General features: G+C 42.8%; 2 protein-coding genes across 3 annotated transcripts; both read left to right on the top strand.

Moving 5' to 3' along the window:
• The first annotated feature begins 12726 nt into the window (after window positions 1–12726).
• NMI (N-myc and STAT interactor) lies at window positions 12727–28936 on the top strand. The gene is made up of 10 exons (XM_006125638.4): window positions 12727–13034; window positions 15877–15927; window positions 19055–19132; window positions 19287–19445; window positions 22084–22191; window positions 23313–23475; window positions 24638–24744; window positions 24850–25039; window positions 26081–26187; window positions 28088–28936. The coding sequence occupies exons 2-10, from the start codon at window positions 15883–15885 to the stop codon at window positions 28286–28288; spliced, it is 1158 nt and encodes a 385-aa protein (XP_006125700.1). The 5' UTR covers window positions 12727–13034; window positions 15877–15882; the 3' UTR covers window positions 28289–28936.
• A 12514-nt stretch (window positions 28937–41450) lies between these two features.
• Window positions 41451–56376, top strand: RBM43 (RNA binding motif protein 43). Of its 2 annotated transcripts, none has more exons than XM_006125637.4 (4): window positions 41451–42125; window positions 48013–48211; window positions 49019–49113; window positions 49196–56376. In XM_006125637.4, the coding sequence occupies exons 1-4, from the start codon at window positions 42123–42125 to the stop codon at window positions 49943–49945; spliced, it is 1047 nt and encodes a 348-aa protein (XP_006125699.1). In that variant the 5' UTR covers window positions 41451–42122; the 3' UTR covers window positions 49946–56376. The 2 variants fall into 2 exon arrangements, with proteins under 2 accessions (XP_006125699.1, XP_014430342.1); XM_014574856.3 differs by lacking the exon at window positions 41451–42125 and adding an exon at window positions 43614–43944.
• Window positions 56377–72089: the final 15713 nt, after the last annotated feature.

Below are 72089 nucleotides of genomic sequence, written 5' to 3'. Positions count from 1 at the left end.
GCGCTGCGGGACCAACCGGCAGCGCCCCAGCTGCTCTGCCCCAGGATCCACAACAAAAGCCTGGTCTGCTGGGGGGGGGGGCACACTAGCTGCGCCCCCCCCCCCAGCAGACCAGGGACACAGGGAGCAAAGCGGCAGCGGGGGGTGCCTCGCCTCTGAGGCTTTGCTGTGGCCGACCGCTTTGCTCCCAGTGCCCCTGGTTTGCTGTAGACGGTCCCCAGCAGACCAGAGGCACCGCGAGCAAACCCGCAGCAGCGGCGGGGTCCCCTGCTTCTGAGGCTTTGCTCTGGCAAAGCCTCAGAAGCGCGGGACCCCCCCGCTGCTGCAGGTTTGCTCGCGGTGTCCCTGGTCTGCTGGAGACGGTCCCCAGCAGACCAGGGGCACCGGGAGCAGCTTTTCTCACCCCGGAGCTCGAGGTGGCTGATCGCTGCCTGTGAGCTCCGGGGCGAGAAAGCCCCGTTCGTAAGTGCGGATCCGACATAAGTCAGATCCGCGTAAGTCGGGGACTGCCTGTAATATGTTTTTTTAATAGCCATATTGGAAGGCCTAAACTAAAGCCTTCTTCTGCAGCCAGATTGAAGAGCAGCAGCCATTAGCTATAAAGCCTGGAGTCACATACTCACTTTCCATCTAAATTGCATTAAAATAGTGTCACACTAGGTTGTGGGAAGGAGATCCTGTCCTAATGGCCCCCACTGTCATCAGATAAGAAACAGATCTCAAGATGAGTAAACAAAACTTAGTTAACAGCCTTTTGTCTGGCAAGAAACTGTTTACCAATAGTTGTAGTTGTGGAATCTGCATTCTATAATTATTGTCTTCACTTTCCTATTGTTTGTCTGTGCGATCTCTGTCTGGTTTGTAACTGTTTCTGTCTGCTGTATAATTAATTTTGCTAGGTGTAAATCAACTAAGGTAGTGGGGTATGACTGGTTAGGTAATTCTGTTACAGTATGTTATAACTGGTTAGTAAAATTATACTAAAATAATTGGTTAAGGTACAGCTAAGCAGGACTCAAGTTTCACTACTGTACATAAACTGGGGTCCAAGAAGAAAGAAAGAAAGAAAGAAAGAAAGAAAGAAAGAAAGAAAGAAAGAAAGAAAGAAAGAAAGAAAGAAAGAAAGAAAGAAAGAAAGAAAGAAAGAAAGAAAGAAAGAAAGAAAGAAAGAAAAACCTTGAAGAACGCACCTCCAAGACAGCCTAAGACCAGATCTGCAAGGACCCTCTACATGACCATGACATGCAGCAGCTAAGATCCAGAGAGACTGACCTCTCCAACAGGGGAAGTCTGCCTGCCTTTATCAGGATTGGTGAGTATGACACTGTATGCTTAGCATGTGTCTTCTGCTTGCTTGGGAATTGTCAATAAATAGAGAATAAGAATATTACTGTGTGAGGCTCTTTCAGTGGCAAAAGATCTTGCAAACCTGCAGGAAGTTATGCCCTGAGCCTTATGAACTGGGTAAAGGTGTGTATCCCTAAAGTGTGGAAGGGATAGAGAAATTTGTGCAGGTAACAGAGTGACTCTCCTTCATCTCAGTGGATTGCAAGATTTTCATAACCAAGATGATCTCCTGGGATAGGGTAGTTTTGATAACTGTGTTTGCATACCTAGAATTTGCAGGGTGTGATGATTGAACTGTAGCAGCACTTTGACTGGATGTAGAGGGAGCACATGGCTCTCACAGTCAATGGTGTGTGCCATCAGCATGCACCTCACTTGATGTGCTCTTGCTTTACATGCGTGTCACTTTAGTAATATCAGTAGGAAACCCCCCAAAACTGTGTGGATGGAAACCAGCAGAATCTGGCAATTCCATGCATGGGCAAAGGCAAACAAAATGTCTTAGGGGATGCACACAGAACCCCAATGGGCCACAGGTTGCCCATCACTGCTGTAATATATTCTCAGTGATTTTGATATTACCACAGCTGTTGCCTGTATATGTTTGTGATGGAATGCATCCCTGGATTCACACCTTCCACTCTACTGCAATAATCTTTGTACAAAATATTCCTTGTAAAGTATTATTTGAAAACTAATAACTTGCTGATCAATAATTTCATGGTAGAATATAGGTAGCAACTCCATACATAAAATTATGAATTCCCAGGAATTATGCTGGTGGTTCATGTTCAAACCCACACAGCCCTGATGAGGCAGAACTGGTCAAGCACTGGAGAGTGGGAAGACAATAGACAAGAAAAATCTGCATTTCAGCATGCAGGGAGAAGAAACAACCTCTTTTACTATTAGACACTGGGATCTCTTTCACTATCAGACATTGTGTTGCCTTCTTTACTGTTTGAATAAACTTTGTTTTGAGGCGTAATTTTCAGGAAAATGCATCTTAAAGGGGTACTGAACTATAAAAATGAGCAAAACCACCAGTTTCTTGCTTCCTACCATTTCTCTCTTTTCACTCAAGATGACAAAAGACACAGCTACTAGACTTTGGGTGCAGATTGTGGTCTGAAATTTTGGTTGTCAATGTTTTTGGAAACCTGTGGTAAAAGACTTCACTTTGAATCAAGTATAGTTAAGTTTCTTGTATGATTTCTAACTTTAAAGCTTCATTATTTGTATTCACTTAAAATCTCTCTCTTCGTAGTTAAATAAACTCATTTTATTCTTTAATTGAAATTAATCCAGTGTTGTGAACTGTGCAAGTAACTACATTTTAGAGGCAAACTGTGGTATAAGCAGCCATTTAGAGCCATTTTCAAATTTGTAAGGGCAAGCCGCTAGCTGGCCACAAAACACTTTGTTTACTTGCACCTCCACAGGTACCGGTGATTGCAATTCCCCTTAGCAACGGATTGCCATTCCTGGCCAATGGGAGTCATGGGAAGTGATCCAGGCCACATGGACATGCTAGGTACCACTTCCCACAGCCCTCATTGGCTGGGAACAGCCCCCATTGGTTGGGAATGTGCCTACTGGGAACTGCAGGGGGCCGAGACTTTGGTCAAACATCGTAAACAAAATGTCTCACAGCCCGCCAGTGGATTACCCTGATGGGCTGCATGCTGAAGATTGTTGTCCCTGATCTATGCTGTCCAGAAGATGCCTGGACAATGTAGAAATATCTGAGACTGGGAGTGGTTACCTCTACAAGTGGTAACCAAGGATGCTTGAAGCCCGATCATTACTGTTGTTTGCTGACAGGCTGTGGGGGCAGAGCTTCTGGACCAGAGTTGTGGCTGCACGCTGACATGCAAGGTGTGGCCACAAAGCCTGTTGGGGGCAGAAAGAACTCCGTCCTTCTTACACTGCACCTCCCCCTGGCACATTTCCAGCTCACCCAGCCTCTCTCACTGGCAGTAAAGCCCAGGAACAAAGCAGAAAGGATGGGGTGACAGTGGGCGGCCTATCTAGATCACTGTTTGTATGCAGCACACGAGCTACTTGTAAGAGTGTGTCTGGGAAGATGGTGTTGGCCCCTTCTTCTCAGCTCCTCATCTGGGCCTGGGCCTTCCCTCCCATACATTTCCAGCTTTCTTGGCCCCTCTTCCCAGCAGCTGGGTCCAGGTTGGAATGGAGGTGGAGAGCTGCCACTGCCTCCCTTGTTAGGCTCATGCAGCCAACTGCTGCGCTGCAAAAAGACAACCCAGAGTGGCCACCCTCACCTGGCCAGAGAGCTGGATCTGTCGCACCTGCAGTGCTCCCTGCCTGGGCTTGGCTGCTGCAGAGAGAAGCTAAGCAAGCTGGAAACATGCCATGGGGAAGATGCAGACCGAAGAGAACAGAGATCCCTCTTCGCAGCAGGTAAGTCTGGCAAGATCAGAAAAACACAGCAACCCTGGGCTGGGCAAAGGACAAGAGATTGCTGAGGTAGGCACTGGGAATACCCTCTGCTCAGTCTGAATTAGGGGCATTGCCCATACCCCTCCCCTCCAGCCAGGCCTGGGCCTCCCCAAAGGCATGTGCTCCTGGCTCCTGCAGCTTCAGCCCTCCCAGAAGCTCTCAGGATTAGCTGCCTTGGTCCAGGGAGGTGAGCTGGCAGGTTCCTTCCAATGCTGATGCATGATGCAGTCACGAAATGAGTCTTACACAGTATTACATTTCTGAAGGGAAAAAAGTTTCCTGACTTCTTTTGAGCAGTAATTTGGAGAAAACAGAACCTAACCTGGAGCACTTGGTTGAGACAATATCCCAAGAAATATTTCCTTGACCATGCAGGCTGTTGGCAGAGGCACAAGGAAATCATACTGACTACAAGATCTGGCAGAAGCAGAAGATCATAAGCAATCCTTTTTTATAATGATAGCTTTAGAATTCTATAATTCAGGGTTCAAACTCATCCCAAGAGGCAATTCTTGCATTTCAGAGTTCTAAATTATGTCTGGTGACCACCGTATTCCTTTACTACAGGCTCGGGACAAAACAGCTTTTCTTTGTGAATTCAAATAAGCCAATTCTCTCCATCTGGCAAGAAAGACAAAAACACAAACTTACTCTCCGGGTAGGAGCACATTTAAAATATGCATATTTATGCACACATTAGATGCAGATCTTAAACTCACTGCAATTTGCTAAGGCAACATGTGTTTTTTGGTGCCAGTGCTAAAATGTGTCCTTCAGTTTGGAAACTAAATAACCAATACTAAGAGAAACTACAGAAACTTTCTGTGGAAACAATGTTTCTTTGTGTGGTTCAGGGAGTTTTCTTATTTGTAGCCAAAGAACCACAATGCAACTCATATGTAACATTTCATCATTTTAAATCCTATTTACTTCATTGTTGTTTTTTCTAGAGGCTGTGCTAGGGCTACTGAACCAACCCACAGCAGTTCCATTCTGTAGTGTTCTGGGAATTTATTCCAGGGAAACTGAAACATTCCAAAGCTATTAATTCTCAGAGGAGTAACCATGTCAGTCTGTAACTTTAAAAATGAGTAGTTATGAAGTGGGGCTTACTCACGATACTATGTATTTTTGTTAGGCTCCAAGGTGCCAAGGGATTACTTGTTTCAAAACTATTAGGATATATTTCAGAAGCTTTCCTGTAAATAATGCAAATCACTATTGACTGCTTAATTCATAACCATTTTTGGGTAGAAATGGATCCTTCCAATCATACTTTGTACTATAGGAGAGAGATATTTGACACCTAAGTACAGCTAGATTTTGACACTGAGATATTTTCTCCCTCTGGTCTGACAAGAAATAAACTGAATAAGGATAAACTGAATATGAGTATCAGAAAACTTTACTCCTCCAAAACTGCCCTAGGATCTTTAATTATTGTGATGCAGATCCTGAACTGTGGTCAAGCTGTACTGGGCACAGCTCAGTGGGAGCTGAGTGCAAAGGTCTTTTAAGCCACCTTTCAGATCCCCCCCCAGCCCATCCCTCATTTGGGGGCTGGACTGAGGGGTGTATATCAAGAGGATTCATCATGCTGAAGAACCAATTCAGCATCAATCGAAGCTTGGGAGGACAATTTTCAGATTTTCATAAGTTTTTGTATCCAAGTTACATTTTATCACCTCCTCACTTGTCCCTTAATCTGCATAAGGTTTCCCCCCCCCTGAGTCACACATTTCAGCTCCATTTATAATTTGCAAGTGATATTTTCAAGAAAGCAGATTGACTATGCACAGAGACTAGGCAAATATTCTTTGTGCAGGAACTACACAGGTCTTGGGGTGATGGCGAGACAAATTCTAACCTATGCATGGAGGAGTGTGGTAGCTGAGCAGCCCCTCTGTAACAAGGCATGCTCTGGGGGAACACTACTGAGCGTATCAATTCAGGTCGAACTGCTTTAGAGAAAGAGCTGGCACAGTCCAAGAGCAGGATTCCTCCATTATAAGGCACACCAAATCAAAGAGAACTTCTGTTTATCACACTGGCTAACAAGAAGTCATACAAGCAATTCCCTCTGATACCCAGTTCTCCTGTGTCACCCTCCTGATACAGATGAGAGGTTAGGAAAACCAATCTCAAATAAAAAGTTTCTTGTAATCTCAAAGGACCAGCCACATTCCCAGATCAATTTATAACTCAGATCTTACCCCAAAATCATGCTGTGTCAATCTTTTAGCACAGCAGTGGGCAACCTGTGGCCTGTGGGCCATATGCAACCCATCAGGGTTCTATGTGTGACCATGTGACATCTTATTTACCATTGCGCACATGCAGATTCCACTGGTTTTTGTCCATGTTGTTTTTGTCTTACCAGTATCACTAAAGTGCCATGCACATAAAGCAAAGGTGTTTGAAGTGAGGTGCATGTTAATTGCACACACAGTTGACTTTGAGAGCCATGTGATCCCTCTGAATCCAATCAAAGTGTGGCTATAGTTCAATTGGCATGCCCTACAAAATCTAGGTATGCAAGTCCAGTTATTAGTACATAGATTGTGATTCTTTGTTATTATAGACTTTTACATACAGGTCTGACTATCCATCTGAGCTTTTGTAGGGCTGAAGAATTGAGTCACCCTTTTAATGAATTATATCTACCAATGTGACATTATGTAACCTCGTGAATCATGGTCCAATTTTTAAGGATTTGGCTTAACCCATTAAGAAATGTCTTTGGAGAATCTCTTATTGTAACTTTTACTGCAACTTTTTTATATGTATTGTAACTGAAACCCCATTTTAAACTTTGTACTGCCTTAAATCTGTTTAAAATTAGGTGTGTCTATGTAAAAGTGTGTGCGTGTCCATGAAGCCAGTCTTGATGGCCAAAGAACAATGCAGGCGAGCCCTGCAAAAGAACCCACCCTAGAAAGAGAGACAAAGTCCCATCTGCCATTAACTAATGACTCCTGGGGCAGTAGGACAGGACAGGCTCTGTGGACTAAAAAGCATATAAAAAGATGGGTGCAAAACTATAGAATTAGGTCTTTCAGTTGTACAATCATCCTCCAGGAGCATCAGTGTGCATTGATATCACCCAGCTTCCTTTCTCTTGTCTAGACCACCTGGCCAGTGGAACAGCATGAGCAACTGAGGATGGTAATTACATCCCATGGCTGTGTCTACATTGGCACCCCTTTCCGGAAAAGGGATGCTAATGAGACCAGTCGGAATTGCAAATGCTGCGGGGGATTTAAATATCCCCCGCGGCATTTGCATGAACATGGCTGCTGCTTTTTTCCGGCTCGGGGTTTTGCTGGAGAAAAGCGCCAGTCTAGACAGGATCTTGCGGAAAATAAGCCCTTTTCCGGAAGATCCCTTATTCCTTCTTTCAAGCCTAGAAACTTTCAAGTAGGAATAAGGGATCTTCTGGAAAAGGGCTTATTTTCCACAAGATCCCATCTAGACTGGCGCTTTTCTCCGGCAAAACCCTGAGCCGGAAAAAAGCGGCAGCCATGTTCATGCAAATGCTGCGGGGGATATTTAAATCCTCCGTGGAATTTGAAATTCCGAAGTGTCTCATTAGCATCCCTTTTATGGAAAAGGGTGCCAGTGTAGACACAGCCCATCTGTACAACTGTGTGAATAGTTGTATGTATGGGGGATCATTTTAGTAGCTAGGGATGGTAAATGAATTCTGCCTTCACAACAAATGTATCGTGTTGTCTTATCCCTCTAACAAGATTCTGCTACAAGTTTCTACAAGTTTAACACTTCTGCACATCCCAAACCAGTAAGAACGTTTCATTACTAATTATCCATATTGAAATAAGGCACATTCCAACAATTTGGGGGCTGATAGAAAAGCCATCCAATCTATGGCCTCCAGATAAAGGGAAGAGCCTAGAAACTTTTAGAATGATAGTTTTCTGTCTGGCAAGGACACACTCACCAATAGTTGTGGTTGTGAAATCCTCATTTGTTTATTGCTTCATCATTATGCTCCCCATCTCTCTATTGTTTATCAGAAAGGTCTCCGTATGGTTCTTTATTTCTGTCTCCTTTATAATTAATTTTGTTAGGTATAAACCAACTAAGGTGGTGGGATATAATTGGTTAGATAATTACAATGAGTTAGGATTAGTTAGTTGAATTTTAGTAGAATGATTAGTTAAGGTATACCTGAAAATATTAATATATATAGTAGCTAACCCCAATAAACTAGAAGCTAACCCCAATATACATTGAATTGTTTGCATCTCCAGACTTTGGGTATTACTGTTCTTTGTCATGTGAGAAGGAAATGACAAGGTGAAGGGATAAGTCATCTACCAGCAGTTAGCAAAATTACCCTATCCTGGGAGACCATCTTGGTTATGACAATCTTGTGGCCCACTGAGCTAAAGGAGGGCCATGTCCACTCACTAGCCTAGAGTGCCCATTCTTGCTTTAGCATCTAAAATGTAAAGATTTATTTATCAGAAAGAAAGAAATCAGAATTAAAATAGTTAAAGGAATCACATACATGCAGCAATTGCAAAGTTCTTGGTTCAGGCTTGTATCAGCAATGGAATAAATTGCTGGCTTAAATTTAGTCTCTGGAGTACTTCCACAGCTTGGATAGTCATCCAGTCCTTTGTTCAGAGCCTCAGTATGTAGCAAAAAATTCTCTAGAGGTGAGAAGCAGGACTGAAGACAAAAGGGAGGTGTTTAGAGTGCTTTTTATACCTTCTGCCATGTGGAGGGAATACCAATGTTCTTGCAATGGAAAAGTACAGCAACAAGATGGTGTTTAGAGTCATATAGGAAAATCACATATCCATGCATGATTCAGTTCTTTACAAGTAGAAGCCATTGCTCCCATGCTAACTTGAACATTCACAGGAAGGCTCCTCAGATGTGAATTAGCACCTTCCCAGGCTCATTATCAGTCAAGTACTTTTATTCAACTTGAATAGTCCCTTCACAACATGTTGGCCAAATGCCCTGTTGGTGGCTCTCAGAAGTAAACATTTGAAATACAAGTACATAGCCTTGTACTTGTGTACCTGCACCACTCATAATTTCAAATACAAAAGTGACACATGAATACAAATGACATAACCATAACCAGTTGATCATAATTGTTTCATAGACACCTCACTTGGCAAACTTTGTACAAGATTTGTTGCAAATATATAAGAACATTTGTAACAGCGATCTATATGGTCATATTTTAATCTGGTAACATCACATTCTCCCCTCAGCCACATTCCCTGGCAGGGTGCCAGTGCAGATTTTTTGTGCATGCCATGGAAGTGGGGGGGAGGGGCAGAAGTGAGAGCAGTGGCTTCAGCAGTGTAACTGATCATGCTTAGTACAAGCCAAGCACCAACTCGGGGGAAAGGGGAGGGAGACCAAACCTGTCTCCCTCCCCCCCCCCCTCACCACACACATATCATCTCTTTCCAGGAGCTTCTGAAGCACCTGAAAACTCTAATTTTTTGCAGGTAACATAGCAATTGGCTGACAGGAACATTGTATGTAATGTAATTCCTATGGAAAAAAACATTAAATGTATATTGGATCCATTCAGCTCCAATATTAAAATGTTCTGACATCTTGTGGCAAGTCACTTGAAAGACATTGGTTAAGTTTAAAATTTTAATGTATATTCTTACTTTGTCACTAATGCTGCAGAGACAGAGACTTCATCATAACTCCTGGGTTCTAGCTCAGCTCTAGGAGGGAAGTGGGGTCTAGTGGGTTACAGCAGGAGGCAGATATATTTAGTCTCTATGGGTTCATCTAGACTACAGGGAATGGTCGAAAGAAGATATGCAGGAATTTGCATATCTTCTTCCGATCACACTTTTGAAAGCAGAGCTTTCAAAAGTGAAATTAGTCAAGGCTCAGATTTTTCGGCAAATCCCCCCACCCTTTGTTGAAAAGCCATGTAAACCTCCTTTTTTGAGGAAGAGCAGCTTTTTGACAAAAGGGGGGAGGGGTTTGCTGAAAAAGCCGTGTCTTAACTACTTTCACTTTCAAAAGCTCTTTCAAAAGTGCGATAGGAAGAATCTTCTTTCGACCGTTCCCCGTAGTCTAGATGAGCCCTATATAAGAACATCAGAATAGATACTGGATCAGACCAATGTTCCATCTATTCCAGTATCCTGTATTCTAATAGTGGTCGATGCTAGGTGCTTCAGAAAGAATGAACAGAACAGACAATCACCAAGTGGATCCATTCTTTCACCCTTTCACAGTTTCTGACAAACAAGATGTTAGGGACACTCTCTGCCCATCCTGGGTAACAGCCATTGATGGATCTATCTTTGAACTTACTTGGATCCTATTGGAACCCTGTTTAGTTTGGTCTTTTCCATTATCCTTGGCAAACTGTTCCACAGGTTGACCATAAAGAAATATGTTTTTGTTTCTTTTAAATCTGCTGCTATAAATTTCATTAGGGTGATCTTCTTGTGTTATGTAAAGGAGAAAAATGTTCACACTATTCATGATTATATAGATCTCTAACATATTCTCTCCAGCCTTCACTCATCTATTTTCCAAGCTTATGCATCCTAGGGTTTGGTTTTTTTCAATTTCTCATATGGAAGCTGTTCCTTACCCCCAATAATTTCTGTTGCCCTTCTCTGTACCTTTTCCAAATCCAAAACATCTTGGCTACGTCTACATTGGCATCCCTTTCCAGAAAAGGGATGCTAATGAGACGGGTTGCAATTGCAAATTCTGCGGGGGATTTAAATATCCCCCGCGGCATTTGCATTTACATGGCTGCCGCTTTTTTCTGGCTTGGGGATAAGCCGGAGAAAAGCGCCAGTCTAGACGTGATTCTCCGGAAAATAAGCCCTTTTCCGGAGGATCTCTTATTCCTACTTCAAAGGGCTTATTTTCTGGAGAATCACGTCTAGACTGGCGCTTTTCTCCGGCTTATCCCCAAGCCGGAAAAAAGCAGCAGCCATGTAAATGCAAATGCCGCAGGGGATATTTAAATCCCTCGCGGAATTTGCAATTCGAAGTCTACATTAGCATCCCTTTTCCAGAAAGGGATGCCAATGTAGACACAGCCCTTTTGTTTGTTTGTTTTTTGTTTGTTTTTGGATGGGGTAATCAGAACTGCCTGCAGTATTCAAGATATGGGTGTACCATGAATTTATAAAGAGGCAATATGCAATTTCTGTCAAATCTATTCCTTTTTTAAATTATTCCTAATATTTGGTTAGCTTTTTTTGTTTGCTGCTGCAAAGTGAAACTATCTACAATGATTCCAACATCTCTTTCTTGAGTGGTAACAGCTAATTTAGACCCCATCATTTTATATGTATAGTTGGGATATTTTCCTGGATTACTTTGTATTTATCAGCATTGAATTCCACCTGCTACTGTTGCCCAATCATCCACTTTTGTGAGATCCCTTTGTAGCTCTTTGCAGTCAGCTTTGAATTTAACTATTTTGAGTAATTTTATATCATTTGCAAATTTGCCACCTGTTTATCCCTATCATTTATGAATAATTTGAACTGTCCTGGTCCCAATACAGATCCCTGGAGCATATCAATATTTAACCTTCTCCATTCTCACCAGTTATTCCTTCCCTTTGTTTTCTTTATTTTAAGTGGAGTACCTGATGATGCTTTTATGATCTAATGATCCTTCAATTAATTTAATGATAAGCCATGCCCCAGAAGCTCTGCTGCACTTAAGAGCTGCTTCTGGGGCATGTGCTGTAAGTAGCCCTTAAGTATGCAATTCATGGGTTCAAAAATAAGGGGTTCAAACTTCAGGGGAGGCTAGAGCCCCCCATCCTGCCTAAATGGTGCTCCTGTTCCATGGCCTAGAATACTTGCTGCAGTCTTAGCAGGACTATATCTTGAACGCCCATTTGCCATATGTCTGTGCTACTTATGCCAAACAATCTCTCCCGCTTTGCATTTCGCTATGATGTTGGGAATCCCTTTCCCAGCCCTCAGGAAAAGTTCTGTGTAGCTCAGAAGCTCGTGTCTCTCACCAACAGAAGCTAGACAACAACAAAAAAAAATACTTTTTCACCACTTAACTCTCTGACATCCTGGACTGGACAGAGTTACAATGCTGTACCCATCTTTTCATTGAGACAACTAGCCCTGCATAGCCATGAACCTTCAATTGCATTGCTCCTTTGCTTGTCTAGGGGCTTGTCTACACTCCAGGTTACAGCAGCATAATTTTTGTCACTCAGGTGTATGTCTAAGTCCCTCCCCCCACTCTCCCCAGTAACATAATTACACTAAGTACTACAGCTGTACAGCACTGGACAAGATTCTCCTGCCAACATAGCTACTGTGCTAAATGGGGATGGTTTAGCATGCCAAGGGGAAGGATCTCTCCCATTGGTGTAGCTCATCTTCACCAGACCAGCATCTTCCCTGGTCCAGCTAACATATCCCTCCCTTTGCACTTTCTAACACAAATCTGTCCCTTCGCAGCCTGCAACAGGCTAGTGGGGCACAGGAGCAGGAATCCAGGTGGGGAAAGAAGATACACATGGGACTCCCCTAGGGGCAGCAGCAGCATCATGGAGCATTTTGAGTGCTAGAGAAGGTGCAGAGCAGGGCTGGCCAAAGGATGCTCATAAAGTGGGAGACAGGGCCTGCCTTACAGTAACTGCCAGAGCTAGGGTTGCCTGGTGTTGGGTTTTGAACCAGACAGTCCAGTATTGGAGTTTTCTGTTCAGAAAACAAATGGAGAACATATAAATGTCCAGTATTTCCTAAGTCAGATGTAATGTAGATTGTGATGTGATAGCAAGTGTGTGGGGTATTTTTGTTGAACCCACCTGGCAACCCTCGAAAAGAGTCAGAGACGTGGCCATAAAAAGGCAGCCGCCCAATGCCTGTCAGGGAGAACAGCGGCTGCCTGCCCCTGGGGCTGTGTTCCCGAGGCAGCGCGCCGGGCGAGGCTCCCTGCAGCTGGGCGGAGAGCGGAGCTCCCAGCGGGCCGAGGGAGGGAAGCCACCGCCCACGGGCGGGGGAAGCTGACGGCGGAGAGCCCCGCCCGGTGGCGCGCTCAGGCTGGGCTGCCTCCCCCGCCACGTGATTGCCAGGCACTGGAGCCCAGCTGCGGTCGCTAGTGCTGCTGCCTGCCCGCTGGCGACTCCACCGGCTCGGGGGCTACAGTGCGCCGGGGGACCCGACCCACACCCAGCAGCGCTGGCCTCGCCGCCGGCCCCTGCCCCTGTAAGTGCAGCCTCGTTCTGCAGGGTGGGCTCGCTGCTCCGCGCCGTAGCCGCCCCCCTGCTCCTGAAACGAAACTGATAGTGAGCGATGGGAGCCGGGCCCGGGCGGGTCGGCTTTGCCGGCCCCTGCAAAGCGGGCAGCGCCTGCCTCGTTGTATGGGGGGTTCTTTAAAGAGCTGGGTCTTCACGGGCCGCTGTAGAGTCCCTGCACCGGCGCTTAGGGCCGGGAAGGACACGAGTGTCAACTTGACGCTGGCTTCCTGAGCAGGCCGAGCGCTGGGTGTGATGTCTCTTAAAAACCCCACCTCTTGGTTATGTACAGTGAACAGAACACAAGCGATGCTAAATGATCGCCGGTAGCACAGGCGTGTAAGGGAGCAGCTCTCTACCGACCTCGGGCACCAAGGTTTTCAAGAGTTAGGAGTAACAGGAATCATTTGCCCTTGGGATAAATGGCCATTTAGGCAGCGTTTTGTTTTGCTATATAGAGTTTACTGTTTTGTAAAGTGCAAATACCCGTTTTCTTCAATATAAACTACTTGTATATGTTTGTGTGCTTGACAATTATTTTGTATGTTGTATTACATATAGAGTAGATTTTTATGAGGATAACATTATTGTTTGTTTGTTTTTTTAGATGGCATTCACAGTGCTTTCCAAGCAGAAGTAGTGGTGCTAACTTGTGATTTTATTGCCAGGCATGCAAAAGTTGATATTTTACTTTAAGGCCTCCTTCCCAACTAGAGAAAAATGTATAAGAGCAGTGCTTTTTATGTGATGGTACTGCCCGGTACACAGTACCAGCACCTCCATAGCTCAACAACTTTTCTCTTGAGCTATGTCCATATTGGCAAGATTTTACGCAAATACTTTTAACGCAAGAGTTTTTGCATTAAAGTATTTGCGCAAGAGAGCGTCTACACTGGCATGTGCCTATGCGCAAGAGATGTGCTTTTGCGCAAAAGCATCTGTGCCAGTGTAGACGCTCTCTTGCGCAAGAAAGCTCCAATGGCCATTTTAGCCATCGGGCTTTTTTGCGCAAGAAATTAATGTTGCCTGTCTACACTGGCCTCTTGCGCCAGAACAGTTGCACAAGAGGGCTTATTCCTGAGCGGAAGCGTCAAAGTGTTTGCACAAGAAGCACTGATTTTATACATTAGAACGTCAGTGTTCTTGTGCAAGTACTAGCAGCTAGTGTAGTCAGGCAGCATGTTTTTGTGCAAAAGCGGCTGCTTTGGCACAAAATCATGCCAATGTAGACACAGCCTTGGAGTACCAGCACTTTTTTTAAAACAAAAAAAGCACTGCATAAGAGTATCTATTGGCTTTCATCAAAGTACCACCAGAAGAAGCAGTGCAACTTTTTAGCTCTCATGGTTGTAGAGCAGGGGTTCATCATCATCATCAACAACCATGGGCTCAGTGCCCATTGATGTCCTATGCCTCCCTCACCATTTCCTTCCATCTTACCCTGTCCAGTGTGGAGTGGCTTAGTTTCTGTAGATTCGCTCCGCACCAATCTACTATATCATCTACCCATTCTCTGTGGGGTCTGCCTCTCCTATTCGGGCCATCCATTATGCCAAATACCAGGGTCTTAACCTTTCACTTGTCATTCATTCTGCAGATATGCCCAAAAGAGCAGGGGTTGGCAACTGTGTAGAAGTGGCATGCCCCAGTGGCGTGCCACCACGCTCCCCGGGGGGTGGGATGGGATCTCCAGTGCACGCCCTGCTTGGTCTCCTGCCCTGGACTCCCAGGCAGGGGGACGCTGCACAGCTCCCATGTCCTGCCTCCCCAGAGCATTGGGAAGGTAGGGTGGATAAGGCATCATGTGTGTTGCTTTGGGGAGGGGAGGAGCAATATGCATGCACTTCCCTGCAAGCTGGATCCTGTGTGGAGCCTTGGGGCTTTCCCCCTCCTCACAGGAAGCTGGTGCTTACTCCAATCTTGTGGAAGGTGTTACACAGGATAGCCAGCTTGGGCTTCCTGTTAACTGGTCAGGGAGAGCAATGAAGAGCCCGTTCATCATGCGTGCTACTGAAAATCATCTTATGTACCACTTATTGCATACGTGCCATACGTTGTCGACCTCTGTTGTAGAGAAAAGCTTGAAAATGCTTGAATGCCAGAGATCACATAAAGCTAACCATTTTTAGGGGAAAAAAATCCCATACTTTGAAAATCTGCCTTATGATTTTTGGGACATTTGGGGTTGGCAATACTGTAGAAGTGAAGGTGTAAGTTACTGTGTTTAATTTGTGCCAGAATAAATGTTTACCCTCAAGGAGTAAAAAATAATGCCACCCTGATCCTGCATTACTCACATATATAAAATTGAACAAGTGCGTAAGTGTTGAAAGATAAGGAGACAATTTCTGAAAAATGTTGTAGCTCCTGCCTTAACTTGTCCTGACATCACATGCGCAGAGGTGGATCTTTGTGCTTATATGGCAATGTAAGTGCCTGTATTCAGTATTATGTGGAAAGTATTATGTGGAATTCTGATCCTAATTGGGGCACCTAACTGCTACTGTAATACAAATAAGAATTCCATGCATGGACCAAATTTCCAATAGTTAGTTTGCAGTTTTATTAATTTCTTCAAGATTAAATCAGATTTCAGTGTACATGTGAGATGTGCAGATTAAGTCCCAGTACTGCAAAGATTTATGCACATCTTAGTTTTATTCATACTGCACAAATTAACGTTTGTTTAACTGTTTTCAGTATCAGAGCCTTAAGTTGTACACTGTACAAATCTTGGCATGTCTTGGTCTCAGATTATTACGTTATCCTGGATATTTTATATGTGAAAGTGGTGTGTTATTCTGTTTCCTCAGGGCTCAATGGATTTAACAAGTCAACCATGTTCCTTAAAAGATGATACTACTGTAAGTATTTTGTGTTATGCCATCCTGTAAGAATCTGTATTTGTAAAGGAAATCTCGGAATAAAGATATTTAGCTGGTGCTCGAAGATATTTTCTAGTAAAAGGCATCGTTTTTTCCTGAACAGGTCTGAATTATAACCTGTATCTCCTTTTTCTCATCCCATTAGTCACCTCTCTCCATTCTGAAAATTGACCATTTTTGATTCTTATCTTTTAAGTAGTTATCAGTCCATGAGAAGACCTTCCCATTAATCCCATGACAACTTATTTTACTTAAGAGACTTTGGCTACTTAAGAGACTTGTCAAAGATTTTCTGGAAATCCAAGTATACTATATCCATATCTAAGGAAGGATAGAAGGGAGAAAAGCAAAAGAGACAATGGATTTCAGGAAGGCGGATATTGGTAAGCTCAGAGAGCTGATAGGTAAGGTCCCATGGGAATCGAGACTGAGGGGAAAAACAACTGAGGAGCATTAGCAGTTTTTCAAAGGGACGTTGTTAAGGGCCCAAAAGCAAGCTATTCCGATGTGTCGGAAAGATAGAAAATATGGCAAAAGACCGCTTTGGCTTAACCACGAGATCTTGAATGATCTAAAAATAAAAAAGGAGTCATATAAAAAATGGAAAGTAGGACAAATTACAAAGGATGAATATAGGCAAACAGCACAGGAATGCAGGGGCAAGATTAGAAAGGCAAAGGCACAAAATGAGCTCAAACTAGCTACGGGAATAAAGGGAAACAAGAAGACGTTTTATAAATACATTAGAAACAAGAGGAAGACCAAGGAGAGGGTAGGCCCACTGGTCAGTGAAGAGGGAGAAACAATAACAGGAAACTTGGAAATGGCAGAGATGCTCAATGACTTCTTTGTTTTGGTCTTTACTGAGAAGTCTGTAGGAATGCCTAACATAGTGAATGCTAGTGGAAAGGGGGTAATTTTAGAAGGTAAAATAAAAAAAAGAAGTTAAAAATCACCTAGAAAAGTTAGATGCCTGCAAGTCACCAGGGCCTGATGAAATGCATCCTAGAATACTCGAGGAGGTATCTGAGCCCTTAGCTATCATCTTTGGAAAATCATGGGAGACAGGAGAGATTCCAGAAGACTGGAAAAGGGCAAACATAGTGCCCATCTATAAAAAGGGAAATAAGAACAACCCAGGAAACTACAGACCAGTTAGTTTAACTTCTGTGCCAGGGAAGATAATGGAGCAAGTAATTAAGGAAATCATCTGTAAACACTTGGAAAGTGGCAAGGTGACAGGGAACAGCCAGCATGGATTTGTAAAGAACAAATCATGTCAAACCAATCTGATAGCTTTCTTTAATAGGATAACGAGTTTTGTGGATAAGGGAGAAGCAGTGGATGTGGTATACTTAGACTTTAGTAAGGCGTTTGATACGGTCTCGCATGATATTCTTAGCAATAAACTAGGTAAAAACAACTTAGATGGGGCTACTATAAGGTGGGTGCATAACTGGCTGGATAACCATACTCAGAGAGTAGTTATTAATGGTTCACAATCCTGCTGGAAAGGCATAACAAGTGGGGTTCCGCAGGGGTCTGTTTTGGGACCGGCTCTGTTCAATATCTTCATCAACGATTTAGATATTGGTATAGAAAGTACGCATATTATGTTTGCAGATGATACCAAGCTGGGAGGGATTGTGACTGCTCTGGAGGATAAATGATCTGGACAAATTGGAGAAATGGTCTGAGATAAATAGGATGAAGTTTAATAAAGACAAATGCAAAATACTCCACTTAGGAAGGAACAATCAGTTTCACACATACAGAATGGGAAGCGACTGTCTGGGAAGGAGTACGGCAGAAAGAGATCTAGGGGTTATAGTGGACCACAAGTTAAATATAAGTCAGCAGTGTGATGCTGTTGCAAAGAAAGCAAACATGATTTTGGGATGTATTAACAGGTGTGTTGTGAGAAAGACACAAGAAGTCATTCTTTTGCTCTACTCTGCACTGGTTAGGCCTCATTTGGAGTATTGTGTCCAGTTCTGGGCACTGCATTTCAAGAAAGATGTGGAAAAATTGGAAAGGGTCCAGAGAAGAGCAACGAGAATGATTAAAGGTCTAGAGAATATGACCTATGAGGGAAGGCTGAAGGAACTGGGTTTATTTAGTTTAGAAAAGAGAAGATTGAGGGGGGACATGATAGCAGTTTTCAGATATCTAAAAGGGTGTCATAAGGAGGAGGGAAAAAACTTGTTCATCTTGGCCTCTGAGGATAGAACAAGAAGCAATGGGCTTAAACTGCAGCAAGGGAGATTTAGGTTAGACATTAGGAAAAAGTTCCTAAGTGTTAGGGTGGTCAAACACTGGAATAAATTGCCCAGGGAGGTTGTGGAATCCCCATCTCTGGAGATATTTAAGAGTAGGTTAGATAAATGTCTATCAGGGATGGTCGAGACAGTATTTGGTCCTGCCATGAGGGTAGGGGACTGGACTCGATGACCTCTTGAGGTCCCTTCCAGTCCTAGTATTCTATGATTCTATCCATTGGATTCCCCTTGTTTACATGCTTGTTGATTCCCTCAAAGAATTCTAGTAGATTAGTAAGGAATGATTTCCCTTTACAGAAACCATGTTGACTTTTCCCCAACAAATTAGTTATATTCTAGTTACAGAAGATGATTTAAAAGATAAGTTACAAACCACAGTTAGTAATTCCACGTTTTCACATTTGAGTTCTAACTCCCATGACTTATGGAAGTGAAAGAGTAAAATTGAGAAACTCATTGTTTATAGAGCATCTGTTATACTCCTGCATGAAAATACTGAGAATATTCAGTTCAAAAACTGCATGACTATCAGATTTGCCTAATCAGCTTTTTCTCTCCATCACCCATCTGGATTGTTAGATTTGCTGAGAAGCAGCAAAAGGGTCTCAGTCAAGAACTGGACTGTCATTTACATTGATAACTACAGTGGTAAAATATTTCAGACTTTTAAAAAGTGTTATTCTTTTCATTTTACTCGGTATAGTTTAAACACAAATGGTATGATTTGGACAGATAATGATTTAATAAGTGAATTATGTCTTTCTAACATGACCCATCTGGTGATATTATAGAGTGAAAAATAGTATTGTGCATTCCTGTCTTTCTAGAATATGAAAGATACCAACCATTCTGGCACGCAGATAGATGAGGTTAACAATCTTAAAGAAGAACTAGAAAAATCAAAGGTGCGTATGAACTGTGAAGTTTTCACTTAAGTCAGCACCATGTATGTGTCCAAAAGAAAAAAAAATGGCGAAAGATTGCTTTTAAACTGATTTTACAATGTTTCGTTTGTTCTAGTAAAAACATACTAAAGTGATTGTTGTTTTCAATATCAAGGAAAGACTTGAAAAAGCTCAAAAAGAAAAAGATGAGCTCCTTCTTTTGAAACTAAGTGCTGATGAAGAGAGAAAGAAGGCAGAAGATGAGCTGAGAAAGCTAATGGATTCGGAAGAAGAGCTATGTAAAGAAAGCATAATAAACAAGGAAAATCAAGAGGTAATAAGAGAATTTACCATAGCGGTTAATATTTGGAGATGACCTGTAGATGTGTTTCTAGTAGGTTGTAATACTTTTCCCTTTCAATGCAAACCGCTCCATCAGAACTATATTTTATAGCACCAAACTATTTAGCATATCACTTTATAAAAAAAACATTCAGAAGTTACACAATTACAAAAATCTTGCAGTGATTATTTGAAAGAATGCAGGCAAAGCTAAGATGTTCTATGTCACAAGTAGAAAGTGATGACTAATAAAATTAACCTTACCTGGTCCAAAGTTCCCATTGACTTCACAATGTTACAATTTGCTAAAGTCCACATTGGGTTGAGTTGGATAATTCAAATGACAAAAATAACACTTTTTTAACTTTTTAATTACACTTCTTATAAAAGCGTACAGTATCTGGGAGAATTAGTGATTTCAACATAACTGTAGAGAGCTTGCAACTTGAAAAAGCTTGCAACTAGCATAGTTGCACAAAGACACAAAAGTTTACTTACCAAAGATGGCAAAGTTATCCTCTGCTTCCTTTTAGAATTAGTAATTGTCCTTGGGTATCTGATCTAGGCATTTGGAACACTAGTTGTAGGAAGTGAACTCTTTCTAGACTGTCAGTGGCTGATAGTTATGGCTTATCTGGGACCTAGCTCATTGGGAAGAGAGAGAGTTGAAACAAAGTTTTAGATTTCATTTCTGAGCTGTAGCTAAGAGATTATTACCTCAATATCCTAAGGTATTTTAATAGTGGTTTTGAGTAGATGATGTTCAAGCCAATAAATTGAAGGATTTAATTTATTTTGCTAGTATGTTAGTTTACAGAGAACTTCAAACATAGTAGAATTTAATTAGCCATACACATGAAATTCAAGCTCCTTGTCTTCATGTTTATGGCTCTACATTCTACATCTGTTATTTATGTTTCTGTCAGTCCTCTTACTTCACTGTGCCCTTTGTCTTTTTTCTACTCTCAGCTTTATGCTTCTAACTTATTGCCACACGTGGAACACCCTCCCCTCATCCCACAGCTTCTGCCTCTTTCCAGTCCCTCCTTAAAACCTACCATTTCAAACAATCATTTCTTTCATTAATAATCTATATCCTCTCTGCATTGTCATCATTCTGTGTTTTATCTTATTTGGAGCCTAATCCTGAAAACACTATTCGCATGTAAGTAACTTGATATGCGTATGTATTCCCAGCCAAAGTCAATGGGATTATTCATGCGTAAAGTCACTTAGATGCACAAGCATTTGCAAAATCAGGCTCTGAAGCCCACATCCTTTGCTGTACTCATTCTGCTCTTAGGAATGTTCTCGAGAGCTACTGTGGCTCTCTGATCAAGGATAAGTAGATTTAAAGTCAGAAAGTACCATTATGATCACCTCGTCTGATTTGCACAACACTGGTCGTAGACCCCTTACCCTATAATTTCTACATTAAATCTATAACGTCTGTTTTCACCATCCCCAGCAATCTGGGAACTGATCTAAATTCCATGAGCTGATAATAGCTCTGAGGGAGTCACCAACTAATTTGGGATAGCTGGAACTCATCACTTCTTCCATGCCCCTTTAATAATCCTGATATGCTCCCTATGATGGGGACCACAGGACAGCTCGCATGGAAGTTGGTTACATTGGCTGTATATACACACACATAATTTCTCTACACCTAGGAAGTCCCCAGCTGTGCGGAAATGCAGCTGGTTTCTGCTTCTTTTATACTTCTTGGCTGTGTCTAGACTGGCCACTTTTTCCGGAAAAGCAGATGCTTTTCCGGAAAAACTTACCAGCTGTCTACACTGGCTGCTTGAATTTCCGGAAAAGCACTGACGATCTCATGTAAGATCGTCAGTGATTTTCCGGAAATACTATGCTGCTCCCATTCGGACAAAAGTCTTTTTCTGAAAGACTTTTGCGCAAAAGGGCCAGTGTAGACAGCACAGTACTGTTTTCCGCAAAAAAGCCCAGATCGCGAAAATGGCAATTGGGGCTTTTTTGCGGAAAAGCGCGTCTAGATTGGCCACGGACGCTTTTCCAGAAAAAGTGCTTTTCCTGCCAATCTAGACACACTTTTCCGAAAATGCTTTTAAGGGAAAACTTTTCCATTAAAAGCATTTCCGGAAAATCATGCCAGTGTAGACGTAGCCCTTGAGTGGCATAAAGGGAATGGAGTGGGTCAGGAGTTGGCCCTCTATTTGGAAGGACTTCAGGGTAGAGAATACAGATTATCTAGGATCTCATCTTTCACATGAATAATACATACAATTAATTTCACGTGTAAAATTGTTCACATATCTGAGCAAGGCTGTTCACATGTATAAATTCCATTTCTATACATGAAATTTCAGGGCCTAACATTAAAGTGCAGCTTAAGTTTATGGTGGTATATAAATGTTTCTGAAATCTTACTTTTCTTATTTAAATTGAATGGAGTGTTCCTTGGAAAGTAATTTGTACCATTGCTTTAAACTATCTCAGTAACATTCATACAGTTAATTGCTTGTTATTTTTAGCAAAAGATTAAAAACAAATTCATTTTCCGATTTCTCATATCTACAGCTTTTTACTGTAGCCCAGACTTTGACTCTACATGTTGTTATGCATTATTAAATTGTTTTTGTAACCTGCAGAGAAATCTTAATGTAGTGAAGCAACAAAATATTGAGCTGCAAAGAGAGATTCAGAAGCTCAAAGATGACCTTGCAGCAAAGAGTTTAAAGCTTTCACAGGAGTTTCGGGTAATTGTTATTTGAAATATTTATAATGCAGCTTTTAAATGGACATATTTTACTTCTTCATTTCTAAACACTATGGCTACGTCTACACTGGCCCCTTTTCCGGAAGGGGCATGTAAATTTCACCAGTCGTCGTAGGGAAATCCGCAGGGGATTTAAATATCCCCCGCGGCATTTAAATAAAAATGTCCGCCGCTTTTTTCCGGCTTTTAAAAAAGCCGGAAAAGAGCGTCTACACTGGCCCCGATCCTCCGGAAAAAGTGCCCTTCAAAGTAGGAATACGACCCTCCGGAAAAGGGCACTTTTTTTCCGGAGGATCGGGGCCAGTGTAGACGCTCTTTTCCGGCTTTTTTAAAAGCCGGAAAAAAGCGGCGGACATTTTTATTTAAATGCCGCGGGGGATATTTAAATCCCCTGCGGATTTCCCTACGACGACTGGTGAAATTTACATGCCCCTTCCGGAAAAGGGGCCAGTGTAGACGAGCTCTATGAGCCAGATTATCATCTTTTGTAAATCTGTGTAGCTCCATTGACTTCAGTATGCAATTTAGCTATTGCTTTTCCTTCTCATTCTCTATCTCACAAAGTTAATAAATGTATTTGACAGTGAGGGGAAAAATGGACATGTGAAAATGGAAGATACAAGAAACTTGAATTGCTAGATCAGGACATGTTTAGAAGAAAAGAAACAAGTGTATACAATTTTCGTGTGTTCATATTTGGTCTCTGTCAGAAAGGAGATTTGTCCATTATAGAAAAAAAAAGTTATGTTTGCTATAGCTATTTTTCCCAAATTGCATGTAGCCCAACTTTGATCTAACTTTAGCAGTACAAATTATTTAAATCAAGGGAGTTATATTGGCATAGTATGGATGAGAGTTCAGAATCTTTTGGCTACACTGCTGCAAATGTTATGAAGCACTTTTAACATTCATCTTTATTTTGCTAATTTAGAAAAAATGAGGCAATTTTAGCAGGCCTCCTATTACTAAAGAGCAAAGTCAATTTAGCACTACAAACGGTAACCATCAACTGTTTTGTGATATCTGCTCATGTAAATTTTTTCAGTTGCTAATTAAATTATTTAAACTTTGACATTTCCTGTCTTGGTTCTACAATATTAGATTAAAAGAGTGATACCTAAAAAGAAAATGAAGTTTACTGGGATGGAAAATGCTGAGAATGATGATGCATTTTTGAATACGTGCTGCCTTTTCCACATAGCTGCAAAAATTCCATTCAGATTGCAGCAAAGACAAGCTCTTCTCGCTTTTGAAGAGGAGGATGGTATGGTCCATATTTTAAATATGTAATGTGTTTCACTTTAACAATGAGGAGTATGGGGTTCAACAACAATTTCTTTAATCACCAAAAGGGGTTACTAGTCTGGGTTTCTGGGACTGGAGGGGGAACTTGCTTACAGTGAGTTTCTGGGACTGGAGGGGAATCTGGCTCTCAGCCTAAAGGCAAACATTTTCATGGTATCACAAATAAAGTTAAAGAGAATAATAAGATAGTCAGTTAAAAACTCTCACTTTCTCTGCATTCAGGGCTCAAGCCTGCACTCACTCTGATGGTTGCACAGTTAAACAAGTGTACCCTGTAAGGGCAGAATTGTCAGCATCAGCTCTAGTCCAGTTAAACTCCGCTGATGTGTTCACTGAATACCAACAGTCTACCTTCAATATATAGATCCTACGTCACAGAGGGATGAGGCCTGATCTACACCCCATAGATATCAATGCAAGTCTTTCTCTAGACTTTGGTGGGCTTTGGATCCGTCAGTGTTACATTTTACAACATTAATATACAGACTTATAGTCAATATTAGTAAATGCATGCTAGTTAATATAGGACATTGTTCCCCTATATCAGCCTCCTCTATACGTAGCTGTGTCCATTAAAATGCAGGAAACTTAGTTGATCCAGATTTAAATTAGAACAGTTTATTTGCAAGCTAGTAAATAACATTTAACATAAAGCAAGAGCTTGCCTCATTTGATAAGAAACATTTTGATTTCAGCTAAGAGCTAATTATTAGTACCAGTTAGCCATAGTATTGTATATAGGTATAACATCTTTCATATTGATCATAAAACACTTTACTAGTGAGGCATATTACACAGAGTAGTGAGATTTTTAAAAAGTTATTCAGCTGTTCAAGCAGAGCATCCATACTACCAAGCCCGTTATTTTGAAATAAGGGGCTGCTTTCCTTGGGGAATTAGCTTATTTTGAAATAACTTATTTTGAAGTAACTCCCAAAATAACTATTTCAAAATAATATCCTACTGGAGACATGGCCTTAGATGCAGACATATGCCTTGTCGGATTCTCACTCCCATTTATTTCACTTTTAGTGATGCTAAAAGATTTTTGGCTAAGTGCACTAGGAAATATTTTTAATTAGTGTAAGACTATCCGAAAACCTTTTTATTTTCCCTTGCAGTTGCCCAGAAACTGATAAGAAGAGGTAAACATACTGTGAGCCTGGATGATGAAAAGATAGATTTGAAAGCAATGCCCATAACATTAGAAACGGGAGTCACATTTGAGGTAATTGACAAATCATTATGGAAACTTTTGAGATAATTCAAGAATATGTTCACTTCTATCTTCAAAAACCGAAACACAAAGTAAATAAAATTTATTTTTTGTTAGCTCCACGTAACAATTTCGGGAGAGAAGATCAATGTTTCTGAAATACCAGATGAACCAATACCTGATGCCTGGATAAGAGACAAGTTAGAACTGAATTTCTACAAATCCAAACAAGGGGGAGGAGAAGTAAAAAATGTGAGCTACGACAGAAAGTCTCATACTGCCATTATAACATTCCTTGGACCCGGAGGTATTTTATGTAACATCCTGCTAGCTAACGTTATGGGGCCACTCATCTATATTGTTTTTCCACTGCAAGAACTACACAGACTTCAGCTGAATTCTTCCTTTTCTATTTCACTATAAATGAGAAGACTCAAACCCCATAGTTGTCTAAACACAACTGGCTGTGTCTACACTGGGCCACTTATTCCGGAAAATCAGCCGCTTTTCCAGAATAAGCTGCGAGCTGTCTACACTGGCCCTTGAATTTCCGGAAAAGCAATGATGCTCTACTGTACAAAATCAGCCGCTATTCCGGAAAAACTATTCTGCTCCCACTCGGGCATAAGTCCTTATTCCGGAACACTGTTCCGGAAAAGGGCCAGTGTAGACAGCCCAGTAGTCTTTTCCGGAAAAAAGCCCCGATCGCGAAAATGGTGATCGGGGCTCTTTTCCGGAAAAGCGCGTCTACATTGGCCACAGACGCTTTTCTGGAAAAAGGGTTTTTCCGGAAAAGCAGCCTGCCAATGTAGATGTTCCTTTTCCGGAAAAACTGAAAACGGAATAGTATTCCGTTTTAAGCATTTCCGGAAATTCATGCCAGTGTAGACACAGCCAACTGTGTTTAATCACATGCCTTTGGATCAATGTGAATTCATATAAAGCTTGTAAGCTTTGACATTTGACCCCTTATGTAGCAATATTCAAAACTTATTCTTCTGCCTTTGCATTACTGGGCTTCATTTTACTGGAAAGCGAAAATATACTTGTTGTGTTATGCCATTGAAAGTTGCCTGTATTCCTACCTCATGTAAATGGGTGCAACTCCACTTAAAATCAGTGAATCTGCTTTCATTTACATCAACTGTAGATTTGGTCCACAAACTTTAGGGGCAGTTAATTAGCATATCTTTTGTCATGAATGCCAATTTGTAAATAGTAAACTTTTAAAAAATGCATTTAGTTTCTAACTATATATTAAAAGGGTTCATCTTGTTTCTGATGTGCTTACAAAATATACCTTAAAGTGTATTAATTCTATTTCCCACTTTTGAATTATTTGTTTTAGTTGCTGACAATTTTGTGAGACGTACAACGTATCCTTTCTGCATCAGTGAAAAATGCTTTATGCTTACTATTTCCCCAGTCATAGAAAAGCACTTGGAAAAATTTCAGGTAAACTGATCTTATTGAAGCTACATCATAAAACAGCAAACAGTCTGTGGCTTGTGAACAGAATCCTCTCCTCAGATTAAGAGAGGCAGGAAAACTGCTATAGTTTTCAGAGCTGCTGATTGTTCCTCATTTTAGATGGGTATATACAAGAACTTGCTGGTGAATTCACATTGCTGTAGATCTACCATCCTGGCCTTGGGATTCTCTGGGGCCCAGGAAATCCTGTCAAGCTGTGTGCTTTACAGATTGTGGAACGCGCTCATTCCTTGCAGAATGTGCTCTTAGCCTGCTGAATATCTTATGGCCTACTATATGAGGGTTGTAATTCACACAGAAGTTACATGCAAATGCTTTTTGATCATATGTTACAGCAGTAACCATGTATAGTGTCAATGCTACAGTCAGAGCAGAAATAAGGTTCCATCAGGTGTTATGTCTTATTTGTTCCTAATTTTACACACGATTGATTAATCAGTGTCCCTATAATAAAAGCACCACTAAATCTAGCACTAATTAAACCTCTGTTTGCCTGTTCTGTGGCCAGGTGTATTACACCAACATTCCAGTACCAACATTTCTAAATACTACTAAAAGCACCCACAAAAGCTTTTACAAACAGTAAATCCTCTCTGAAAATCCCCACAGTTTAAGTACATAAATGTAAGCTGGTTTTCTCTCCATAAAAGTTTTATCCATCCATCTGCATGGTCAGAAATGATTTCTCTGTCCATATTTGCATATGAATTCCAGTGTGTACTTGGTGCACTTTAGCCCAGATGCAAATATGCAGGTGGAATTGTGTGGCTTGGTAGTGAAGTTAATAAGGAATCACATACCAGGTGTGTATGTGGCCTAGGAATATTAAATATTGGTTAATTTACTAGTTGAATAACCATGAATTTTTTTGGTTAGTTGACTATTCTGTAGTCCCCAGAGGTGGTGCTAGCAGCCACTGTATCAGAGGCAGTAGTGCAGAGTGCCAGGCAGAAGTTGTTCCAAGAAGGGAGCCAGTTTAAAAATCAGCTCCCCTTCTGGGCCAGCTGCTCGTTGCCCAGTGCTGCTGTCTCTGATGAAGAGGCAGCAGCCCCTCTCCAAAGGGGGGGCCTAAGCTCCTGGACTTGGTGTGAGCCAGAAGTGAGCCAGCTCACCTGGCTCCTAATAGACTTTAAATGCAGAGTCACAGCAGGGATAGGTTCTGGACCCAGCGGGAGCCAGAACTGAGCCAGGCTGCTGTCCAGCATGCAAAAAATTTACTGGCAAGGGTGGGGGGAGGGAAATGCATGTAGTCTATAGCATTAACCTATAAGCTTTTTGTTTTTTGGTTAATCGACAACAATATTACATCCCTAAAGTGGCCATGCTCTTATTTCTACCCAGGAAGTACTTATTTGTTTAACACAGTCAGCCTCCCAGAAGCATTTGCTGTCTACATCTTCGTTTCCCAAATTCTCATGCTACTGTGATGGAGGGTTTATTTTCCATGAATAGTTTATCGAACCATAGTCACTGTAGCTTTCATCTCTAGAAATACATTTGTGTAACTAAATCAGTGACTAGAGAGCTTTGTTGAGTATGAACTGGTATATCGGCACTGATTTACATGGAGTTATGTTGATTTATACCAGCTGAGAACCTGTCTCGCTATGTTTCAATAAAGAGTTTAGAACACATGCATTAAAGAGGCCACATCCTGCTCCTGCTGAAGTCAGTAGCCTGAAATACAAATGTCCCACTGATTTTAGTAGTAGACCAACACTATAGTAGAAATCCTAAAATGAGAGAGAAGCTTGTAGCAATATCTGCACACTAATACTTTAACTGTGCAATCTCCCAACTCTTTAAACTGAACATACAATAGCTGACATAGTGTAATGTGTTTTTTTTTCCTCCCAAACACCAGGTATTTTCTGGGATTTCCAAGAGGACCATACTGCTGTCAGGAACCCACAAGGTTGAGGAGGATGAGGAGAGCATACAGGATATGATTGAAATTCACTTTCAGAAGCCTAGCAATGATGGTGGGGAAATTGAGAACATCAAATATGTAGCAACAGGAACCAAACTAGCTTACTTTGAAGAAGATACGGAGAATGTGGCATGAAATATTGTGGCTGGAGCTTCCACTTAGCCCAGTGTGGCAAAGTTGGATGGAAGAATGTTGCACTTTGTCTTTTTAAATATATGTACTTTTTAATCTTCAGAATTTACACTTGCAGAGACGAACTGCCTTTCCTTCCCTTTGCATAATGATGAGACTCAAGGGGTAGGTCTACACAGCATTTAAACACCTGCAGCAGGCTTGGGTCAACTGATTCAAGCTCACGTGACTTGGGCTGCAAGGCTGTAAAACTGCAGTGTAAATGTTCAGTCTCAGGTTGGAGCCCTGTGACTCTGCAGGGTGGGATGGCCCCAATGACTGAAAAGCTTCACTGCAATTTTACAATCCTGCAGCCTGAGGCAGTTGACCCAGCCTAGCCTCAAGTGCTTAACGTCTGTGTAGACATACTTTTATGGTATCAAGCACAGTGATATGAAACTCTTTTGTTCTGGCTTGTAGAGGTTCCTTGTAAAATTCAACAAATTTCACAAAACAAAGATCTGGGTGCAAAAAAGCTCATCTGAAATCTTAGTTTGCCTAACTGTGGGTCTGCCAAATCCCTAATCCCACAGCAACACCTGAAACTTGATGAAAGTTGCTTCTCGCAAATCAGATCTGAGTTTCAGATTGATAATAAACTCCAAAACTTGATAGTTTTTTTCCTAGTTGAGGTTTTTATTAGGAAAGCTTTACAAACTATTCAAAAGTGATTTCAAAATGTATATGATTTTTTTTAAAGTAGGACTCAAATCTTGATTAGGTGTATGAGTGCTATACCACAATGCAAGCAACTGAAAATTCTGTAGTTTCCTAAGATTGCATCAGAATATATACAAAATAACAACAATGAAATGATGCATGGTTTTCCAGTGTGCCAATCAGAAGGGGAGAGTGCAAAATGGCTTGTTTACTGAGCTAAGCTGTGCCTTTAAGAAACAGCTCACAGCTGGTAGCAAATGCCTTGGAGGTAATCTGTACTGCTGTTGGCACCTCTTCCAGGACCTAAGGCAACACCTACTGAACTCTTTAGTGGGCAGGAGGGGAGGGGATAGGGGACCTATGGCCCATGGCTTGTCTTGATCTGGCCTGCAAGGCTCAGATCTCCCCTCCCCTCCTGCAGTGGGGGCACCATTGCTGGAACACAAGCACCAGCTCACTGCTGCTGTGGGGGAGCCCTGAGCCTCATGGACCTGATCAAGACCAGCCATGAACTGGAGGCAGCCAGCAGGCTCTGCCTGCTGCAGGGAAGTGGTCCCTGCAGGCACTGCCCCCCCGCCACTCCCATGGACTGGGAATCACAGTCACTGCCCCCCGCCACTCCCAAGGACTGGGAATCACAGTCACTGCCCCCCGCCACTCCCATGGACTGGGAATCACAGTCACTGCCCCCCGCCACTCCCATGGACTGGGAATCACAGTCACTGCCCCCCGCCACTCCCAAGGACTGGGAATCACAGTCACTGCCCCCCGCCACTCCCATGGACTGGGAATCACAGTCACTGCCCCCCGCCACTCCCAAGGACTGGGAATCACAGTCACTGCCCCCCGCCACTCCCAAGGACTGGGAATCACAGTCACTGCCCCCCGCCACTCCCAAGGACTGGGAATCACAGTCACTGCCCCCCGCCACTCCCATGGACTGGGAATCACAGTCACTGCCCCCCGCCACTCCCAAGGACTGGGAATCACAGTCACTGCCCCCCGCCACTCCCATGGACTGGGAATCACAGTCACTGCCTCCCGCCACTCCCATGGACTGGGAATCACAGTCACTGCCCCCCGCCACTCCCAAGGACTGGGAATCACAGTCACTGCCCCCCGCCACTCCCATGGACTGGGAATCACAGTCACTGCCCCCCGCCACTCCCATGGACTGGGAATCACAGTCACTGCCCCCCGCCACTCCCATGGACTGGGAATCACAGTCACTGCCTCCCGCCACTCCCATGGACTGGGAATCACAGTCACTGCCCCCCGCCACTCCCATGGACTGGGAATCACAGTCCATGGGAGTGGCAGGAAACAGTGTCCGCAGGGAGTGCTTCCTTTCAGTGCTTAGAGCTGCACAAAGGTACCTGTGCCTCCCACCCAGCTGCGCCGGGTGCATGCTCCAATCCTCTGCCCCCTGCTGTGGAGACTCCAGTCCCCTATCTGCTCCTGCACACTCCCTTCCTTTCAGATCTCCCGCATGGCCCATTCCTGCCCCATCCCTCCCGTCCAGATCTTGCACCCTCAGCCCAGCCCGCTCTTGCACCCTACCCAGAACCCAAACCTCTACCCGTAGCAGCCCCTCCCATACACTGAGCCCCTCATTTTTGGCTCCATCCCAGAACCTGGGGGCCCCACAAAATCTACTACCCTAGCCGCACAGAAGAGAGAATTCAGTGTTGGGAATAAGGCTTGAGCTGCAGCACCTCGCCCCTCACCCTGCCATAGGGCTGGGACCTTGAGGGGAATGAGAGGAGTGGTTTTTTTCCCCCCTGCTTCTCAATTGGGGGCCACATTTGTGAGGGTTTTTTTTTTCTCCTTAATTGGAGGCCAAGTCAGTGAAGAGGTGTGGGATTTTTTTTTGTTTTTCTTTTTTCTTCTCACGTGTGTGCAGCCCTAGACTGATTTTTCTATAGGTTAGTAGCCCCCCAACCTAAAAAAGGTTCCCCATCCCTGTTTTAGTGAGTTGGTATCAGGTCTCTCTCTAAGGGTGATGTATTATTTATAAGAGGTCTTTTTCTTGACTATTTGTATCTATAGTTATGCTATTCCTCTATTCTACTCATTATTTTGCCTAATTTAAAAGCACACAGATACTATCTAAGAACTCAGGTGTCTCTTAATTTTGTAAAAGAGATTATTTTGTAACTATACCGGAGCAATAATCTGGTTACATACCTCTTATCTGAAGATTTTATTGTGTGTGACCACAGCCATAGTCCTCTTTCAGAGGACAGCAGTATATGACTGGATATGACCAATTGGAAAAGAGGCATATAGGGACCGGGGGCAGTACCAGAGACAAAAGGCAGAATTTGTTGTCTTTATTCACAGCTCAAATTATATTAAGAGTTCTTTGAACCAAAATGGGCTTGTAAAGGGAGGGAGTCTCTTTTCTTCTCAAGAGCAGCTTTCTTGCCTCTCTGCCTTTTACATACTCCACCCTTGTGGGGTGAAAGTGATTTGGTAGTCTGCCATGTGGCAGCAGAAATCTTCTAATGTCACTTAGCAGGGAGGGAGGGGTTCATGTGCATATCATTTATATGTATGACCTTACTATACAAACATGATTTATTATAGCTCATGTAGGAAGACACTGAAAAATACAGACTGACTGTAGCTATTTTATACAAAATGTCAGATTTAGATTACTACCACATTTTGTTAAGGCTATGTATACAGAAAACAATCAAGTACTGTCAGTTGTTTTCCTTTTGCTTAGGACAAAGGAAAGAAAGTTGCATGATTACAGCTCCTCTATTTGGAAAAAGCTTTCATTAATTACACTATTTATTCTTTTCATGTTTATGTAAACACATATGAAACTGCAATAAGGGGGAGAATTATATACTTTCCAATTAGTTTTAAAATGTCTTAATATCATCAGCAGATTCTCTAAACTGCAAAAAAGTGTATGAAGATCAACAATGTAAACCCTAACTCATCAAATGGTATGTAAAATAAAGGTTTAAATGGAAATTCTGACAAGTTTAATAGTGGGGCTAGAGAACAGATTCAGATAAATAACTCAAAGTAAAAAAATCAAGGTCTTAAGTAATACATATTAACAGATATGTTAATCTCAGTTTTATATTTAATTTATTGATTATCCAGTTTAAAAGTGTAAAGTAATAATTTTGTTTACAAAAAACATGACTTTTCAGAAAAAGTACATTTTGATCTCTCAATTAGATGAGAGATTACCACCCTTGTTACTGGACTCCTAATAGAAATAACCCATGGTCATTGCTCGGAATGTAACCTGATGAGCTGAGATATAACTGAACCCATCTTTTCTGCCACCCTAGGCATCCTTTAACCCAGAGCTACTCAACTTTGGAAGCCCTGGGGGCCACACTGATACTCACAGCACATGCCGAGGGCTGCAACTTAAGTGTGGTTGCATATATATAAGAAGCTTTGAGATCTATGGATGAAAAGCATTATATAAGAGCTATGCAGTCTTATTTCTTTAAAAAATTGTTTTGTCATTCTATACCATAAAAGGAACAGAGGAGGAGGAATCTACAAGAAATCTCATGTGCAGTTGCCAAAGGTCCTGCCACTTTGGAAGCCCTTAATCTCCTTCCATGGGGGGCTTTTCCAGTGCACCCATCATTATAGTGCCTATAGGCTTGTCTATACATGGAAGCTACAGCAAAATATGGGCAGGTCTAGGCTGTTGCAGTAAGATGACCTAAGTTATACAAGTCCAGTTACATAAATAATGTAGCTGGAGTTGACTTACCTCAGGTCACATTATTGCAGTTGTGCTCCATCAACTTTACCCTGGATGAGAAGAGTAAAGTGAGTACATGGGTTGATTGGAGAGCAATCTTCACTACACCTGCTTAATTGACTGCTAGTGTATCCATCTCCACTCTGTGGATCCTATCTGTAGAGTAGATGTCACCTAAACTAGGATGTGAATTAAAAGCACCAGTGGATTAAACTAAACAGCAACAATATTTTGAGTGTAGAACAGGATTTTCTCCAGGAACTCATGTACAATTGCTATTGAAGAATTGTTGTTGAAGGATTTCTCCATGTAGCAAACCCTGAGTGCTAAAGATTTTATTTTAAGGCCTTGTCTGCACTATGAGATTAGGTCAAATTTATTAAGGTTGATTTTTTTTCGCATCTGATTTCGTAAAATCGAAGGTGCGTGTCTCCACCATGCACAAGTTTGACATAGTTCAACATAACGCGTCTCTACTGGGGTGGCTACCGTCAACTTTGCTTTGACAGCTATGCACTGTGGGTGGCTGTCCACAGTTCCTGCCACCCTCTTGCATTCTGGGGTACGCTCCCAGTGCCTGATGGGACAAAGACAGTGCAGTGGGTGGTTCTGGGTACATGTAATCAGTGTCCTACAATGCATTTATCACCTCCCCTCCTCCCCCCGCCCACTGCTTGAAAGCAATGGCAAAAAAAATTTCTGCTCCCTTTCCCTCCCCCCGCCCCCGGTTATCTGTGCAGAGGCCATAGCAGGGTAAGCATGGACCCCATTCAGCTACAAAGTGCTATGGTAATCCCTGCATACACATTGCACCTTATGCTACGGTACGTCCAGAGCCTAGTCAGGAGCCACTGGAGTAAGGAAGAATGTGAGGAAGCTAGAACACAGAATTTTATTAAACAAGTAGAGTAATCAGCCAATGCTGGCAGCAGTTGATCCTTTTGATATAGTGGAACACCAGTTGTGGTGCCACAAGACAAACAGACTAGTGGGATTGCATAGTTATGCAGTTATCCATTATCAGTGGATGTAAAGTTTTTGTATTCATAACACCACTTTCATGGAAGTTTGTGAATTGCTTTCCCCACCACCCTGAAGTGCAGCACTACCAGAATGACATCTGCTCTGACATTTGAGAAGCAAGTGGCAATAACCCTGGGGAAGCTTGTAATGCCAGACTGCTCCTGGTCAGATGGCAATCAATTTGGAGTGGGTAAATCTACAGTGGTGGCTGCTGTGATCCAAGCAGCTGTGGAAGCAGGTTTCCTTCCACACAGCCAAGGCCATCAGTACTCTTGTGCTACAAAGGATAATGACTCTGGGAAATGTGCAGGACATTGGATGGCTTTGCTGCAAGGGGGTTCCCTGTGATGGGGTGAGAGATAGGGATGTGCATTCTATCTTGGCACCTGCCCATGTTGCCAAAGAGTACATAAAACACAAAGGGTACTTCTTGATGGTGCTGTAGGCACTGGTGGATCATAAGGGACATTTCACCAACATCAATGTGGGATGCTCAGGAAAGGTGCATGATGCACACATCTTTAGGACTTGGGTCTCTTCAGAAAGCTGCAAGATGGAACTTTCTTCAAAGACCAGAAAATTACCATTAGAGGCATTGAAATGCTAATAGTGATCCAGCCAACCTACCCCTTGTTCTCATAGCTCATGAAGCTCTACACAGGTGGCCTGGACCCCAGTAAGAAGCAGTTCAACTACAGGCTGGGCAAGTACAGACTGCACTTTTAGAATGTGCTTTTGAATGTTAAAAGGGAAAATTGTGCAGTCTGACTAGCTTAGACCTCAGTGAAAGCAACATTCCCATTGTTGTGGCAGCCTGCTGTGTGCTCCAGATTTTCACAAATATGGAGGGGGAAAATTTTATGCCAGGGTTGAGGAGGTTGAAGCAGATCATCTAATCACTAATTATGAACAGCCAGGGCATTTTGCAGAGCACATAGAGGGACACTGCAAATCTCATAGGCTTTGAAAACCAGTTTCATGAATGGCCAGACAGCGATATGACAATCATATATGTTGCTTTTAATGAGATGCCCCCTGCATTAAGTGTGCTGGCCTAAAAACCCTGTAAAGCCCTACCATCCCTATGCAACACAAGCAATAAAGATCATTCATGATTTCTCAACAGTATTTTTATTTAGGGAATATAAGAAAACAGAGACAGAGAAGGAGTTCAAGGTGCGCTTTGAGGGGGAAGGGAGGCGGGGCAAGTGGCATATTATAATCGCCCTGTTCAGCAAATCTCAGGTGTTGGAATGATAGCCTTTAGCTCTGGGAGACATCCCTGGGGGTTGAGTGGAAGGCTTTCTCCCTCTCTCCAGCATTTTATGGTGCCTGGGAGAAGAGGCTCACAAGGTGGCCAGAAACCTGGATCTTATGCTGCAATAATGCCATGGAATGGCATGGAAAAGAGTCCTGCCATGGAGGACGGAACAAGGCAGGCCTCCCCAGAAACCTTGGAAGAAGGATGAAAGAGTACCTCTATGAGAGCTTCATGGAGATGTGCAGAGAGGATTCCTGCTCCATCTCCAGACATGTTAGAAAGCTGTTCTGGGGAGCCCCTACTGTGTAGGCCAAGGATGGGCAATACTTTTTGAAGGGGGGTCCACTTCAAAATTTTCAAAGTGGTCACAGGTCGCTTCGAAAGGGCAAGGCCTCTAGTAGAAGGTGCGTGGCCTTGGGCAGAAGGCCACTGTAGATTTACAGACAAGTGAAAGTGTTATACTTAAATGAAGCACACGAGGGCTACGTCTACACTGGCATGATTTTCCAGAAATGCTTTTAACAGAAAAGTTTTCCGTTAAAAGCATTTTCGGAAAAGTACGTCTAGATTGGCAGGATGCTTTTCCGGAAAAGCACTTTTTCTGGAAAAGCGTCCGTGGCCAATCTAGACGCACTTTTCCGCAAAAAAGCCCGATAGTCATTTTTGTGATCTGGGCTTTTTTGCGGAAAACACTACTGTGCTGTCTACACTGGCCCTTTTCCGGAACGGTTTTCCAGAAAAAGACTTTTGCCCGAACGGGAGTAGCATAGTTTTTCCGGAAAAGCACTGATGATTTTACATTAGATCGTCAGTGCTTTTCTGGAAATTCAAGCAGCCAGTGTAGACAGCTGGCAAGTTTTTCCGGAAAAGCGGCTGATTTTCCGGAATAACTTCCTAGTGTAGACACAGCCGAGATCTTTTATGGGGGAAAAGGCAGTATGCTGCATTTATTGAGAATACAACAGTTGCATATGCTTTTCAAACACACACATACACACAAAACATCATGAATACACAGTTCTGCCAGATGATATTGTTACCAGTCCAGAATCTGTGTCAATCTAGTGGCCAGGTAGATTGAGAACAGGGAGGAGCAGGGCCTTGTCAGTCGATCGATCCGATACTCCTCTCCAGATAGTATGGCAGACGAACCCAAAGTTCCATAGCAAAGCACCCTGCTTTATATATTCCTTCTTCTCTGTTAAAATCCATGGATCCCACTCTGTCAGCTTGTGACTGGAATGTTATTTTTTTGATGTGAGTGTTCCCAAAACATCTCTCGAAGCTTCATCCTGTAATCAATTGTCCTTTCGGGGTGCTTGCTCCGCTCTAAGGCTCATCAATCTACCAATTACCCAATCTTCTTGTGAGTAGGGGGTACACATTGATGGTTATAGATGACTCCTCTGCAGTCAGGTTGTCTAGTCCTCTGGCCTTCGCCGGCACTCGCTCAACCCCCTCCTTTGACCATCTGGTTCTAAAGCCATATAACTTTGCATCTTATCTTAACACATTCACACTCCTTTCATACATAAGTCTCTGGGGTTACAGATCTGCATGGCAAAGCAAAAGAGTTTTAAATTAAGGCTTGGCCTTCAACATTTGAAGAATTCCTCTAATCTTATTAACACAGCCAAAATACCCAGAACTGTTTTTCTACTTCAGAACAAAGAAAATAGACCTTCAACTGAAAGGACTTGATTTGTAAAATATTAAATATATGTTAATATATATATGTATGCCTTATATTGCTATATTATTGCTACATTACTATACCTAAAATAAAAAATATAAAAAGAATAAAACTTTCAATCCTAACAAAAGGGCTCATGCTTCCCCTGTGGCTCCCAGGCAGCTGCCAGTAAAGTGGGAGCCCTTTAAATAGAAGCAGTTGAAAGGGCACACAGACTTTCCTTGGGTCTTCTCCTATGCACTTGAAGAGAACAGAATTGAAAAGGCTGGCCCGAGTGGTCACTTTGGGGCACTGTGGGTTATCTCCCAGATGCCAAGAACTTCAACTTTCACAGGGCAGCATCTGCACTACCCTAAAGTTGACCATACAAGTTTGAATTTACTGTTACTCCTTGTGAAAAACAGGATTACTGAAATAGACTTCAACAGCCTGTAAAGTCAGCTTGGTGGTATAGACTTAGATTAGAAAAATCAACCTAATGTAGCTAAGTTCTACCTAAACTCATAGTGCAGATTGTGCCTAAGAAGCTGCAGCTAAACCATGTATTGACAGGCAAGGTGGTTAAGAACTGGAATAAATTGCCTAAGGGGATTGTGGAATCTCCATCACTGGAGATTTAAGAGCAGGATAGATAAATACCCATCAGGGGATAGTCTAGATGGTGTTTTATCCTCCAATGAGTGTAGGGGACTGGACTTGATGACCTCTTGAGATTCTTTCCAGTTCTATTATATGATTCTATGTCAAGGATGAAGGAAAGGTGTGGGGATGCTATAATTCACCTCAGAGTCTTCATTTTAATGTTCTTCATTAAAGAACAAAAGTTCACATGTGAGGGGGAAAGACAAGTTTAAAATCAAGTCAAAGAATTTTTACTACTTGTGTAATGTAAGTCTTGTAATAATTCTACAGTGCTCAGACAAGGATTAGGGATAAAACCGCCTGCAAACCACACCCTACTACGCAAAGATAGCATTGACAACTCTCATGTGGGACTCAAGGAGCCTAATTCACCACTTTTTTCCATGCACCTATAAAAGCCACAACACGGTACCGTAACATGCCCACCCATTCGATGTCAGTGCACTTTTGGCCTCTGCCACTCCCCCATGACAGATAAATAATACCCAGTCTTTATCTCTCCTGCCATAAGCATTTAGTCCAGTCTCATTTAATGTACAAGTTATTTTATGCCCAATTGTTTTAACATGTCTGCCTTGCCTCTTCATATCACTGCATTCATCATTGGATTACTCCTTCCTTCCTCTTCCCTGTGCTCATCCTCACTCCCTTCCCACTTACCACCCTGAATTTAGTTTCATGGGTACTGTAACCATATTTTCTGAACCAAAAATAGAGACATCTTGGCCCTGCCCCTGAAACCACTAGCCACGTCCCTGGCCCCTTAGGCCCCACCCACCTGCCACAGGAAGTCCCACCCCATGGGGTAGTACTTCTGGGGTCAAGGTGAACACATGACCAGAAATAAAGGGTGTCTTGTGACCCCTCTAAGAACTCCTCCCACCTTCTACCTACAGGGATGGACTTGGGTCCCATAGAAGCCCCCCTCCCCATTCAACTGTACTGCAATTGCATTAACCCAGGGTCCAGACCTAGCGTCCCATGACAGTGCAGTGCTAGAGGTCCAACCTTGATTCAAGATGAGATCCAGGATCTCAGGCCTATTACTTTGCAGTGTAGATGCAGCCCAGTTTGACTCATCCAGAACTATCCCACAATTTCATGGGACAACTGCCATAGTCCTCTTAATGGATGATGCTTACTGGTTCTAATTAACTGGTAATCAGAGGGGGCTTGCAGAAGCTTCCCACCTGCTTCAGGAAGGGGGCTGCTCCAGGCTCGCAAAGGGCTTGCTGCATAGGGGTTGCTCTCGTGCAGATCAGCCCGTCTCTGGGGAACTCGGGGGGCCCACAGGCAGGGACTGCACCAGTGTACAGAGCAGCCTCTCTCCATGGAGAGTCCAGCTTAATCCGGACAAAGGCTGCTCCGGGGAGCGTAGGATGACATTCTGGTGATGATGATAGATTATGTAAATATGTTAATTATACAAACTGTATGTTTATTTGATAATGTTAAATGATATTTCTAGGCTGCTCATGAAAAACAAAATGGAGTCTGTATACTAGATGACCTCAGGACCGGGGGAGGGGGGGCTCTCCACCTCAGAGTGGTAAACAAGAACCGGCAGAGACCGGAATTTCTCACCTTTTCTTAGTTACCTTAGAACTGGTCCCCACTGAGGGGTCACGTGGTAAAAATCACTTCAGGGCTTTCCCACCCTGAAGGTTTCATAAGTCCAGACACAGCCCATATGGGGTGCTGTCCACCTGAGTGGCAGTGTTTGTGCGGGCCATCAGCTCTCTCTCCTGAAACCACCAAGGGATCTGATCCAGCTGCAAGCCAGTCAGAGGAATAGAAGAGGGCACCCCATCCACTATCTTCCATCTACACAAGTGTTATCTGCCTGCCATCCTCTTCGGGGTTCCTGTACCACCAGCAAGGGACTCCCCAGCGTTCCTCCCTGAGGGCTCTCAATCAGCCCAAAGGTTCCATGTCCTGGGCAACACACCTCTGGCTCAGCCACTCCAGTCCAGAAGAGTAAAGTAACCATTTGTATTTGGGGTAGAACTTACCAATTATTTTCACGCAGTCCAGTTGGGACATTAAGGGTTTTACTGTTCACTTCCACTGTTTCGTTAAAGGTTATTTGGTTTGCGTCAGGTTACTCCCCTGCTTTTCCCTTAATATTGTATACAATCCCTAATATAGTTTATTTTTGCTTTCACCTTTCATTAGAGTCTGTTTTTCTTTATTGGCCTAATTCACAGGTGATAGACCATGAGGGAGGGGGCAGATCTGTTTTCTTTTGACTGCAATTTCACCATCAGGCCATATTTGAGTATTATCCAGGCCCCAGCGGTAACAGGGAGTGAGGAGGGAAATGCTGGGAACCAGTGGCCGCCCCATTGTGATCTAACATTAACCAGTTAACAGATCAGCCCCTGTCTCTGGGGAATGCCTATGTTATGTAACTAATACCTAATAATTATTGCCAAATGAGACCAGTTCCCAACCTGCTTACAAAGCACCTGATCCAATTTAATTTTAAGCTAGGATTGGGCCCAAAGCAATCTGTTGAGATCCAGGTAATATTTAGTCATCCTTCAAAAATATTAGGGACTACGGTAATCAGTCATACCCCACTGCCTGGTAGATGCAATCTTTGAAGAAATTTGGAGAAACTTCTGACAGGAGTGCTTTCTCTCACTGAATGTGGGGTCTTTAGCACAGGTTTCACTTTGGGTCACAATAACTCAGAAATGTGTTGTCACAACTAACTTCATTCAAGTGTAGGCACCGTGCAGGCCAAAGACAGAACAAATTCCTTTGAAGCTGGAAGCCAAAATATCTCACCTTTCCACAGAGCTCACAAAGGTTCAATGACACAACCCTCGCTGTAGAGAGACGATACATCCTGCCTTTCTGTGGATGCACCAAGTGTTTTTAGGTGGCATCTTAACACATTGTTTAAATCATCAACTACTTGGATGAGGAAAACTCACAAAAAGTCTGTCAGTCATCCACACTGGAGTGACACAGTGATTTCACCACCGTGGTAACAGACCTGATCTCTCTGTGGGCTCTTCTGGAGCAACATGGAGCCTGGGAAGGTCTTTGGGGGGGGGGGGGGGGGGTGAGAGAGGAAGAAGCCAGGGGTACCTCTATGTCAGTGATTCTCAACCTTGTTGAGTCAGGGGGTCCACAGGCCAATGTAAAACTTTCAATGGACTATCAGTTGCTAATGGAAACTCACCATTAATTACATCATTACACCTGAGTCATTTTTCTAATGTTGCAGCTAGGGAGAATGGCTTAATTTAAATGATTAAACTGATAAACTAACATGAGAAAGTTAAAATGGTTAATCAAACTTCATTTTAAACAATAAAATATTATGTCCAACACAAAAGGTTTTAATGTATTCTTTATCTATGGCAGGGGCGAGGAACATTATTTGGGCCAGGGATCACTGATCCACAGAAAAATCTTCCCAAACCCCCAACCCTCAACAAAGTGGCCCCCAAATGAAACACCTCACTCTGGCATTCCACCCCAACTTTTCTGGTAGATTTTATGGAGCCCCCTTAGGTTCTGGGGTGGGGACAAAAATGAGGGGTTCAGTACATGTAACAGGGCTGTCAGAGAATAAGCGAGGGATGGGGTGCAGGATCTGGGAGGGAGGTGGGGGAACAGAAGAGGTAAAGGTTGCAAGATCTGGGTGGTAGGTAGAGTGCACCAGCAGGCTGGGAGTAGAGCATCTGGCTAGGGGGAGGGAGCAAGAGCAAGGGAGGGTTCAGCCTGTGGTCAGGAAGGAGGGCGCAGGAGGAACAGTGGACGCAGGAGCGGGCTGGGGGGGGGGGGAATAGCCGCTCTCCGCCCCCGCCTGCTCTCCCGCCACTCTCCAGTCGCCGCCCGAGGCTGGGGGACGCTCTTCCCCTCCCCCTACCCAGCTAGGCCGCAGGAGGAGGCTCCTCTCCCTCGCCCAGCCGGGCCGCTCCCCTCCCCCTTCCTTTGTCCACGCCGGCCCCGCAGCCCAGCCACTTACTCAGCTTCCCAGGCCCCTACAGGCACCGCCTCCGCTTCTTCTATTGGCTGGATCCCTAGCCGCTGGGAAGTCCCGGAAGCGTCCCTGACTCCTCCCCCAGGGAGGGGAGGGGCAGGAGGAGGAGCAGCAGCGAGGGACTTTTTTTCTGGGTCAAATCTGGGGGATTTCAGGGCACCCGGGCAGAACGTTAGAAATCAGGAAAGTCCCGGATTTTTGGGGCCCTATGGTCACCATATTCGTGGGTTTATCTGCGGCGCTCAGTCCGAATGCTGGTGTGACCATCTGCGATGGTTTCGTGCTTGCGTGCAGATCGCGATCACACAGGGCACATGCTGTACCTACGCCTGGCACGACAACACTGCCTGACAATAATTAATCGTGTTAGTTACAGCCCTGGGAATACAAAATGGAAACTGGGCACAGACGCTAGAGGGAAAACCTAATCCCTGCATAGCAGCGCCTCTTGCTCCTGCTCCGCTTCGCTTTAGGGGTGCTTAAGGGTTAAGTTTAAGCCGTGGGTTTACACAGCAAGGAGACCTGCCACAGTTAGAAGCGAGCGTCGCGCCGCAGCAGGAGCCTGTGAGCTGGGTTTTGTAGTTGCCTGTGGCTTTTCACAGCCTTGCGGAGATGCAGGGGACTCCGGGTCCCAGCAAGCGCTGCGCCCAGACAGGCTGACGAGCGGCGAGGCTGTCAGGGAAACCCAACGAAGAAGTGAAACTAAATCCTGCTGCGGGGTTGCGTTTTCCGGTCCGCGCTGCGCTGCGCAAGCGGGCAAGCCGGACGATCATGGCAAGTGACTCGCTCTGTGGGGTTTCGTGGCGTAGCCGAGCGGCACGGTGCACCGAGCGCGGTTTGCCCGGTGCCAGGCTCTATTGCTGGACGGGAGGAAGGGGAGAGGGCTCGCTGGGATGCCTAGCGCGGCACGTTTGCTGAGCCCCGAGAAGGGCCGGGCAGCTGGGTGCAAACCCCTTGTTATATAGAAGCTAATGAAATGCCACTGGTCAGATCGAGCTCCGCCTGCAGCAAGAGCCAGCGTGCAGGGGCTGTGGGGGAGAAATCTCCGCGGGGGATTCACTCCGGGAGATACCCCCTCCCCGGGCCAGAGCAGCAGGAGGAGGAGGAGGATTTGCCTCCGAATCTCGCTGTGTGTGGAGGAGCTACAGTGGGGGAGGTGAAGGCCATCCGTGCAGAAGCCCTTTGCCAGTCTGCACCGGCACTGCTCTCAAGGAAGGCAGTACATTCACACTACCAAGCGAGTCCGGATACTGCCCCCGGGTTTAGAGGGGGAGGGCTGTATTATCTTTCTCGGCTATTTCCTTCTTCCCTCTCCTCCCCCAGCCTCCCTGACCCACCACGTGAACAATACAGAACATTAACTGTTGTGTCTGAATTGATACTAGCAAATGAAATGGTTAGTGAACTGGCCTGGATTGGTCATTCAAAGAAGTTATTTGTAACTTAACACACTGACATTGAACATTAGACATTCCCATCTGGAATGTGTGCCAGCCAAAACGCTGGCTCCCTCTTATTCATCAGAGAAAGTAAACTGTCACAGTGGGTGGTATTCAAGAGCTAGAAGCCTGAGTCTCTTTGTGTGACTATGAGCTAAAATACCAGGAGCACCTCTGAACACTCAGGCACATGACAAAGCTTGAGTGAAAACTGAACTGTATATCTCAAGGGTTGAGGACTAGGGTTACCAGAGGGATGCTAGAGTATAACAAATTAATCAATAAGCTGATGCTTATTAAAGATGTTAAGTAATATGTATTTCACTAATCAAATAGTCAATGCATTTTTGTATCGACTATTCAATTAATCGATAGGGGGTGCTGCCCTTTTGAAATGCTGCAGTAGCTGTCTCTAGGCTCCATACGTATGGAACCCCAGGATCAGCTGTGCAGCACTGACCCTTTGAAACGCTGCGGCGGTTTCAAAGGGGCAGTGCTGCACAGCTGATCCTGGGGTTCCATATGTGTTGCCTAAGGTTGCCAGGTGTCCGGTTTTCACCCGGACTGCCTGTTATTTGGGTCCCCTGTGTGGTAAAAAAAAAACAGAAAATACCAAACATGTGAAATGTCCTGTATGTCCTTTTTCTCTCGGACGGAATCCCAGCAGGGACAATATTCCCCTGCTGCATTTGGCGAGGGCGGGGCCATTTAAAAGCGCAGCACCCCCCCTTTTTTTTGCTTAATAACTTTGGTCTTCCCCCCCCTTTTTTTTCCTCAACAATTTTTTCCCTGTGTTTTTTCTTGGCGGGGGGGGGGGGGCGGGTGTTCGGTGTTTTTTGTTAAACCATCTGGCAACCCTAGCACTGCTCCTTTGAAATGCTGCAACGGCATTTGAAAGTGGTAGTGATGTGTTGATAGAGGTAGCAAGGGGGGGGGGGAGCGACTAGTTGACTATCCTGTCGACTATTGATAGGTAATTGCTTATCGAATAGCCAACTAGTCCTTAATATCCCTAATGCTTATTGCTTATACTCAGCAGGTTCCCGGAGAAGCAGCTTTGCTGCAGCAGGGCAGCAAAGCCTCCTCCCCAGGAGCTGAGTGGGCAACGGGAGGCTTCGCTGCCGGCTTTGCAGTTTAAATAGTCTACATCATAGGTAACCGTGTAACTGTTGCAAGGGGATGTGGCTTGCAACTGCTTTAAACACTAAGGAGAGGGGATCACCACATAGGAGTGTAAAGGGTTTGCTTATTCAGTTAAAACTGGGAAGGGAGGGGAATCTCACTCATACACTCAACCACACTTACAGTCCCAGGCAGGATGTTAAGACGAGCAGAAGGCAGTTCATGTTGTTTGATCTTCCCAAGTTGACTCCTAAGCTGGTCCACTGGCCAGGTGATCCGAGCAGAGGGCGTTCTGGGAGGCTTCACTTGATGGTCAACCCACCATTGTCTCTGTCCCTCTCTCTTTTGAGGATCAGCCACATGCAGCCTCTGAGTCTCTGGGCATCTTGGGGCCCTGTGCATTGTTGTTTACTCCTGCTGTTTACCTCAGACATTCGTCTGCACTCACTCCAGGAAGGGATAGGGGGTTAACAGATAACACTCTAACAGTTTAGGGAACCAAATAACATCATTAACAGGTGAGAAAGAACAACCACCATTTTTACTCTCCCCTTGCTCCTCCTTTGCCTCCAACACCAACCACTAACATTTTTAGCGGTTACCTGGTTACTTTATTACACAATTTTTAACATTCCTTGTTTACCACCAGGCCACTATTTCTCTGGCCTAGCAGTTAATTTTTCCAGAAAATCTATATATTTTGCTGGAGTTTTGAAGGGCTAAAGATTTTTGCATTATCACAACAATACCCTGAGATAGCTAAAAAGACTGCAGTGTTTCCACTTCAGCAGTTTAAACAGATCAAAACTGTTGAAAACACAGCAGCTGTTTGCCTACCAACATGCAAGTGTGTGAGAGGGTTTGAGTCAGAGAATGAGGAGATATGTGATGTAAGGATGTTAAAATGAGGTTAATTGACTATTCGAGTAGTCGACAGGCACTTCCGCATTCCTCCTTTGAAATGTTCAAAGGAGGAATGCGGAACTCCGCCTACAGCCTGGGGAAGTCCTGCTGACTCCAGGCTGCACGTGATGTGCCTGACTTGAAATGCACAAGAGTCCCTAGCGGGGGCTCTTGTACATTTCAAAGCCATGGACCCTGGGGTCAGCGGGTGACTCACAGTCCCCCGCTGACCGGGACTCCATGGTACCCTGCATGCAGTTGAGAGCTCGGGGTCAGCTGGGGAGTCCCCAGCTGATCCCGGGTTCCAGGGAAATGCTGCAGGGAGCCCGGGATCAGCTGGGGAGTCCACGGCTACCCCTTTGAATCATGCAGAGGTGGTGATTTCAAAGTGGCAGCGCCCCGCTTTGAAGTACTCCTTCCCTTATGCATTTTCTTCAGATATTACTTAAAAAACAACAAATAGTCTAGTAGCACCCTAAAGACTAACAAAACATGTAGATAGTATCATTAGATTTTGTGGGCACAGCCCACTTCTTCAGATGACAGGAAACTTACTGACCACTAAACTTACTTTCATGCCTCTAGCTTCCATCCCAGACACATTTCTCAATCTATTGTATACAGCCATGCCGTAACATACAACCAGGTACTCTTTTGGCTCTGTCAATCTGTTTTTTCACTTGTCTGGGTGGGTATTTCAGTTTTAAGAATGTTCTATATAGATCCTGTAGGCGTTTTTCCCTGACTGTGGGATTGGAGCAAATCCGGTTGTATCTTACGGTTGTATCGTGCATGTGTTGAACTATTTTGCATGTTGCACATCTCAGGTGACTGTAGATATGGTCTTCCAATGTAATCCTGTATTCTAGCTATACTGAACTTTGGAGAGGTTTGAATCTGAGCCTTAAAATTGCAGTCAGAGCCATCTCTACAGACTAATAAATAGCGGATGTGAGCCTGAACCAGAAAAGGTTAAGCAACTTGCAGGCTAAATGACCTAAATTCAACCTTTAGAGAGATATTAGTATATAATTATATTTTTGGTGTGTTTACTTAGATATTGTTAGAGGTTGACATTGTAACCAATTGATTCCTGTTTGTCTCTGTAGTCCGTTAATTCAGAGATCAAAAGAAAATGTTGATATTTAGAAGAACCTTGAATGTCATAGTATCAATGCCTTCATTTCTCTTTGAAGTTTGTAGTAAACTACTTGAACATGGCAGGAGATGGGCAGTTGCCTTATGCTAATCCATGTAGCTAATTATCAGTGGTGCTTGGGAAATAGAAGGTTTTACTTCAAAGCCACAATGCTTCATGCAAGGAATGCCTGCTGTCAAGGGGCTGCCAGACAACTCTGCAAAGAACTCTACTGCCTTAATTCTGTATCTCAGATCTGGATAAGCTTTGTCAGAGCAAGTTTGAGTTGTAAGACTGACATCTCCAGCTCCAGTCTGGATCACCCTGATGTTGGAGTGTAACACATGGAACTTATTCTAAAAGAACTCTTTGCGCCCAAAGCTCACCATCTGTGCTGTGAAATTGACCTAAGAATTGTATTCAAGTCCATTTTATAATGATGTTTTAGCCAGTACTTTCTTTTTTTCTTTTCTAATAAATTTTGATTCAGTTAATAACAAAAGCTATAAATGTATGTTTGGGTAAAATCTGAACTATTCATTGACCTGGTGGGAAATGTGTCCAATTCTTTGGGATTGGTAGAACTTTTTATGTGACAAACAAGCTTTTCAGTAGTTCTTATCATATCTGACTGTCTAGATGGGAGCTCAAGTCTGGATTGCTTTAAGGGAACTATATTTCTGGGTTCTGGGTAACCAGATGGCTATTGTAGAAGCTATTTTGATGATGGTGTTGTGAGCCTAAGTATTAGAAGTATCCTACCAGTTTGGGGGATCATCTGCCCCATTCTTTGCAGTTTGCCCTAGTTGAGCAATCTTATTGTGGCTCCACTGAGACTCCGGTCACAGTAGTACTTTCCACCTCTAATCACACTCTGAACGTTGGAATCAGAAAATAGAACAAAAGCAGTCTTATTAATAATACACCACATACTGCTCATTTTAGAAGCCACTTAAGTCTGAAAGACTGCTTTCAATTGCATTGCTCTGGCACTTGAAGTGGAGGTGAATGTAATTTACATCCACTCTGAGGTCCCTTTCCATAGTGGTAAAAAGGCCTTAGGCCTGGTCTACCTCTAAGGGTACGTCTAGACTACATGACTCTGTCGCCAGAGGCATGTAGATTAGGCTACCACACATAGTAAAATGAAGCGGCGATTTAAATAATCGCCGCTTCATTTAAATTTACATGGCTGCTGCGCTGAGCCGACAAACAGCTGATCAGCTGTTTGTCGGCTCAGCGCGATAGTCTGGACGCGCGGATGTCGACATCAAAGATAATTGTCGACCACCCAGGTATGCCTCCTGGGATAAGGTATACCTGGGTGGTTGACAAATACCTTTGATGTCGACACCCGCGCGTCCAGACTATCGCGCTGAGCCGACAAACAGCTGATCAGCTGTTTGTCGGCTCAGCGCGGCAGCCATGTAAATTTAAATGAAGCGGAGATTATTTAAATCGCCGCTTCATTTTCCTATGTCTGGTAGCCTAATCTACATGCCTCTGGCGACAGAGGCATGTAGTCTAGACGTACCCTATAGCTTAGATTGCCCTTGCTACATCTCTTAGGGCTGTGAAAAGTGTCATGCCCTGTGCAACACAGTTAGGTTGACCTAACACCTTTGTTAGCCCTTTAGACATAGCTAGACTAACAGAAGAATCCTTCCTTCTGACTGTCTATACCATCTCTTGGAGAAGTGGACTGTAATACACTGTTAGAAAATTCCCTTCTTTTGATTTAGGAATCATCTGTACTACAGTTCGCAGCTGCATCATGGTAGCTATGCTTCTGTAATGTAGACAGACCTTTAGCGTAAATGAGAATTAAGCCTTGGTGAAATTATCTATGAGGTCTATGGAGAGACTCAAGAGTTGATTAAGCATTCTTCCTGCTTCAGGAATTGAGCAGATGTATTATGTATCTTTATACTTGAAGGATGGTGTGACAGAGTGCATATGAGCGAGGTGCTAGGAAATCTCTTATGGGAGGGAACAGCTAGTTGCATAAGTCACTGCACATATAACTTGTATTTACAGTGTGTCATTTCTTGGTCCACAGGCCACAGAACAAGCTGCCAAGTCTGAGAAAACAATTGTGGTCTCTGGTATTCCAGATAACATTGTGAAAGATGATGTCATGGCTGACATACTGATGATTCATTTCCAAAAGTCAAAGAATAGGGGTGGAGATGTGCAGGACGTAGTGTATCCAACAACAGTAAAAGGAGTTGCATACATAATCTTTGAAGATCTAGAAGGTATTTATATTAATAAATAACATACTTGCATCCATGAAGCACAAGGATGTAATTTAGAATATTACACTTAAAACACTAAATATGTTCAGTTAATTGCCAGTGTTTGGGGCTTTATATATGCGGTTTTTGTACACCTTCATTTTAATTCCAGATTTTAAGATTTCTTCCTGTTATTAAGGAAACTAATGTGAATAGGTTTCAGGCAGAGTGTGTGTGTGTCTTTTAAGGCTAGTAAAAGAATAAATCTAGAACCTGAATAGCAGATGAGATTTTTATAGTCAAGTTTTAGGGAATAAATCTCTGCCAATTAGAGCATGTCTACACAGCAGGGCAAAAGTCGAATTAAGCTACACAACTTCAGCTATGTCAATTGCGTAGCTGAAGTCAAAGTAGCTTAATATGACTTTTGGTGTCTACACAGCAGGAAGCCGAAGGAAGAACACTTTTACTCCTTGTGAAATGAGGATTACAGGAGTCGGAGTAAGAAGTCCCTTAGCTCGCCATTATTTCGAAGTAATGGCTTGCTATGGAGATGCACTTTTTGTTATTTTGGAATAACATCAATTATTCCGAAATAACACTGCTGTGTAGACATAACCTTACTGTTCTGAGGAGACAGGCTGTTCTTATTTTCCTTTGAACAATTTTGAGTAATGCATAAAATATCAGGAGAATATTGAGCAGTGGGGAAATCACTGGAAAACCATCTTGAAAAACATTAATGAAATATTCTAACCAACCATCAGACAGAAAATAAAACATTATGATCCTCTTGCAAAACAAAGTGAGTCTGAATTTTCTTCTCAGTTACAAAGAATGTTCTCCAGAAAGATGAACACAGACTAGAGGACAAGAGGCTGGGCAGGTATTATCCTCTGAAAATCTCTCTCTACGGTGAACATGTAAGTCCTTCCATCATAGTGTCCAAATGGTGCAGTCATTTCTGTGGTGCACTTATTAATTGATTTTATTTTATATGTATAGATCTTCACCTGTGTGTCATCTGTTCTCAATCTGTCCATTTTTGGAGAAAAATATGTTTTGGAAGATCTGGTGCAAGAACTGTGGAAAACTATCCCAGCTCTCAACTTCAGTCCATTGCAATCCAATGGGCAAATTTCTGTTCAGGGGTCATTCTCAGCAATCAAATCACTAAAAGACTATTTGTTATCGAAAGCAAATTCCCTTTCAGGAAACAGTAAGAGGGGAGAGAAAAAGCTGGATCAGCGACCTAACAGTAGGACCCAAAAACAAGGACTCTTTGTGGAGCCAAATAATAAATTTGTCGATAATGTAAGCGGGGAAGAACAAGTAGTTGTCCTTGATACAGATATATACTATTACATGAAACATTTTTTTTACAAGGAAAGTCTGGGAAAATACAAGGTTGTAAGTCGTGAAGTCACAGACGGTGAGATCACCACAATATATCTAGAAAATACCAGAGCTAGTTCTGATTCGAGAGAATTAGAAAGAGCCAAAGAGGAAATTGAAGAATTATCTGCAAAACTTCATTGCAGCTTACGTAAAGAAAGATTCAACAGCAATACTAGATCAGAAAGGCAGAAATATAAACAGGCATGTGAGAGCATAAAATCCCAATTCCCCAAAATTTTGGTTATTCCTTATGATACTCACATTGATGTGATAGGAAGTTCCTCAGAGACATATGAATTTACCCAAGAAGTGTGTAGAACAGTAAAACGCCACTTTCAGAAGAGATTTAGGAGGTAGGAGTCATTTAGGTAATGTAGGTGAAGAATATGAGCTAAGCCTACCTGAGAATGACATCTCTTATATCAGGGATGGGCAAATTTTTTGGCATAAGAGCCACATCAGGGTTCTGAAATTGTATGGAGTGCTGGATAGGGAAGGTTAGGCGGAGATGTCTCCTATCCAACTCCCTGCCTCCAACTACCACAGACCTCTGCCTCCTATTTAGCCTCCCCACTTCCCATCTCCTGACCACCTCCTGGGACCCTTTGCCTCTTATCCAACTCTCCATATTCCCCGCCCCCTTATTGCACTATCTGGAGCACCAGGGCATGTGGCATTGTAGCTACACTGCCTGGCAGGAACATCAATGTTGGTGGCATGACAAATTGAGGCTGCAGGGGAGGGGAAGACAGCAGGGGAGAGGTGGAGGGGCTATCTGTGGTGGCAACAAAGGTACTGCTCTGGTGGCAGCACCTCTTGGGAGACTGGAGATGTGCTCCCCAACCAGCAACTCCTCTAGGGGGACCCTTAGGCAGAAACTCGGAAGCTGACAGGAGGATCCTGGGGGCTGGATGTGACCCACAGGCCATAGTTTGCCCTCCTATACCTTAGATTAGTGTGCAGTCTCCCAAAGGAGGTGGTAGAAGCTCTAGTAATAGGGTCTTTTCATAAAGGACATTTTGCACTTTATCTTATAGCCAAGGATTTCAAAGCACTTTGCAAACTTGAGTTAATTAGGGTCCAGTCTTGCTCCCATTAGAACTTTGTCATTGACTTAATACAGCAGCCTAATAGTTTTAAGAGCCTCATTTTATCCTTTGTAGCTCCTCTGTCATTAAAAGAAAATGCAGACCCCTTTACATCACTGTGGATGCCAGTCCTACAATATATATGTGCACAGGCACTGTCAAAATACAGGAAGTCACCAAGACAAAAGCCTCAAAAACTCAATCAAATAGCAAATGACCTGTTCATGTAGGATTATGTGGCAGTTAGTTTTCATGCAGAATGGACCAGTGTTTCTCAATCTTTTTTTTTTTTTTTTTATAAAGTATCCCCTAAAAAAAGAGAGAGAGAGAGAGAGAGTACCCCCGGTACCTACAGTTTTCAGACACATAACTTTTTTTCTATCATTGCAACACATTTGTTTAAACAAGTTAATCGTAGCCAGGTGGGTGATGACATTTTTGGCTGTAAAAAGTACAAAAATAATAAGTGCTATAAAACTTAAAACAAAAATTCAGTTTTCTCCAAATTTCAGTTGTGTTGACATACCCTCCAGGCTTCTCTCAAGTACCCCTGAGGGTACTCCTACCACTGGTTGAGAAACACTGAAATGGACCATCCTTATGTTATGGCCTCTCCCAGCTGAATTAACATACACTCTGTTTATGCGTGTTTTTGTTTAAGAAACAGTTTTAAATGTAAAACTTATGATAATTTTTTTTGTGTCTGTAGCAAATTTAAGGTAGTTTCATTTAAATAAAAAAGTAAATGCTGTTTTTGTATATTATTAATTGAATTCTGATTTCTACCCAAGTGCAACTTCACACAAATTATTAGTAAAAAATTAATAATAATCCATTAAATAAAAAAGTGCACCAATCACCCTTTTTGTAACAAAAAATAGGAATCAGAATGAATGTATTTTAAGCTGTCATTTGCTACTAAACATATAGATTTTTAAGGCCAGAACAAGGGACCATCATGATCATCTACTTTGACATCTGTGCATTGCAGGCCACAGAGCCTCACTCATCCACACCTGTTACAGACCCATAATCTCGGGTTGAGTTACTGAAGTCCTCAAATCATAATTTAAGGAAATCAAGTTACTGAGACTCCACCATTCACACTAGTGTAAATCTGTAAGGGTATTTTATGTCTACACTATGGGGCTATTTTGGATACGGGATGTGTCCCAAAATAGCTATTCCGCATCTCTTAAAGCAGACTTATTTTGAAATAGATTTTGAAATAATGGTTGGCTTATTTTGATATCTGAGTAACACGAGGTTTAAGGGGAATTTTGGAATAGCGAGTTATTTTGAAATTTGGCACTGTGAAGACAATATCAAATTATTAAATAAGCTATTTTGAAATAGCATCGAAATAAGCTATGCAATTTGCAAATTGCATAGCTTATTTTGAGCTAAGAGCTGTGTAGAGGCACCCTAAGTGACCTGTGCCACATACTACAGAGAAAGATGGAAAAACCCACACAATACCTTAAATAATTGTATAAAGATATAGTATATCCTCCTGATTACAAAATAATAAAATAATAATAATATAATATAATAAATTGAGTGTAAAGGCTCTAAAAAGTTGCAAATAAGCATGTTTTAATGGCTTCCAACCAATGAAAATGAATCCTTTAGGAAAATAACTTAAGAGGTACAAATGGGGGAAAAGGGATTACAATCACTTATTTAAATCAAGGCTTCCTTGTTGGTGATTTAATTTTTTTTTGTTTGAACCAATTTACCCTATTTGATGCAGGGAATATAGTGGGGGTGAGAAGAAGGGATTTTTATGGCCACATCTACACAGCAGGGCTAAAATTGAATTAAGCTACGTACCTTCAGCTACATCAATTGCATAGCTTAAGTTGAAATAGCTTAAATCGGCTTTTGGCGCTGTCTGCACTTTTCCTTCGACTTCCCTTACTTCTCATGAAATGAGGGTTACCATGAGTTGGAATAAGCAGTCCTCCAGTTAGATATTATTTTGAAATAAAGACTTGTATATACATGCATTTTGTTATTATTCTGAAATAATACTGCTGTGTAGACATACCCTAAGGCTGTGTCTACACTGGGCCACTTATTCCGGAAAAGCAGCCGCTTTTCCGGCATAAGCTGCGAGCTGTCTACACTGGCCCCTTGAATTTCCGGAAAAGCAGTGACGATTTACTGGAAGAAATCAGCTGCTTTTCCGGAAAAACTATGCTGTTCCCGCTCGGGCAAAAGTTCTTTTTCCGGAAAACTGTTCCAGAAAAGGGCCAGTGTAGACAGCACAGTAGTCTTTTCCGGAAAAAAGCCCCGATTGCGAAAATGACGATCGGGGCTTTTTTCCGGAAAAGCGCGTCTATATTGGCCACAGACGCTTTTCCAGAAAAGGGGCTTTTCCGGAAAAGCAGCCTGCCAGTGTAGACGCTCGTTTTCCGGAAATACTTATAACGGAAAACTGTTCCGTTTTAAGCATTTCCAGAAATTCATGCCAGTGTAGACACTGCCTAAGTGTTTATGGTATAAACAAGAGGACATTCATATACTGTAAGGGATAAACCAACTAGGTATTGATTATCAAAAAGATACTTGGGGATACTATATATTTGTTTGTCCTAAGAGGTAGCTATTGAAAGCAGGAATATTGTTGTCTACCTTTACTATCTGTGTTCCAAGAGAAGCTTCTTGTGATTGAGACACACCCAGAAGGTAGAGCTCTTGTACCTGGGAAGGGGGCATGAGCTCTCACTCCATAAATGTAGTTAAGTCAGTGGTAGCCATTTTGTAGAAATCTTTTCTACTTTTTCAATCAGCTTACCCAGCCTCCCACATTCAAAATGCATACTGAGCACAAATAAGTGAAAATTGGCCTTATTTTCACTGGATTATCGAACTCTCTTTGGCTGGTAGCTGCAGTTGCTCAGCATCTCTTATGATCAGACCAGTTATTTGAGCATATATAGGCTTTGGAGTTAAGATGATGGCCACTGCACTTAGACTTCTGGCTTTGCTTGTACTTATTCAGATATTATTGACACTACTGTGAAATGGACATGTATTTCCACAACTAGTCATCACATTAATGAGCAACAGAGTAGTAATAATTTCCTGTACTAACATAAAAACCACAAAATTGTACTGAAAAGCAATTAATCTAATACATAATTACAGAAATAAGGGATTGAAAAGACCTTTATATCATATTTTCCATCATCTCCCCTGCCTCTGCCCGATTATTTCTGGCTGTGTTTTAATGTTTTAAATGTTTCAGATAACTCCACAAGCTACTAGAAAATTAGTTAATAACTTTTAGTTAAATACTTTCTGGCTCAGAAGATCTTTGGACCAGTCATTGTCTCTCTCTCTCTCGCAGTGTCTGGACTACATCCCTCTGTTGACAGAGGGATGTAAAGGAGGCACTTCAAAAGTGCAAATGAAGTAGGGATTTAAATATCCCCTGCTTCATTTGCATAATTGCATCATGGCACTCTTTCGAAAAAGTGCCATTTCGAAAGTAAAACGGCAGTCTACACGCGGTTCTTTCCAAAATGGCAGGCTTTTTAGAAAGATCCTGAGGTTTACAGGCTCTTTCGAAAAAGCCTGCCATTTTTGAAAGAAACACATCGGCTGTGTCTACACTGGTCAGTTTTTCTGGAAAAGCAGCAAGAATGATAGATGCGCAAAAATAGAATATGCCCATTCAGCAGGCTGTAACTTTAAAAATGATGTTATGTGATGCATTTTGCCTAAAGCATTTTCAGGTTATGCAAATTAATAGTTAGAAGACAATTTTCATAAAGGTTGGGGGGCCTGACAGTGGGATTGAGGGCTTGGGAAAGAGAAGAAACTACAAAATACATAAGAAGAAGGCTGCACCTGAGAAGCAGTGATGTCAGCAGTAATGGAACCCTGCAAAGAAGCAGCTACCCGAAGAGCAGCTATTGCAGCAGCAATGGCAGAATTTGTGGGTTGCCTTGGATAACAGCTACTTCCGCAACCAAACCAGTGGAATACCACAGTAGTGCCTACCCAGCAGCTAAGCAGACTTCTGTCTCTGCTACCGGAGGGCAGCACTTTCCCCTCAGTGAGAGCAAGCTGTAGAAGCCACATGGTATTTCTCCATCACTACTCTGACAGAGCAGACAGCTCAAAGAGAGTTCAAAGGGATTTTTAAAGAAGCAGTTTAAGTATAATCATCCTTCTATTTACTATGCAAGAGTGTATGGGTTGTACTTATAAATAAAGCTGGGTGTGTGAGGTCTGAGTGAGACCTTTCGGTACCCTTAGGGTAACTGCCTAGCCAATGCTTACTAGATGTAAATAGACTGATTGCTAATGTTAGGTGTTCATTGTGAAATATTAAATGTTAAATGATTACTGTTGCATTGTTATTTGTTATGGTTATATTTAGATTACTATTGTTATATTGTTGTGCATTATGGTTGTGTTTAAATTATTATTGTTATGTTGTTATTTTTTATATGTTATTTTTTATATTTTTTATATGTTGTTATATTGTTATATGCTATAGAGTTAATTGAAATTGTTGTTGTTTTTTTGCCATGTTGCTTCATTGCCTTCTAACTGTAACCTTTATTATACCTATGTCTATTATTTTAGCTTCTCAAATCTAAATACAATATTATTTTTGTTTTTGAAGATTTACTGCTTCCTTGCCTATTCCTGATCGGAGTGTGGCATCTGTGCTTTTTTAAATGTCAGTAAAGCTAGCTTGTTTCCATGGCAATTTCTTTAAGGTGAGCCACAACCTTTTTTACCCATTTAGATAAATTAAGAATTAAGGTTTCAAATTAAAAGCAATGTTCTCAGACAACACCATTGGTTTAATATAATTAAATCCAGACCTTCCAGTAACAGCTTGTACTTCCTGTATCCCAAATCCAAGCTATCTAGCACATGGCATGGAAAGGCCTCAGAGCTCTCTGTGCACTAATATGCGCCTACATACCTTGCTGACTCATAAGTTGTACACCCTCTTCTCTTACCAGCTCCTTTCAGTGGGTTCATTGTACAGCTGAGGACCTTTGATGGGCCATCAAACTGGTTAGGTTTCGCCAGATGCATAGTACAAGATTAAAATACAGATATACCATACCTTGCTACAATTTATGAGACAAAGGTGGTACAAACATATAAATAAGATTATCAGACTTGGCAAATCATAACACTTTCACAGATACCTTATATAACATACCTGTCAGATTCTTTGCAGTTTTATAATATTGGTATCAATAATATTATAAATGGTCTCCCATATTCCATACAGTGTCACAACCCCCTTAACTTTCTCTTTGTTAAACTAAATGGACTGAGCTCTTTGGCTCTATCACTATAAGGCATGTGTTCTAATCCTTTAATCATTCTTGTGGCTCTTCTCTGAATCCTGTCTTATTAATATCCTTTTTAATTGTGGGCACCGGGACTGAACACCATTTTCCATCTGTGGTCTCATGAATGGCAAGTAAAGAAGTAAAATACCCTCTCCACTCCTACTCAGAATTATCCTGTTTATACATCCCAGGATCAAATTAGCTATTTTGCCACTGCATTGCACTGGGAGCTCTTGTTCTACTGATTATCTGCCATAACCCCCAAATATTTTACTGCAATCCAGAATGTTTTAATAAATGCAACACAAGTAAAACAAATCAGTGCAGATCTGGTGGCCATTGCCAGTTCTCATTTCTACAGCTATTACTGATCAGCAAATGATGACAACCAAAATGCTGTTAGAACTATTAAACTTCACTTGAGAAGAGATATGTATATTTAATATTTGTAGATGTTGGAAAATGTCCAGGAAAGTGCTTTAGTTGTTATTGCTGGATCCCTTATAGTTGTAAGTTATTTGGTCTGAACAACAGGTTTGGAAAACAGTATAATGCACTTTTTCCTTAGGACAGAGATTTGTCTCAATAACAAATACATTACCTCAACTTACTGTATATTCACTTGTTACCTGCTGCCTGCCATCCCAGAATTCATGCTGGATAGTAGAGAAGCTCATGTTGTATGTAGACAAGGTCCAGTTCTGACTTAAAGGTCCCAGTGATATCATTACCAGGACCCAGTATTTACAAAATCATTTCAGATCCCTTTGAATGAAAATTGTTTCAGAATTATACAATATCCTTAATAGTAAGAGATCAGTAGAGGGACAAAAGTCATGTTAAAAGGTTTTCTTAGGGAATGTCTACACAGTAAAGTTATTTTGAAATAACTTTACCAGCGTCTACACAGCCAAACTGCTATTTTGAAATTAAATCGAAATAATGGAGGGCTTATTTTGAAATTGGTAAACCTCATTCCACAAGGAATAGTGCCAATTTTGAAATTGCTATTTCGAAATAAGTGCTGTATAGATGCTTATTTCGAAATAGGGGGCCTCCAGCCCTTCCCAGGGTGCCCTGGTGGCCACTCTGGGCACAACCAAGAAAACTCCTCTCGCTCCCCCCTCCCCGCCCCCGGAGCCCTTAAAGGAGTAGATTCTGGCCACCGTGCCTGTACCAGCTCCAGGCCTGCCAGCCCAGAGCCAGTAGTTGCTGCACCTGACCCAGTGGTCCCGGCATGAGCCAGGCCCCCCAACCCTGAGCCCCGAGCTTCTCCTTCCCCTTCCTCCTCTTGCCTCTCCCTGCCAGCTCTCTTCTCCCAGGTTTCCCCCTCTCTCCTCCCCTCTCCCACCTTCTTTCCCCAGTCTCACCTTAGTTTCATTCCCGCCTCCCATACCCCAGTTTTGTTCAATAAAGAGGCATTGTTGTAATGAACAAGTGGAAGGACGTGAGGGAGGAATGAGGCACACGTCCCCAGCAGGGCATACCAAGGAGACTGTTACTGCCTGCAGAATGTGCTGCCAGGCTCGCAGCATCATGTCCAGGAGAAGCACCAGGGTGGCTCCGGCTCCGTGCTGCACAGTGCTGTGGTGTCCTGAGTGAGGGCAACCAGATCACACAGAGAAAAAAATGCTTTGCTGTCCCTCAGTGAGGTAGGTAAGGAAGCAGGGAAACCATAGAACTGGCTGTTCGGTGGGGGAGAGGGTGTCCCTTTAAGCACAGGTCTCAGCTATCTTATGTGGCTGCTGCCTGAGGCTAACTCCTGACCTGATGCCCTGCCAGAACCGGTTCCGGCCGGCCTTAAATGTGATTCAGCATCCTATCAATGTGGACGCGTTATTTCTAAATAGCAAAATGCTATTTCAAAATGCATTTTGTGTCTAGACGCGTTATTTTGAAAAGTTATTTCAAAATAACTATTTCGAAATAATGCTGTAGTGTAGACATATCCTTACTTAATGCATGTTTAACTGTCTTTCATTGTCAGCAATATTGGCCCAATATTCTGGCGTTTTGTTACTACTTTCTCTGTTCTTGGTTAACATATGCACAAATGGCAGAAAGAAAACCTCCTGGCCTGTCCCCTGAAAACCTAGATAGGATTGTGATATTGCAGATTTAATCATTCCTCTCTTCAGCCCTCTCTTCGTGTGTTTCGCTTTTTTACATTTCATTCAGATAGGCACAATATTTATAGTGTATCCAAAATAAATCATTCTTTGGAAAGAAACAATAACAATCAGGTTTATATTCTCATCTGGACACATGAGAGATTTAGGAGCATAAAATCAGCAAACAGCAAAATGAAAACACACCCAAAATATGCAACAGCTGTAAGTCAGCTTGCCCCTGATGACTGGTGATTCTGCTGAAGCATCTGCATACGTACTGTTTGCACTTTGGAAAACTCAAGAGAGACAGCAGAAGTTAGCTGTTGAGACTTCTGGCAGTGTTCATGTTCTTATGTGGCTTCAGTTCAACGCTCAGTCAGCACCTATAAATAAATGTATACATTTTCCTTTCTGATATACATCTCTTGTAAGGATAAACTTAAAAAACAACAAATGGTCTGATAGCACTTTATAGACTAACAAAACATGTAGATGGTATGAGCTTTCGTGGGCACAGCTCACTTCTTCAGATGACTCAGCTACCCCCTGAAGCATCTCTTGTAAGAGCAGGGTTCCTCCCCTAGCTCTGCTTATTAAGGTCTTGTCTATTTGGGGAATTCTTTCAACATAACCCAAAGTGTGAATTTAATTTGCTATAGTGATACCAATATATGTCCCCATGCAGACTTTTGTTGGTTTAGTTTATGTTGGTTGAGAAGCAGGGGAGGCTGTTAAGCTAAACCAGAAAAAGCCATTCTTATAGATAACAGTATCTATACTGCAGTTTGGGATGTGCAGGGTTATGCTAGTATAGCATGTCTACAGAGGAGCTGGGAGGTGAGATTCCCAATGAATAGACATACATAGGCTATTTCTATGCAAGTTAGTGCACTTAAAAATAGCGGTGGCAGCACAAGTGGTGGCTTGGGCTAGCCTCACAATCCTGCTCACCCCCTCACAATCTGAGCCACTGCCCATGCTGCTGCAGCCACACTGCTATTTATACTGTACTTGCTTATACATAGCTAGTGCATGTATTTCTATAGAAGATGGGGTTACACCTCCAGCAGCTATATAGACATATGCTCTAGCACCGTGGTCACCAACCAGTAGATTGCGATCTACCGGTAGATCTCAGGGGCTCTAAGAGTAGCTCTTGAACCCTCTCTGAACTGCGCGCCTGCGCAGTACATTTACATTAGATTTCCTCATTTGAGGAGCAGCTACTCACTGAGCAACAACATGGGTGAGTAGCTGCGAGGAATGGTGGGAGCTGAGAGGTCAGGAGGGCTGAAATACCCCAGCCAGCTGATTGTGGCTTTCAGCTGAAAGAGGCTGCCCCGCGCTCCAGCTGATCGGCGGCTTCTCCTCTGCACCTGCCCACGTGGAGCTTGGTGCACCCTGGCTGAGCGCCATGGCCAGCTGGCTGGGCAGTCACTTCTCTTCGCTCCAGCTCGGCTGCCCTATGCTCAGCCTAGGGAGGCTGCATCTAGCTCCAGCTGTGCTGGAGCAAGCTTCCCAGGCTGAGCGCAGGATCACAGATTCCCATCTGATGGACTGTATACGACTAGCAAGCTCAGACTACAATCCAGACTTCAAGACACTGGCAGATACTGTTCAGTCACAGGTGTCACACTGTGACTTTGTTATTGGAAGAAAAAATATATAATTATCAATACTTGATTTTAGATTTACAAAATAGCAGAGAACAAAATGTATAATTGTAAATACTTCATTTGACATTTAAATAGCATGAATTAAAAACAGACCATTTATTTCATAACTATAAACATGTGATTTTAATTTTATATATTGCATAATTTAAAAATAAACTGTTTTAACAGAGTGTATAAGGGCTGGGGATAGGAAGTGATGGACAGGAGAATAAAGAGGGCCTGGCTTCAAGGAAGGGGTGGAGCTTCAAGGAAGGGGCGAGGCGGTAGATATTTGCCTGTTCTGAGACTTAAAAAGTGATCTTGGGTGTAAAAAGGTTGGAGACCACTGCAGCAGTACATTTCCCTTTTTAGTCCTCAATCTAAGATGGAAGTCATCATCAGCCCAGGAGATGTCCCCAAATAGGTTTTTGCAAAGATGGATGTATACAATAAGGGTCGGTAGCTGTTTGCCTTCCCCCACTCGCCTGGTGATTGTCTAGTGTTACAAAGGTGATGGATATTAAATATCCATCTTTCAAATGATTAACTTCCTGGCTCAAGTACAGCATTTCACAGATCATTTTGCCTTGCTGTAGCCATTTTATCTCCCCAAACAGGCAGATTGGATTTTCCTCTGAATATATTACTCAAAATATTTTCCCTTGTTATAAAATATAGTTTAGCACCAAACACTGAACACTCTATCATCTAAAACCTTAAAAAATCAACAAATAGTCTAGTAGCACCTTAAAGACTAACACTACATGTGGATGGTATCATGAGCTTTCGTGGGCACAACCCACTTCTTCAGATGACCGGAGTATTAGAACTCCAGATCCAAGAATAAATAAGGGGGGACGGGGAGACGGACAGTGAGTAGATAGTTCAAACAGTTACAAGTGGCTGATAAGAACAATTAGCACCTCCACTGGTTGGTTGGTTGATTGGTTGGTTGGTTAAGTCATTGGGGTATGTCTACATTACCGCACTAATTCGAACTAACTTCATTCAAATTAGTTAATTCGAAATAAGCTAATTCGAATGAGTGCATCTAGACCTAAAAACTAACTCGAATTAGCGTTTTGCTAATTCGAAATAGCATGTCCACATTGAGTGGACTCTGAACTGAAGTTAAGGCTGGCTGGAACCAGTGCCGGCAGGGCATCAGGTTATTACTTAAGAGTGTGGAACTGCTGCCTCAGGCTAGCTGAGGGCTGTGCTTAAAGGGACCCGACCCCTACCCCGGACAGACAGTTCTCAGGGTTCCCTGCTTGCTTGTCTAACTTGATGAGGGACAGCAAAGCAGTCCTGTCTTGGAGTGCCCTGAGTGCCCACACTCGGCACATCACAGCACTTGGCCATCAGTCTGGGTGCACTTGCCGCAGGCTGCCATCCGGGGGGGTCAATTGGGGAGCTGTCAGGATCCAGGAGGCCCTGCAGGAGAGCTTCCATCCCAAGGAACCCACAGAGCCACCCCAGTCCTCCCCATTGGGGGTTCGTGCCCCATTCCTCCCTCACCTCCTTCCACTTACCCCTTCCTAGCCCCCCTTCCTGATGTAAAAAATAAAGGACACGTGTGTTCAAAAATAGAAATTTAACGAAACTGGGCGGGGAGGGGGATTAACCTCTGGGGAGACTGGGAAAAGGAGGTGGGAGAGGGGAAGAGAGAGGATGGGAGAGGGGAGGGGGAAACCTGGGAGGAGGGAGCTGGAAGGGGGAAGCCAGGGGAAGAAGGAGGAGGGGAAGTATACAACTATGGTATGCCATATCTTCAGTACTGGGTACAGATGTGGTCTCCTCACATCAAAAAAGATATTTTGGCCTTGGAAAGGGTTCAGAAAAGGGCAACTAAAATTATTAGGGGTTTGGAACAGGTCCCATATGAAGAGAGGCTAAAGAGCCTGGGACTTTTCAGCTTAGAAAAGAGGAGACTGAGGGGGGCTATGATAGAGGTATATAAAATCATGAGTGGTGTGGAGAGGGTGAATAAAGAAAAGTTCTCCATTAGTTCCCATAATAGAAGGACTGGAGGACACCAAATTGAATTAATGGGTAGCAGGCTTAAAACGAATAAAAGAAAGTTCTTCTTCACACAGTGCATAGTCAACCCATGGAACTCCTTGCCTGTGAAGGCTAGAACTATAACAGAGTTTAAAGAGAAGTTAGATAAATTCATGGAGGTTGGGTCCATGGAGTGCTATTAGCCAGTGGGTAGGAATGGTGTCCCTGGCCTCTGTTTGTGGAAGGCTGGAGATGGATGGCACGAGACAAATCGCTTGATTTGTCCATCCCCTCCGGGGTACCTGGTGTTGGCTGCTATCGGCAGACAGGCTACTGGGCCAGATGGACCTTTGGTCTGACCCAGTACGGCCATTCTTATGTTCTTTTGTTCTAAGCTCAGGGCTCAGGGTCGGGGGTCTCACTGGACCAACTTGATTATCATGCAAACCTGGTCCTGGGTTCGCATGTGGCCTTTGGTGGCCAGGCTGGCAGCTATCCTGCCTTAGACGGATGCTTTCCTGTGCCTAGTGCGGAGATTATGGATGTTGGAGGCCTCCCCTCAAACCTTGATGAGGTCCATGATCTCCGCACTAGACCAGGCAGGCACCCACCTCTTGTGGCCCCGGGCAGGCTCCTGTGAGCCGCCAGCCTGGTCCTGGGAAAAGGTGGAGGGCTGGGTGGCAGCGGGTGGCTGGCTTGTGCTGTGCCAGGTGCAGGGTCTGCTGGCTGGGTGCTGGCAGGCTTGCAACTGGCACAAGCACTGTAGCCAGACCGTGCCCCTTTAAGGGCTCTGGGGTCGGGAGGGGGGCAGAAGAGTTTCCCTGGTTTGGCCCAGAGTGGTCACCAGGGTAACCTGGGAAGGGCTACCCTCCAACTGGTTCGAATTAAGTGGCTACATAGCCCTTAATTTGAACTACTTAATTCGAACTAGGCGTTAGTCCTCATAGAATAGGTTTACCTAGTTCGAATTAAGCGCTCCGCTATTTCGAATTAAATTCGAACTAGCGGTTTGTATATGTATCCCCTATTAAATTTAATTTGAACTAACAGCTGTTAATTGGAATTAACTTTGTAGTGTAGACATACCCTAGGATCTGGAAGGTAGTATGGGAGCCAGCTGATGTCCCTGTTCAGACCATTTGCATAAGAATTAAACTTGTGAATGAAGTTAAGTTCAATTCCAGAAGCAAATTCACAGAGAAAGGTTGGAACTTAACTTCTTTGTCCCCAAGAACTTGCCATCTAGAAGACACAATACAACAAGTGGATGAGACATGCAAGAACACTGGGATTGGAGGGAGGAGAGATGGGGCAATACATCACAGCTGGAGCAGGAAGTTTACTCAAAGCCTCCTAGTTAGGCAGATATACCATCCATATTAGGCAGCAGCCACTGCTGAGAAGCTCCAGATAAGCTATTTTTTTATTTCATACATTTCCTAATTGATAACTGCTATTACTATTATCTGTATAACATTAGAACTTGGAAGTCCCAATAGAGCCCCATTGTGTGTGGGGAAGTATACAAACCTCAGGAAGATCTGGTCTTCGCTCTGTATATCTAACAATCTGAAAAGCCAAGGAATCCAAAAGATCCATATACAAGCATAGTTACTGGGATGATGACAGTCACATGCATTGTTAGTTCCAATTTTCTCTCCCCAATCAAAAGCAATATATAAAGGATGGGGAAAAGTGGATTGATATGTACAATTTTTAGATACCATTATTATTTACATATAAATGCATAATAAGTAGGCACAACAGTCTCTCAACTATTATTAACTGGACAATTTATTGTAGGTGCTATGGCAGAGGTCTTGAGGAGTGATTTGAAGGAGAGGACAGTGGTTCTATTGAACATTTCATCAAAGGAGAATAACAATGTAGTGGTCAATTGCGGAAGAACTTTGTACCTGATAGTTTAGGGGTGGTGAGGCCTGCATTCCTTCCCTCCTTTCCTTTTCCCCTGTATCTGATGAGCCAGAAGCAAGTCTTTGGGAACATACACCCCATTTAAGATAAGCATTGTTGCCAGCATAGCAAGAACAAGTATAAGATAAGGTTAAAGGACAAGAACACATAAACAACTCTGTTTACCATAAAGTACTGATCACATAAACAGGGCCAAAGGACAAGAAGATCCAGATCAGAACCAGATCAATAACTAACAGCTAAGCTCTACATCAGCACGAATGAGTAAGCCCTGGAAATTTCCAAACTGCCAAACAAGGCAGGAAAACTGTATTTAACGCTGCCTCAGAGCTTAGCAAATTGGATCTCACCAATGGGCTTTGGGTACCGGCACCTCGGAAGCTGAGACAACCTCCCACTTCGTCTGCAGCCTACCCGGAGTCCCAGGCTTTCAGGAAGGGATGTAAGATATGCCACTTCTTTGTTATGTTGTTCTTCCATTTATGGGGCATAGCTGTTAGCTGTCAAGAAATAAACTACTTGGCTACGTCTAGACTGGCATGATTTTCCCCAAATGCTTTTAACGGAAAAGTTTTCCGTTAAAAGCATTTGCGGAAAAGAGCGTCTAGATTGGCACGGACTTTCCCTAGCAGCATCTATTATTTCAATTTGCTAGGAAGCTCAAATGTTACAGTCTGGAGGTGCTTTATATTTTCTGTTCTGGCTAATAATTATTACTGTCACAGGAGTTGATGATAATAGGGCTAACTAAGTAATCAGTGCAACCCCCCATTGCAGATTACCACAGGGCTGAATTTATCCTATTTTGTTTTCATAGCTTCTCATTATGAAGGAATATGACCATAAAGGGAGGCAACACCGCAAGTGAGAGGAAGATTGGAATGCTCTGGGAATACTGAGTGTCATAAAAATAGAAAGCACAAGAGGGAGCCAGATACCATATAGCTGAATTTCTAGCATCTGGCTTAACATAAATATTATGCATAATCTCTTACAAATCTCTTTATCTGGATCCCTCATATACTTGGAAAATCAGCAATGACAAATTGAATTCTGCATACTGTGGCAGAAATAAAAATGTGTATGTAATGGAGACATGGCTGCTATGTAGCTGGTATAAACAGGGCTGGAAAGCTTTTTGATTTAGATCCCACTTGTTTTGAACAAACATCCAACATGAATTTTCTCTAGAACCTTATTCAGTTCTCCTTAAACTGGGAATTAGTTCAGTGAATGTTTATTTTACAGTGAAGTTCTTATTCAGCGACTTACACTGCAAGAAAACACTTTCATAGTCCTTACCTAAGCTGTGGGAGATGCCAATATAAATCCAGAGACTTTCACATCTAGAATGGAGCCAAGGAAAGAAAGCCCTTTTATCAGAGGGGTAGCCGTGTTAGTCTGGATCTGCAAAAACGACAAGGAGTCCTGTAGCACCTTAGGGTATGTCTACACTAGCCCCCTAGTTCGAACTAGGGAGGCTAATGTAGGCATTCGACGTTGCAAATGAAGCCTGGGATTTAAATATCCCAGGCTTTATTTGCATCTTCCTGTCTAGGTGCCATTTTTAAATCCCCCTAGTCCGAACTAACTGCCCGCGGCTACACACAGCAGTCAAACGTTAACTCGAACTAAGTCCTTAGTGTACCTAGGTGTAACAGTTAACTCGAACTAAGGACTTAGTTCGAGTTAACGTTTGACTGCTGCGTGTAGCCGTGGGCAGTTAGTTCAGACTAGGGGGATTTAAAAATGGCGCCCGGACGGGAAGATGCAAATAAAGCCCGGGATATTTAAAACCCGGGCTTCATTTGCAAGAGTGTTCATATTACTTGAAGCTGATAGGGAAGGGGTAAATTGTTCTTAGGTACCCATTGTTTGTTTTTTTAAGAGTTTCCCTGGTTTGGCCCAGAGTGGCCACCAGGGCAACCTGGGAGGGGCTAGCCTCCAACTAGTTCAAATTAAGTGGCTACATAGCCCTTAATTTGAAGTACTTAATTCGAACTAGGCGTTACTCCTCATAGAATGAGGTGTACCTAGTTCAAATTCGAAATAGCGGTTTGCATGTGTAGCCCCTATTAACTGCTCAGGGGTTAATTCGAACGGCTGTTAGTTCAAATTAACTTTGTAGTGTAGACATACCCAGAATTAATGGACACAAATCAGTTATCCAAAAAGGCAACACACAGAAATCTGTTGGAGACCACTTTAACCTGTCCAGGCACTCATTAATGGATCTCAAAGTCACTGTTGTTTCAGGCCAATTCCACAAGCCAAATACACAGGGAAGAGTTGGAACTTAACTTCATTTACAGGTTTGGGACCCATCACAAAGGTATGAATAAAGACATTGCCTGGCTAGCACACTACCTTCCACATTCTAATGACTTAAAAAAACAAACAATGGGTACCTAAGAACAATTTGCCCCTTCCCTATCAGCTTCAAGTAATACGAACACTCTAATTCACCATATTTCCCCTTTCCCTATCCCCCTCCCTCCCATCCCCTATTTATTTTGGAACTGGACTTTTAATAACTGCATTCATCTGAAGAAGTGGGTGGTACCCACGAAAGATCATGATACCATCTACATGTTTTGTTAGTCTTTAAGGTGCTGCTAGACTATTTGTTTTTTTTTTAAGTTTTTCCACTTATATGGACTTCAAAGAGGGCAGCTGGAACTCCTGATGCTACTCCACAGATTATTATTTTTAATCCAATGTTATCACAGGGCTTGATCATGCTTAACACGGGTACAGAGCATCACATGTGAAAGCATACGGCAAAAATTAATGGGCAAAGCAGGGGCTGCAAGGGAATCCAATCCTGCTCTAAGGTGAGTGTTGCTGATCACCAACTATCCCTGCTTGGAAGGAGTAAGATTTAAAAGAGAAATTCATAGATAAGCATTATGTGGCTTCTGTTCATTCCCATATCCTCAGACCTGGCCATCTCTGCCTATTTTAACCCTGCACACATGTTAGTCAGGGCATGAGCATATTTCCTGCTGCTTCAGTGCTCAGGACCATATTGAAAATTAACCTTATTTTGTACTCTCACGCACTCTGGTCTTCCTCTGACTATCCTCTACTCAAATGCCTTCCAGCTCACAACAGCCTTGTGCACAATGCTAAGCACTTCACAGGGACTTTTGGAGGAAGACCCTAGGTAGCATCATAATAATCAGGTAGCATGTCTAGGAAGTAAATTATTCTGAGTTTCTACTAATAGTATAACACGCCAGAGACAGATCCTCATCTGGTGTGAGCTGGTAGAAGTTCTGGTATGGAAAACAGGTGTGACTCCATTGACACCAGCTGAAGCTCTGACTTTAATTCAAAAAACAGTCTAAAAGATAAAAAGATGAAATGTATTTGGATAAAAAACACTGAACTGTCTGAATCATAGAATCATAGAATTCTAGGACTAGAAGGGACCTCGAGAGGTCATCGAGTCCAGTCCCCTGCCCCCAGGGCAGGACCAAATACTGTCTAGACCATCCCTGATAGACATTTATCTAACCTACTCTTAAATATCTCCACAGATGGAGATTCCACAACCTCCCTGGGCAATTTTTTCCAGTGTTTGACTATCCTGACAGTTAGGAACTTTTTCCTAATATCCAACCTAAACCTCCCTTGCTGCAGTTTAAGCCCATTGCTTCTTGTTTTATCCCCAGAGGCCAAGATGAACACGTTTTCTCCCTCCTCCTTATGACACCCTTTTAGATATCTGAAAACTGCTATCATGTCCCCCCTCAATCTTCTCTTTTCTAAACTAAAAAAACCCAATTCCTTCAGTCTTCCCTCATAGGCCATGTTCTCTAGACCTTTAATCATTCTCGTTGCCCTTCTCTGGACCCTCTACAATTTCTCCACATCTTTCTTGAAATGCGGTGCCCAGGACTGGACACAAAACTCCAGCTGAAGCCTAACCAGCATAGAGTAGAGTGGAAGAATGACTTCTCGTGTCCTGCTCACAACACACCTGTTAAGGTATCCCAGAATCATGTTTGCTTTTTTTGCAACAGCATCACACTGCTGCCTTATAATCAGCTTGTGGTCCACTATAACCCCTAGATCTCTTTCTGCCGTACTCCTTCTTAGACAGTCGCTTCCCATTCTGTATGTGTGAAACTGATTGTTCCTTCCTAAGTGGAGCACTTTGCATTTGTCTTTATTAAACTTCATCCTGTTTACCTCAGACCATTTCTTCAATTTGTTTAGGTCATTTTGAATTATGACCCTATCCTTCAGATTAGTTGCAACCCCTTCCAGCTTGGTATCATCTGCAAACTTAATAAGTGTACTTTCTATGCCAATATCTAAATCGTTGATGAAGATATTAAACAGCCGGTCCCAAAACAGACCCCTGCGGAACCCCACTTGTTATGCTTTTCCAGCAGGATTGTGGACCATTAATAACTACTCTCTGAGTACGGTTATCCAGCCAGTTATGCACCCACCTTATAGTAGCCCCATCTACGTTGTATTTACCTAGTTTATTGATAAGAATATCATGTGAGACCGTATCAAGCGCCTTACTAAAGTCTAGGTATATCACATCCACCGCTTCTCCCTTATCCACAAGACTTGTTATCCTATCAAAGAAAGCTATCAGATTTGTTTGACATGATTTGTTCTTTACAAATCCATGCTGGCTGAAAGACGGTCAGATTTCCATTCCACCTAACCCTACTTTATTCCCATCCTCCCAATCCCTTCCTAATCATGTATGTACAACTTTTTCTATTTTATTACTTTAACCCCCACCCTAATGTGTTCTGGTTTGTAGCATTGTCTGGTTTTGTGTTGTCTGGTCTTGCAGCTTTGTAAAACTAGCAGTTGTAAAACTGCTTCATTCTATTGGAGATCCCATGATGCATGCAGAATTTGGAAACATACGCAAGCTGTAAATCATCTACCTTTTGTGTACTTTTAATTTTTGGTTTATTTATTAAGGAGAAAAAGAAAAGAAATCCCTGTCTTTCCCCACTTCTACTGGAGCATGGATTTTGATATCCCCTATACACTTCAGCCTTCCAGATACTGTTGTGAAAGTAACAGCAGTCTATGGTTCTGTGACTAGAAGTGTATGACTACTGAAAGCATATGAGGCCTCACTAAATAACATACTGCATAGTGCAGACATATTTTTGCAGCTGTGGTTTGGCATAGATCCTCCTGCTTGGTAGAGCAGAAGTGACTGTGAACACACCCAATATTTTGATTTCTAACCCTTATATCCAATAAACATCACATTTCCAAAGTAGCTAAGCAGTCCCTTGCCCTCTATCAATTAATGGAACTTAGATTTCTGTCTGTCAGACTCTGTTTTCCAGAACCTTCTGAGTAATGTACACTTGCAAGATTTAGTCACCTACACTGCCAAATCAAATGAGAGAAATAACAATTTTATGGCCTCATGTCTGTGTAGTGTTGACAAGCCTGTAGGGTTGTAGAGTTATTTACATACAGAATAGACCGGCTTTATGGAGAGTGGTATTATTTACATATAGAAGAGACATCCCCTTAGGGGTGTGGTCTCACTTGTATGCAAAAGCTACAGGGAATGCAGGGTGTGACCGTATGTACATACAGTTCCTTCTGTATTTTCAACACGTGCCATTTTGATGCTCTCTCTCCTACCCCTCACAATAATTTTCTGCTAACAGCAGGTATAATTTCTTCACTCAGAATAAGAGTAACTGTTTAAGACAGGGGTAGGGAACCTTTTTTGGGTCAGGGGCCATTGACTCACAGAAAAATCAGTTGGGGGTGAGGGAGGGCTGCACACAAGCGAGAAGAAAAAAACCCTTCACTGGCGTAGTTCCCAACTGAGAAGGAGAAAGACACTCCCCACATTTCCCTCCCAGAGCCTGGGGGGCCCCAGCCTAGTAGATTTATTGTGTTCCAGTCTGCAGTGGGGAAGCATGAGGGCTGGAGCAACAACCCAGGGCCCCCCCAATGCTCAGAGAGATTCTGAGCCTCTGGGTTTGGATCCAGGCTAGCTGGGGGCCACATCCAGTCCCCAGGCCAGATGTTCCCACCCTTTTTTTAAGACTCTAAACTACAATAAAACCTGTGTTGTCCAGCATACTCAGGGATTAGGGTGTTCTGGTTATCTAAAAATTCCGATTATCTGAGAGTCCCATCAACCGAGGAAAAGCCAATGGACAATAATAGTAAAACTCAAGTTTTTAATATTGGTAGTTTTGTAGTGTGAGGCAGTTGGTCTCACATTTCTATTTTGAGTTAAAGATGATTAGAACTTCTTAAATAAAAAATTGTTAAGCCAATCATGGTAAACCAAGCCAGGCCTGTGCGCCTGAAGATGTGACAGTATTGTGGCTGGGGGCAATGCCAGTTAACAAAGTTTTCTGGTTAACAGAGTGCTGGATAACAAAGGTTTCACTGTATATCTTTCTCCTCAAATTTACAGCATATGTTTTCCTTCAGATCTATGTCTAGTACATTCTAGAAGGTGTTTGGCACCTACAGTGATACTCCAAAACCACTCAGTAATGACAGATCTTACATCATGATATGAACCTTTTTTCTGGACAATGAGTGTTCGGGTACTAGATATATATTGTAATGGCAATTCATTGTCTGCTACCCTATCATATTTTATGAGAGGAATCAAATTAGAAAAAAATTTGGAGAGCCCAAAAAATCTCTTTATAAATGTTGTACTCTATAGCCATTGAAATTTGCACAACTCTTAAGATCGGTGAACATGGATAATAGCTCCACTCACCTGGTATAGCATACGCATGCTAATAGGAATGATGTGGTATTGGATAAGAATTTCTGCATGTGGGCCTAGAATAGTCTGAAAATCTACCCACATTTTCTATATTTTTTCTTTTACAGTCTCTGTTTTTTTTTTTTTTTTTTTTTGTCTTCTTACATGTAAAATGATACTCCACTTTTGCTACATTCCAGTAATAGCCTCTGGTCCTTCTTCACAGATCATCACCATAGAAACACAGAAGTTACAAATGGGAAAGATCTGTTAGGTTGTCAGTCCATCTCATTGTCATTGCAGGATTGTTTCTACAATAGATTTTTGATTGCTTTTGTCTGGTTTAATTTTAAATGAAAGAGGCCATGGAGATGCTATTATTTTTGTTTGGGAGACTATTCCATCTGTGGCCTAATACATAGGTATCATACATAGATATCACTGTCATATTGGGAACTTTTCCTTGATATTTAGACTAAATTTCATCCAGCTAGTCCTGTTTTCCATTAATTCTGCCTAAGTCTATGTCTACACCTACATCAGCTCTTCCATTGGCATACCACCCCCCGCCAGCCCCATGAGTGGAATAAACTATTTCAGCAGAAGTTCTCCTGCTGACACAGTGCTTACATCACTGGGGAGTGTGAGTGTGTGGAATATTCACACCTCTGAACAACATAAGTTTGGCCAACAAAGACAGTAATGTAGACAGCCTAAAGCAGGGCGTGAAAAATTGAATAATCAGCCAGGGCTCCCTCATAGCTGGGTGCAGCATAGTACATTTTTCCCATACACTGGACATTCAAGTCTTCTGGTGGTCCCCTTTGCTTTCTGACTCAGTCATCCAGCCCACTCATATTTTATTTCACCTCTTTTGGGGTAAGTCAGAGTCAATTCCAAAAACAGTCCAGCAGCCTTGTGCCAGGTCTCCAGATCTACTCTAGGACCCCCTAATCTTTAAAATCCTTGTTTGTGGCCTTCAGCAGACCTTTCCAGGATTTCTTTAGGGGATCTTAATTGCTGCTTCTTTTCTCTAGGTTCCAAGCCTAAACTCCCCATATAGCAAGTGATTAAGGTTTGCTTTTTTCAGACCTCCTGCTTCTTCCCTAGATTTCTGTGTATCATCACCTCTCACTAGGGTTTCTTCCCCAACCCTTTACAGGCCTCAGAGGAAAGGTAACAAAGGAAAGGCATAACACGAGATATATTCCATATATAGCCCCAGTCTCTCTTTTTTCAGGAGATACCTGACAAGCCTTAGCCCAGCTTATTGTCCCCAGAGCTATTACACTCTAGAAACCTCAGGCAGCTTTGCTCTCTATAGTGCCCCTTTCTGAGACCTAATGCAGAGAGGTAAGTCCAGCTCCACGGCTGAGCCCTATTGAACTGGGCTTTACTCTTTTAAGGCTCCTCTGCCAAGCCTGGTATACCTTAAAAGGCAAAGTGCGGAGAGGCTGCCGTAGCCAAATCTGCTCTTTAACTCCTTCCTGCCTGCATTGGAGCTTGTATACCCTAGCAGAGAAGTGTTTTCACATGTTTCTGTGGTGTGGACCACATCCAGGAGAGAGATTGCTTTGTGGATCACTTCTATGCCAATCTGTTAGGGTATGTTTACAGTAGCTCATTAGTTAGA

Source organism: Pelodiscus sinensis, chromosome 7 (assembly GCF_049634645.1).
Source record: "Pelodiscus sinensis isolate JC-2024 chromosome 7, ASM4963464v1, whole genome shotgun sequence".
NCBI lineage: Eukaryota > Metazoa > Chordata > Testudines > Trionychidae > Pelodiscus > Pelodiscus sinensis.
Note: the sequence above shows the minus strand (reverse complement) of the source record. Positions and strands in the feature narration are given on the sequence as shown.

What these genes read in the sequence shown, in the direction of transcription:
- RBM43 (XM_006125637.4), top strand. An exon ending in AATCTTTGAAGATCTAGAAG is followed by an intron (nt 48,212 to 49,018) that starts GTATTTATATTA and finishes TTTTCTTCTCAG; the next exon opens with TTACAAAGAATGTTCTCCAG. An exon ending in TCTCTCTCTACGGTGAACAT is followed by an intron (nt 49,114 to 49,195) that starts GTAAGTCCTTCC and finishes TTATATGTATAG; the next exon opens with ATCTTCACCTGTGTGTCATC.
- NMI (XM_006125638.4), top strand. Translation starts at nt 15,883, where the DNA reads ATGGATTTAACAAGTCAACCATGTTCCTTAAAAGATGATACTACT. An exon ending in TAAACAAGGAAAATCAAGAG is followed by an intron (nt 19,446 to 22,083) that starts GTAATAAGAGAA and finishes TGTAACCTGCAG; the next exon opens with AGAAATCTTAATGTAGTGAA. An exon ending in AGCTTTCACAGGAGTTTCGG is followed by an intron (nt 22,192 to 23,312) that starts GTAATTGTTATT and finishes CTACAATATTAG; the next exon opens with ATTAAAAGAGTGATACCTAA.